The sequence below is a fragment of the Pelecanus crispus genome, chromosome 8 (genome assembly GCF_030463565.1).
Source record: "Pelecanus crispus isolate bPelCri1 chromosome 8, bPelCri1.pri, whole genome shotgun sequence".
NCBI lineage: Eukaryota > Metazoa > Chordata > Aves > Pelecaniformes > Pelecanidae > Pelecanus > Pelecanus crispus.
In genome coordinates, this window is record NC_134650.1 from 38,205,552 (window position 1) to 38,266,499 (window position 60,948).

Consider the following 60,948-nt stretch of genomic DNA (forward strand, 5'->3'; position numbering starts at 1 on the left):
CCCACCCCCTCACCCTGCCCCACACGCCCCCACCCCCCCAAGCTCCCCACTCCCCTGCCCCGCACCACCCCCTCACCCCGCCCCACCCCCCCCCAAGCTCCCCACGCCCCTGCCCCGCACCACCCCCTCACCGTGCCCCACACACCCCCCAAGCTCCCCACTCCCCTGCCCCGCACCACCCCCTCACCCCCCCAAGCTCCCCACTCCCCTGCCCCGCACCACCCCCTCACCCCGCCCCACACGCCCCCACCCCCCCAAGCTCCCACCCGCCGCTCCCAGCCCCCACCCCGCACACGCCCCCGCGGGCCTCTCCCCGCGGAGCCGCCCCACGGCCTAGGAAGCCGCCCCCGCGGCTCCGTCCTCCCGCTGCCGCCAGGGCTGCCCCTCCAGCAGGCTCGTCACGTCAGGCCCGGCTCCGCTCCCCCCGTCCCGCGGCACCGCCGCCCGCCCGCCCTCCTCAGCCTGCGCCACGGCGGAAGGGCCGGCGGCCGCCGCCCAGGCGAGCCCCCGCGGCCGGCGCTGCCCCGCGCGGCTCACCCGGCGGCGGCCGGAGCGCCCGCCCCTCCGCCACCGCCACCGCCACCGGCGGCGCCCTCCTCCCGGCCCCGCGCGCACCCACCGGCCGCAGCAGCCGCCACGCGACCCCCGCCGCCTGCAGGTTCCGGGCTCGCCGGCGCGGCGCGGGCGGCGGGCGCTGACTGACAGCCCCGCCGCCCAATCCGCGCCTCCGACGCCGGAGCCGCCCTCGGCGCCCCGCCTCCAGCAACTGCCGCGCCGTGGGGCGGCGCGCGGGTTCCTGTCAGGACGCGGCGGGACGGGCGGCGGGACGGGCGGAGGGCGGGGAGCCGAGCCCGGCCTCCCCCGCCCCCCTCCGCCATGTTCTCCTCAGCGCCCGCCTTTGCCCGCAGCGCCTTCTCCGCCGGCAGGCTCGGCGACAGCTGCGGAGGGGCGAGGCAGAGCTTGCTCCGGGGCTGCCGCCGGGCCCAGGGGCGAGGGGAGATCCCCAGGGCGGGGCCCGGAGCCAGCCCGCCCGCCCGCCCGCCCGCTCGCCAGCCCGCCCGCCCGCCCGCTCGCCAGCCCGCCCGCTCGCCAGCCCGCTTGCCAGCCCGCTTCACCTCAGCTGCCCCGCACTCGGTCGATAGAGCCGTGCCCTGGGCTGCCTCACAGCGCGGATGAGGTGCTGAGGGAGGGTGAGGCGGCCTCTGCCCTGCGCTTCTCGCTTTCCTTCGTGTTTTTAAGCAGGATAATAACGTGAGCAATAAAAGCAAGCAGATGAGATGCGTTAGAAAATAAAGCATCGGCAAGATTTTCTTTTCCCCCATTAACAAAGTTCAAAAAACCTTATTCTCTTGAGGGAGCGCACTTAGAATTTTTGTTTGTTTGTTTGTTAGTTTTTAAAATACCATTCTACACCCTTCAGTGCTGAGGCCACCAGCTGATGAGGCTCAAAATCACAAAGCCCTTTTGAAAATCATAGGCCATATAAGTTACGGAGAACAAAAATTAAGGGCTCATTTTGCAGGCTCTCCGTCTTTTTTGTTTCATGTGTCTGCTTGTCTTGGTTAAAATTTCTACTGAGTGGTTTTATACTGTGTAACAAGACAAGGAATGGGCCCAAAGTGCATGGTGGTTAATAAGTAGTTATTGTGCATTATGGCTTGGTTACTAAGCAGTCCTCGCTTTAACCTGCAATAGTGATTTTACAAAAACAGAGGCTTACAAGTCACAAGAGCCTTTTACACAAGAGCATATTACCAGTGCATTTTTTATCCTCCTCGCTTCTTGTATTGAAGCATGTTTCATTTAAATAATGTGTTGCAGGTATCCTAGATGAGATAAATGTGTTCCCAGATTGTGTCAAACGGAAGGATGTGCGACTGTCTTTGTGAGGGATTTTTCATTTGTTTCTTGCTTTTATTAATACAGTGAAACATAGTTTCATGTCAAATGGAAGACCAAACCAAGAAAGAAAAATAGGTCACCTTAAAGAAAAAAATTCAGAACATTATTCTAGCACATATGAAAACAATTATCTTAAGTTTGACATAATTACTTTATTTGTCTGACAAATCTACTGAACTGAGAGAGGTCACCCGCAACACCCTTAACTGCATCTCTCTGCTTTGCTCCACTGCTTGGCTATACCGACAGTAGTTTCTGGGTCTCAAGACACTCTGCATTCTGACCTACCAATTTTTTCATCTTTTGTACCATTTACAACAGTGATGAAATCTCATACAGCGGCCTAAAACTAACTTGACTGCTCTGGGTTTCCGGTGCTCCCAGCACATTTAAGTATTTCTCTTCAGCTGAAAGCTATTGCTTACTGGTCACATGCTCACGTCATAAACTCATATACATAAGCTGAAGTGATTTTGGAAATGTGTCAATGAAGGTGAAAAAATTAACAGTCCTGCAGAAGAAAGTGTTGCTTTCATTCCATATTTTCTAAGCACAAGAAGGAATGCCATACTGAAGGCTTCCAAGAAACTTAATGGTTCTCAGAGTTAATATCCAGTACTTGCCAGGACTGCGTATTAAGTTGAACTGAAATTTAGATTCTGCTTTGGAGTGTTTGGTTATGCTGATGAACCAGAGTGATATATAATTAAAGTTGAAAAAAAGTAGAAACGCTACTCTTTGATATGGTTTGAGGACAGAAACAGTATTGCTCAGGCTTGCAGTATTTTTGCGTTCAGGAATATCTGATTAAAATGGCAAATTTCTGTGGCAACAGTGGCTTGGTTGCCATAGTGCTCTATCTTGTCAATTTGCGTTGAAAAAATTATAACTCAGGTTTATTTAAATAAAACTAAGATTTCGTTTTGACTTCCCTGTTTATAGGTGAGCTGAAGTTCAGTATCAAATGTCCTGTGCCAGGAGAAAGTTCTTACCAATATTTATGAGCAAATGAGTGTAATTCCAGAGGCACTGTATTAACATGCTGTTCTGGTTTAGCCCCAGCCAGCAACTAAGCACCACGCAGCCGCTCGCTCACTCCCCCTACCCCGGCGGGATGGGGGAGAGAATCAGAGGAGTAAGACTGAGAAACACTCCTGGGTTGAGATAAGAACAGTTTAATAATTGAAATAAAGTAAAATAGTAATGATAATAATAACAATACAATAATAAAACCAGTAATAATAATATACAAAATAAGTGATGCACAATGCAATTGCTCCCCACCCGCTGACCGATGCCCAGCCAGTCCCTGAGCAGCGATCGCTGCTCCCCAGCCAGCTCCCCCCAGTTTCTATACTGCGCATGATGCCATATGGTATGGAATAGCCCTATGGCCAGGTTGGGTCAGCTGGCCTGGCTGTGCCCCCTCCCAGCTTCTTGAGCACCTGGCAGAGCGTGGGAAGCTGAAAAGTCCTTGACTGGTGTCAGCACTGCTTAGCAACAACTAAACCATCAGTGTATTATCAGCATTATTCTCATACTAAATCCAAACCACAGCACTATGCCAGCTACTAGGAAGAAAATTAACTCTATCCCAGCCAAAACCAGGACACATGCAGTGGTAGGTTAAAATCTAGCAAATGCTATATTTACATTTTTTCAAGGTACAATTTTATCTGTTGACTTGTACAGTCAGCAACTCTGATTTTCTTTGCAAATACATATTTGTGCTCATTTCTGTGTTGCTTGTTTAGACCATGATCCAGCTCCCATTAAAGTCAATGATGGTTTCAGCAGACTTCAATAGGTTTCAGATAGAGTTAAATGTTTATTCAAGCCCCAAAGGTCAGTTTGAGAAAGGTCATTGCATGAAACAGGTTGCGATCAGGCCACTCAAGCACACGGAGTCTTCACTTCTGACCTTGGGGGGTTACCAAAATATTAACAAATTTCTTTATTTCATCTTGTATTGCATACCTCCCATTGCATAGAGGGACTTGAACTAAGCTCGGGTTTACCATTTTGTGGTCTTTTATGCCTTGATTTAATTTTAGGTTCTACGATGATCTTAATATTACGACAAAAATTACTGTTATTATTCATTATCTTAGCTATATCAAGTTTCTTAGCAAAGCATTAAGAATGATCTGAGGAGAGTAACTAGCTCAATGTTACATTACAGCATACTGAAGATGCTGACACCATCACAGAAACAATTGCATTTGTTCTACTTCATCAATTCCCAAAATCTGTTTACAAAGACAAAAGTAAATTACTTTGTGTAGCGTTTGCAAAGCAGACATATTTCAGCAGTCTGTTCTGAATTTTAAACATTTGCTCCAAAAAATTAATGAAGTTTAATAGAAGATGGACAACCTTATATACCTGGAGTAATTCAAGTAAGTTAACACAGAAGTACCCAAATTAGTCAGTGGTAGGAGAGAATATTTGCACAATGAGGATTTTCATACACAGAACTGGAGGTAGATGTCTGCAAAACTGGTACGAAAAACTGACTTCTTGGGAAGGAGAGTGGGGAGGTGTCCCGCAGACCATAAGCTTTGCTTGAGCGTTCTGGCACTTAGTATCCTGCTTTGAAAAGAGCAGCAGCCAACTCAACTCTGGCAGCATCTGTGTTGCTGAAAGAATTCTAGTTAACTGAAGTTCAGATAATTGTGGTTCCACAGCAACTGGACTCCTAACAGCACTATATCACCCTTTCTCTCTGAAAAGCCCACACTGTCTAGAAGAACTGAAAAGTTTAGGAGGCAAAAGAGGTCATATGTATGCATCACGTGGAAATGACATATGAAAGTATACTTGGTATAGCTCTGACAGTTTGGGATAAAGAGGTCTTTAGTTGAAGATCAGAAACAGCCAGAATGTATCTAGGAGGTAGAAGAAAAGCCGTTTCTAATTTTTCATGTCCTTTTATAAAAGGAGGATAATTCTGTGACTAACTGGACAGGGAAACGTAAAGCTTTCTACCTGACTTCCCTTACACTGATAACTGTGCTATTTGGTGTTTCCTTTGTTCCCATGGAACATTACTTCTTTTCTCCCCTTGTTTGTTTGGGCAACTGGCTGTGGCTAATTTGGTGCAACATATACAGCTTCTGCTTCTAGAAGCTACAAACAGATGCCCGTCAGTTACTGCTGCCTTCACAAGTGCTGTGATGGGTTACTTTTCACTAACTAATTGATATTCATGAAAGGTGTGGAACTTCTAGTGCTTTGTAAACATTTCTTGTTATGGGGACACACAAAGAACAGAACCATCAAATAAGCCTGATGTTCCTAAGAAAGTATGTTAAAAATCAGAATAATATTTCTAAAAAACAACTAATCCTTTTCCAAAAAGCTGACTAGTAACAAACACAATTTGAATCAAAAGAAAAGTAGTTTATTAGTTTTCCTGAAATGGAGAGAAAGACTTAGCCTAGCGATACACGTTAGAAAATAGCCATAGATCCAAACCCTTTGGAAACTTGTGAATGACCGTCGTGCAAAGGAAGGTAGGTCCTTTGAAAGAACCAACTCTCTGGTCCATCTTGGCGAATACAGATTGAGTCGGAACTTGCTTTTGCACAAAAAGCACAACAGTCTAGCTAACCAGCTTTTTGAAAGGAAATGAATACGATGCCAGTCCACAAAACACTTGGATATCTTCCTGCTGAGCGCCTTTAAAAATGTCAGCTGTTTACTGCATGTATTTTGCCCTGTGAATAGTGACATATATTTCACTTGCTGTATATCATATTTTGAATTTTCACAAAAGGCAAATTAGCTCCTTAAATGCAGAGATTTCTTCTTGTAAGCAAACAAAAAAACCCCATAAATGAGACTGGGAAAAAGAGATTTTCTCTAGGTCTGTCAAAGCAATTGCATTTTCCTAGCTTGGTTACAGCAAATTCCAGTCTTCGCTCTTCCTATATAATCTAAAACAAATACTCAAATGCTAGGCAAGCAAACAAGCTGCAAGAAAAGTGGATGAGCAGAGGTAAATGCATCAAACAACTGTAGGAAAAATGCCATTCCAACTCTCCAGCTTCATTTAACTTCTGCTGTTACAGCAGAAGCTAGGCAGTGTGTCTATTTATGAAGCTGCAGGGGTTAAACTGAAGATCCAGTTTAAGTTAATGTAATTGGACTGGTGCAAAGGCCTATCTAGTTGCTGTAATTGGACCTGAACTCCACATATATCATTTTTACCAGACCTCGCTTACAAACTGATTCAAGTTAAACTGAAATACATGCTCAGTTAACATTCTCTACCACTGTAAAAGTGAGTTTAAATCTATTTGGGACAGCTTACAAGTGCAAGAAAGTCTTCTGGCTTGGTATGAAGTGCTTATGTGTATAAAAGTAATTGTGTTCCTCTCTTCCCTCTTCTCCTTCCACCTTCTTCCCCTCCAACAGATGAACAGGCTGAGCTGACTCCTGAATTGCTGCATTTAATATTCCACTATATTAGTATGAAATTAAACAAAATGACAGTTTGCATTACTACATTGGTGTTCACAACCTGGAGTGAGGGGCTGAAATTTTACTAAAATTCAAACGTAATGCAAGTAGCAGTATAAATGGAATATCAGAAGTATAAACATTCTCTGCCTTACAGCCATGCAAGTTGGGAATGGTTCTGTTAAAGTCAGTCAGGTTTCATCAGTGTACTGTAGTTTCCCCAGGGTAAGTGAGAAAAAACTTGAGCCCCCACCCACCCCCCCCTCTTACAGGCAGTGTTGAGCAACATGCTTCAATACTCAGTGTCTTTACTAAATGTTCACGTTTGCATGCAGAAGGAATTCAGAGAGGAAAACAGCTAGTCTGAGGTATAAGATAACATCTCATTTTCTTCATGCTTATCTCTGCTTTTTTCCTGAAATGCTCCCTTTTTTATCTTTCTGACCTTTGAACACCACCAAAAGCACCATCTGGTGACAAGGTACCTTGCAACACTTTTTCCCCTGATGCTTATATTTGGGTTAATTTACACTCATCATGAAATTTATCATTATAAATCACTGCTAGATCATATAAATTATATCACTGAAACTGCCTAAAAATCTTCCTGTTTTCAGAGGATGGGGGGAAAAACCAACTAAGCTGAACCTTAACTATAGCTATTGCAGTTAAAATGTTGAAGTTAAGATAGTGTGCAGTTTACCAGGCAGAGGATATCTCCACTCCATCAGTGAAAAGAGGAACAAAAAATTGTAACTGACCTATTGAGTTTCTTCTGTAAGATTGATTTTTATCTGACAAAGGAGTTTCAAGGAATTTCAAAGACTGCGCATGTCAAGCCAGCACAGGGATTTCAATTACACTCACCCATACCTTTAAAAATAATTATTGTCAAAGTCAAATTCTCTCATCTGTTGTATGATTTTGACTGAATTGGCCTTAAAAATTTTATGAGCGTTGTGGTAAAAGATGGAAGCAGGCAGCCACTAGATGGCATTTTGGTCTGGCTTGTACAGCTGTGCCAGTTCAGTCACTGTCCTAAATATAAGGCCTCGTGTTGTCTCAGGCATGACAACTGCGATCCTATTACAAGTTAAGCTAAGTCTTGCTGGAGTAGTTAGATTCAGCTGCTCTTTTTCCTTCATCATGGTTGGTAGAAGACAAGGATAGCACATGTTCTAGAATTTGAATGACCTTGATGAAGGAGCTTTGCTGAGTGATGTTTGTGGGCAGAGGAAGACAGTTCAGAAGGAAGACAGAGAAAATGAAGTTTCTGCAAATCCTCAAAAAGTACTGATGCATGGCACAGGTATTTGGCCTTATGAATTGCCTTTGAGGGGGACATTTGTACTAGAGGCGCCAGCTAGAATACTGTTACGTGTTCAGATGAACAAACTGGTAATAGTGGCTTGATTCCTACGGTCTTACGAAACGCAGCACTTTGTAAATTGATGGTCATGTCTGTATATGCAAGCAGCAAAACGTAGCTCAGATCAAAAGTGGAATTATTAAATAGAAGTTTGTACTGTTATAGATAGTATCTTCTGAGGGTCTCAAAGCTTATTATATAGTACACAGTCCTTGGTTTTGATTATCCTCATCTCACAGATAACAAGATAAAATAATGTTGGTAAAAGAAATAAAGGAGTTCTTGCTATAAGGCTTTCAAGTTAACTGTATTTCAACCAATATATTAACAAGTCAAGAATCTGTATAAGGAATACAAATGAACATTGTACCTTGTACCCCAGAATATTATTACTAGGAGAACTTTGCTAACTGAGAAAGAATCATCAGTGAAGCTCTTCATGCTACGCCTTCTGAAAAATAACTTCAATTGTTCTCCACCAAAATACTTAAAATCGATCAGTTTGATTGTTATTATTTTTGCTATGCTTTCCTGGTGGACTATAATTGCAGTTACAGGGAAAAGACAGTACAGCAAAGCTTAATCTAACTGAATACTATACCTTCATCATACTGATTGCATTGCTTATTGGGTATACAATAAAATTCACTATTTCATATAATATTTGATATTTCTTCTTGCAGTTTCCTTTTATAATCTCAAAATAAATGAAGTTACTTATGTTGTAGAATGTAGTTTACAGCTTTAAAACCATACAAAAGTTAAATATTTTGCTTTTTTATTGAATGACCAGAATTTCAAGAAACAAATAAAAGGCTTCCTTTTATATTTTGCTTCACCATAGTAAAAATAGATCATGTTCTTTAATCCAACAACTGACACACCCCACCCCGCCCCAGTAAATAAGATAAAGTTTCTTTCTTAAGGAAGGTATAGTTCAGTTTCTCCCAGAAACTGAACACCTTGGGGGATTCAGCATTTAAAGCTCTTTACAATATCTAAGCTTTTACAATAACCTTGTGAGCTAAACATTATCCTTCTGTTGTTCATGAGTAAATCACCCTTAAAGAAGCTTAAGTACTGTGTTCAAGGTCACAAAATGGACACATTCTGTGGATAAATAAGATTTTTATTTTATTAGACTGAGTGGTTGTAGCTGGGGAAAAACTGGACGAAGTTGTGGTATACAAGCCCTCTTTACCTTTTGAGAGACTCGGTGAGCAGAAACCTACTTATATGCCTAGAATGAGAGAAAACACTGAAAATATTGAGCAGTGACCTGCTCTATGAAAGGGTGTATGAATAATAACACAACAGTACTTTGGTAACTTGATTAAGCTATATATGGTAAGTAATATTGGTTAAATTTTAATCAGAAAAGTATTTTAATTTACCCCTAATAAATTTTATTTGGGCCATCAAATATTAAAGTTCTTTTGAAAGACTTTTTGCATTTTAAAATGAGTCTCTTTTCACCTATGTTTTAATTTTTAACAGGGACGTAAGAGTCACAACAACAATAATTTAACTCTGACTGGGGAAGAAGTCATTCAAGATGCACAAAATTTCTTCAGTGAAAGGATTAAGCTGAAGTAGAAACTGTTAGTCCCAAAAGGTGGGAAGAATTGTGATATAGACTAAAAATAGTTTTTAAACAGAGGTAGGCTTTCTAGAACTTTAAAAAAGCCCAGAAGCTTGGGAGGGATAACTTTTACCTGTACTCAGATTATTCTACTATAGCATAATCAATTTTTTTATGAAACTGAAGGTAAACAATCAAATCATTCCTTGATGCAAAATAGATGCATCAGCTGAAGATATCAAACAGCATTTCTGTTAATGAAAGCCCAAGAAAAACAGTGCTGTAAGTGGGGAGAGGTAGGTTTATTCAAAATAAAGGATGAAGAGATGCACACTTGATTTTAAAGTCTCATTTATTTCATTTCTTAAAGAAATTGAGATACATTAAATAGATTTTCTGCAATACCAGTTTGCATTACTAGCAAAGTTACATTCTTAATAGCTAAAACCATTGCATTTTGTAATGATTTTTTGTTTCCTTTAGCATCTGCTATATAAGAATCTCACATCTAAACCAATACTGAATTAGCCCTCACAACATCCCTGTGAGGTAGGTCAGTGTTACCCTCATTTTATATAAGAGGAAACTGAGGAACAGAAAATTTTAAGTCAGTGTACCAGAAAAACTGTCAAAGAGTTAGGTCTAGAATTCTAGGTCTTCTATCCCTTGTACTGTGCTTCACACCTAGTGTCCTTCTCCCTTTGAACAGCCCATAGTAGCTGTTCTCCTTTTTCACCCTGCTTTCCTTTACATTTACATCTTCAATGATTTCTCCATCTAAGCTGATGAAAACTGATAAACGTCAGCAATTTCCATCTGAACTATACAGATGAAGTAGAACATTTGAAGCCCAGAATTAAAGTAACTGCAAATAGACTGTGGGTAGTTACAGATAACATCACTGTATTTAGTACCAGAGACACAAGTCTGAATTTTGTCACTAGCTGCAGAAGCAGTAATACTAACACATGGCTTTTCTAAAGCAATTTTCTTTTGAAGAGGTAAAAGGACTCAGGACTGATGAAGCCTCATATCTGCAGGGAATATCCCTGACAGACCGCCATAGCAAGGGGATGATTTGTGCAGCATTGCACATTCAGTGCAGTCAAGGTCTACCCACATTAGATCCCTAAAGTAAACAAAATATCTACTTTCTTTAGGGCAGACAATGAAGGAGATCATATTGCAGAGGAAGTCACTTAACTGAGGTAGAATTTGAACAATTGAGAACCCCAAAAACACATACCTGAATTGCTATAGATGCTCTTTTCAAGAAAATTGACGGGGACATTTAGTTGCTTGCTGCATGGGCTAAAATAACAAATGTCTGAACAACACTGTGCAATGAAATGGCCTGCTTTTAAACACAGCATTTACGTTATTTTAAATTAGTTATAAAAGAGCATCTTAGAACACTAATTTTAAACTAGATATGTAGTTTTCATACCACTGCCTACTTGAGGCAAGGAACTTTTTTCTAGTGCTACTCATGTACACTGTATGTGTTGACAGATAGCAAGAATACAGTGAAAGCAATTTTTAAATCAGAGCTCAGCAAATGCTAACAAGAGATTGGTAAAGAAAGTTTAAGTAGAATTTGTCCAAAAATCTTGACTACTGTTTCATCATATATTAAATGAGACAATTAGAAGTTGTGGCCGTCAGTACTAGTAGATCACTACATGATTTCCCACTTTCTATTAAGTGGGATTTTAATTTCATCTTAATTTTTGGAGTTTCAGGTCTTGGAGAACACTCTAGTTTACTCAGCTATCCCTTATATTAAAAAGGGCTAGTTAAAAAGATCCCATTTCTCAAAAGAATGAGGAATTCTAATGAAATATAAAATCAGAAGATTGTCCCCCTCCAAGTAGAATGTTTGTGGAAATGGCTATCTTGTGTGTTCCATGACTGATCTCAAGACCAGAGTTTCTGTTTATAGCATCTCAGATGTGGAAGCTCTTGGATATCTCAGGGCTATTATTGATTTCCTTCAGGCCTTGAAGGAAGCTCGAACTACTCTCCCCTTAAGAGGCTGAGGGGGGCGAAAATTATTCACCATTTGGATCCTCTGGTCTTCCTCATCAGTGAAGAAGAGCATGCGGAATTTCTCCAGCTGTAAATTCAGGTGAAATAATTTACTGCTTAAGAGGGCAATCAATATTAATGTTTTTTAAAAAGGACCAAAGGAAAGTGTTCAGTACATTTTAATCTGTTAATAGAACAGGTTCAAGCAAGGATCCTAGAAAGTATTAACAGAAAAACACAGAAGCCCTGATTATTGAATGGACTGATTATTCACATGCCTTTTAACTTAGCCCCATTGCAAATCAAAACAGTCACTGCCCGTTTATCCAATGTTGAATCCTACAAGAACTAGAGGAGTATCAAAAGTTTACCTGTTTCTCAGAAATTCTGATGGGTTCTTTCAACACTATCCATGTTACACTCTCATTAAGGGGTGGTGTTGTCAAAGAACCAAGGTATGTCCAATAATCTAGACTCAAAGGCAGGAGACATTTGGGATTGAAGCTTTTAAATTGAGCTTTTGCTCCCTGGAAAAAAAAAATTGATACTTGAAATTTAGTTTTACTTTTAAGTGCAGGTTAAAGAACACTTTTTGAAAGAGGAAAAAAATGCTAAAGTAATATTAAGAAGTAGGGGAAAGTAAAAAAGAAAAGTCTATAAAAGTTTTGCTGCCTTATAACAACTGTTACCTAAGAGTAGCATGGCAAGAGCAATGCCTGCTGCTGGCCTACTGGACTTCGAGTTCTTGCCCCATTGCCTCTACCAAAATTCAGCTCTTATCACAAATGTCTGAAAATAATGCAGGAAGGGTATTCTGTACATAGTGCTCAGTGTGAGCTATAGATAATATTGTGTCAGAATTCCTTGTCTCATTACTTTCTATTTTCTACGCTTTCCATCTATTTCAGTAGAAAACTTGAAACTATGGAGAACTTGGCCCCAAACAGTCATTGTCTGCTAGGACAAATAATTGGCTTTAAAAACCAAATCTTCAAGTCTAATTTTAGAGGAAGGTGGATCAACCAAAAGACCAGTAGAAATAGGAGGAGGTGCTGCCTGAAGTAGTGATTACCTTAACTACCACAGTCTAGGGCAAGATTTTTCAGCCTGTATCCGAAAGGTGCTTAGTCACTCAGAAAGCACTGTCCAATTGTCTGTAAAATTGCTTATAAGGAACAGAGTGAGCAGCTTATCCCCAGCAGCAAACCTGCAGACCTTCCATCGCTACAACTGAGGGATGACTATTTCTTTCCTGCAAGTGGAAGAAATCACTTAAGCATCAAAGTATTTTTTAGTGTCTGCCGGCTATATATTGCTGTGTAACTGCCTTCATTTCCTGTCTTTCACAAGTATATACAGAGGAGCAGGAAATAATATGCCCACTCAAGTATTAGATATAGTTTATTTTGCAGATTAGAACTTATGCATATTATAGAATGCATTAACCTCATGTAAATCCAGAAAGGGTAACATTTGTAGCGGTCTAATCAGTTGGCACTTGAGAAAGTGCCACAGGTATCACTCTTCAGCCAAGCTCTCTGGTTAAAGACCACCTTCAGGTATCCCTGTAAGAATAGATGAGCTCAGGACCTCATTAAGATTGTGCCCTGACAGAGCTGTGCAGCAGAAGATAGACAGCCAGCTTTGACTTGTTCAAGGCTACGCTCAGTGGAAAAGGATTATTTTGTTGAGTGTAGGCACCAAGCCTGAAGGGTCATGGAGCTTTTGCTTTTAGATACACTGGGAAAGGTTGAACCTCTGAATCACCAGGAGGGTCTGCACAGCCTTGGGAGGCACCTGAGATTAGGCAAATGAGCTGAACTTTGGAGGGGAAGAGGAGAACACAGCTACAGTGATGTTCTAATGATGGGAGGATTTGTGGTGGGTGATTTTTCCATTTTTGTCTCAAACATGTACATGAGCTTGATTTTTAAATGCTATCCCAGAAACAATTAAATTTAAAGAGCTTAAAACTTACTTTAAATTTTACCATGTACAGAGCATCAGTGAGTCTGTTCATATTGGCATGTTCTTTCCCAATCTAAAATAATGGAAAAGACAGGTTAAATAAGAATGACTATTATTATGCTGTGAATAGGTGTTGTTTTCTTACCCAAATCTCAACATTCCTTCTAAAGTAAGCTTAACAGCAATTTGCAGTGAGTTATGCTTCCAATAAGTCATCTGTTTTCCTTAAGTACTTCTTAAATACGTGGCTTGGTTCTCAAACACTTGACAGCATAATGCTTTTCATCATGCAAACGTGCTATTTTTGTGATTCTTACCTCCAAGAAAACACCAACTACTGCCAAGCCATCTGGAGCTGCTGCTGCTTCTCCAAATGTTGCATATTTTTTGGCATTCCAGTGAACTAAGTGGAGCTTTCAAGAAAAATAACAGATAAGAATTAAACAAATTAGTGATAGAAGCTGTGAACATAGGTTGTCTCATATTGACACTAAAGGTCATTCATAACAGAATGTAGGTTTTGCTCCAAAGGCATCTTTGGAAAGATGAGCAAGTTCAGTCTTTTGGACTGGTCCATAAGCATGGACAGACACTAAACAAAGCTTCTACATATCAGCCTTAATTTGAGATAAATCGGGCATTAACCTGCAACTCACCTTCCATGGTATGGGCATTCATCCAATGAAGCGCTATGCTCCAGTACTCACTGACAGACTCCAGGATGCTATGCTACTGTCATATTTGGGATAGATTGTGCTGGGAAAGGCCTGGGCCTTGGCCTAGCTTTGTAGAACTCTCAAGAGGCCTCAGAGGAAGCCATTTCTAAGCTATGAATAGCACCAGCATGGTCATTTCACAGGTCATGATCATCAGCTGAAGCCTAAGCTAACTGTGCCAGGTAGCGGAGCTGTACATGGCTTCTGAGCATTGTCTGTCAGTATATCTTCCCCATCTGTGCAAGTAAAAGGATGTAATCAGTTGTGTGCAGCAGGCTAAACTATGCAGCAAAGGGCTGTTAGAGGTGCTGCGTGAGCACAGCAGCTAAACTGTGGGGCTAGCTGTGTCCTGTTGAATAGGATAAGACAACCGAGAATCTTGGAGAAAGGGCTGCACTGGGGTGATAAGTTCACTTTCTAAAAACCAGGGTGATCAACAGATAACTTCAGTGTAAGGAGCTGACCTAACCATGAGGAGTAAGCAGTCAGAATCCTAAGGGGCATGCAGTCCCCACTGCAGACAAAGTCATTTGTCAACAGCATTTGCATGAATTAATCCCATCTGTAAAAACACATCATTACCTCACATGGAAAAGGTTTGCCATCAATTGTATGCTCCGATCCCTGGCTGTGCTTTGTGCCCCAGTGAAAGTGAAACTGCTTTAGCCGAAATGGATTCTCAAAGGGACCGCCACTGATTGCTAGGCAGAAAAAAAAAAGAGGAAAAAGCTTAAGCATGCTGGCTTTTTAGCTTCCTATTAGTAAAAAATAACCACTGTTGGCACAATACTGGGAAAAAAAAAAGCTAGCAGCGTCTCCCATTTGCCAATATCCAAGATATGCATCTTCCAGACATTTAGAAGGGTTGGATTTCTTAATGGAAAGTACCTGAATTCATGTAAAAATTTTAATTAAAAAAAAAAGTTGAGTGGCTTCTTGTACAGAATTTTGTAGCTTTTTTGAAAGAGTATATTTGACATATGAAGATGTGGTAGCTTCATTTGATTATGCCTTTCTTGTTAAACACAATAAATTCAAGTTGAATATTAAAAAAAAAATCTCAATTTGAAACTCATGTACCTAAAATATTTTTGACAGTGCTACTTGAGATTTTGTGCAAGAGAGTGTAGACACCTTGAGCATCAGGTAGGCAATTCAGCTAAGTATTTCCTCTTCAGAGTGTCTTCCCTTCCTATGGAGGTTATCTACATTCTGTTTCCTTTAAATACCTGATCCCATAAAAGAGGTAATATAATAGCTTGTACTTTACATGACACCATTCAGAATCTCAAATCACCTTATAAAGGTGAGGAAATGCTACCAAGAAACTTCATACATCATTTAGAAATAACACTTAAGAACAGATGAATGTTTAAGATGTCACCTATAGAAGATACTTTATCAACAGCATCAGTAATGCTCCTGCAATTCTATATGGCACTCAATCAAATAAATTTTTCCCAACAGACATGAAAACCTGATTGAAGTCTTATATTAAGAATATTAAAATTACATTTGGTATCTGTAAAGCACTTATCCTCAGTGTAGTCTGTACCATTTTATTAAAAAAAAAATTAAACCTGAGGCTCGCACAATGCTACCACATGTGCCTAGTTCCAGTTGGCTTTTTTGCATGGAACTGGCCTTGCCAAAGCAAAGGTTTTAGTATTAATTATAAGTACCTCCTAGTATGTTTTTCTGAACTTAGCAATGGAATGCACTGCCTGTCTTAAACATTATTTTAATAAATCTAGCTATGATGGGTTACTGTCAAAATTTTGTTGTGCCATTTATGCAGAGCTGTGAGTCACTAGATCTATTTCAACACAACTAGAAACACTTTAAACTGTGTTTTCCACTCCTAGCAATCTTCTTCCTTGAAAGTGTTATTAAAACAAGGCATATGCTTAGTGTAGAAAGGGCAGAGGTCTTCATTCCTGCATGTGCTCTGAGTCTGTATCTCTAAATGCAGAGTAATAGATGATGTTAAACTTATAAAGCTGGATAAAGTTCACTGTTACATAGATATAGTTCAGCTTAGAATTGCACAAGAGTAGTTAGCAAGCTAAGGTAATACTTCCAGGTATATATTTTACAAATTATCTTTGTACTGTGACATGCTTAATGGATCTGTTTGGTTAAGATGTTGGAAAATGCACATCCAATCTTTTCTTCAAATTCAGTAAAGATACTTGAAAACCTGATCATTTCGTTGGGCAGTTTTAGATTCATTCCAGAAGAGAAGTTTTAAAACAAAATGGCTGGAATTAACCCCCAGGCCTTATTTCAAAGGGTTACCAGCACACACAAGTCACTTCTGTGAAGTAGTAACTTGAGTATCTAGGATATCCTATTTAGCTAGAATCAATAAACACACCCAAATAGAAGATGAAATCAGCTGACAGGTTTAAAAATTGTTCAGTGTCTTTTTAAAGTACTCTTTCCATTTATCAGCTACTTCATCTCCATTTGAATGCTCTTCCCCTATCCCCCAGATGTAAAAGCAACGTCTACCATGGACATAGAATTAACAGAAGTAATCAATCACTTAAAGCATTTTATATTCTCTGCCAAGAGCTAAGAGACAAGAATAATATACAACTGCAGATAGTCCAACATCCATAGGCTGCTACCAACTCAGAATTAGCTGAAGTTTTTATAGTTTCTGAAAATAGTGAACTGCTATGAGGCAGGGAGGAAGGAATAAAACAATGCAAGGTAACAGTTAGTGACTGGTCCAGATACAACTTGGTGTAGTAGACTATGATTATGATGACCACACTGTATGACCCGATCTCTGCTAATCCTCTTCTCTTCCCTACCCCTGTGGATGGAAACCAGGCAGCGAGCCCAACAGAGCTGGCACGTGTACTAGCATCTTCAATTTGGATGATCATGGAAACAGGGCAGTGAGGAGGGTACTCTGCATCTGGATGTGGTCTAGGAGTGCTGGAGAGTTGCATTGTTTCCCTGTCTAGCAAACTGACAATCCCCATTTAAAAGGGAAGCACTGCAAACAAACTTCTGATTTTCCTGATGCAAGAGCTTTTCCCAATGCAGAAACACTATTCTGCTGTGCAATATTGCATTGCTAGAGAGGCGCAAGTGAAGACAAATGTGAGGCTTAAGACAACAAAATATAAAGGGCTCTGGTGATATGCCTTATTCTAAACTGAAATCATACATAATATAAAATATACTATACAGGATGTACTTGTTTCCCTTCCTAAGTCACAAAATGGTATTGTGAGTTAGTTGGCTGTGTGTTAGTCTCACCTGTCTTGTCATCAGTATCTTCAAACTCAACCATAACCGAATGGCCATTGTTGGAGATGTTGAGAGATGTACATGATTCATAGGAGATAACAAGTGGCTTCAGATTAGGGTCATAAACTGCTCTTGCAGAAACTATATCAATAGGTGACTGCCGGTTCCCTTTGGCAATAGGATAAGATTTGTGCCACTCTGAAGGTCCTTCAAAAGGAAAGAAAGAAAAGCACCATGAATTTCTTCCTACTCTACACAAAGTAATTATTACAGGTTTTCATGAGGCTTGAAGCAAAGCTTGCTGAGCAGGAGTGACTTGAAAGTTTGGTATCCAAGAAGTTCGCTTAAATTCTAAGCTGGTGTGTTTTTATTAGCACAAACAGGCTGCAGCAAGATGGGGGATTCAAATATCTTGTACAAAACACACTGAGAAAAACACAGCACATCAACAGACTGCTGTATCTTCAGTTACTTGTGCCACTAGTTTTCTGCAGTTTGTAATTACATTGCTAAGGTGCCTGAAGACCTTCCAAGGTGGGTGCAGGTATAAACACACTTGCATGCACACATACACTCCTCCAAAGAAAGAGCATTTAATTCTTCCTGGGAAAGATAGTGTAAAAGCTCCGGTGATTCAAATTAGATGCAGATGACTCAATCTCTTAGCTACTGACTATGCAGTTATTTTTAAAACCATTTTATGACTGCAGTAAATCTTTGAGGCAGCTTCATTCTTCACTCATGCCCATTATGCCCTGAGTAAAGGGTAGGGTGTGATAATTAACATTTTTGGACTTCCTGACCCCAATAGAGTGGGGAGAAAGACCAATTTAATAACACAGTGCTCTGCTGCCAGAGCTGGAACATTCTTATGCTGTTTGAGATAACAAAACCTTATCTGTATCAAAGAATTACTTATTCTGACCACTTCTTTTTCTACTTTAATATAGGTAGTGCAAGAAACAATCAAACTCTTCTACTGCTTATGTTCAGAAAGTATTAACAGTAACAATTTTACTTTAAGATTCCCAAGAAGCACATTTTTAATTGTAGCAGTCTCACATACTTTCAGAAGCGGAAACTTTTTTTAATCAAGCACAGGTATTTACCCTCCTTCGGTTTATGTAACAAAACCAGTGCTCTGTTAGATTCTTATTTGTCTTTGGCATTTTCTGAAAATGCTAGGCTTACAAAATGGTATCTTTTCTCAGCCTGCCTATAAAGCAGATTTAGGATTTAAATGCTGTTACACAAGCTTAGGCAATGTAATTTGTCTCTTACGAGCTTTGTAGGAATATACATAGCTTTGTTACTACTACCTATATAGCCAAACCATAACACTATCTACTAGCACTAACCAGCTTCACTTAGCATTCAGGCTTGCTTCTGGACTCACCGAAACTAAAATAATTGCTGTTAAAAGAGAGAGACTGGCTCCTGAAGGTTGTGCAAAAGACTCATTAGACACTCAGCAGCCAAAATAAGTGTTGTCAAAAGAGAGAGACACTCCTGAAGGTTATGTGAATGATTGTCTTGCTGGACACCACCAGTCACTCATCCATCCTTCTCTGTAAAGGATACAGGTGCTATAAAACACTGTTGTAGGAATCTTTCAGTAGCTTCACATATCCTCTCACTCTGTGACACACATTCTTGGAGGTGGGAAGCAAAGGAGGATGACTAAATTAAAAACTGTCAAATCAGAAAGCATAAATTGTTCTGTAAAAGATCTCCAATACTGATCTGTACAATTTATTGATGTTCTAGAAATATATAACATATACCTCATTTTATTCACTTCTATGAAAGCCTAGATATCACATTTCAACAGCTGCACAGGATCAGAAGATCTATTACTGCTCTACTAAATCTTCTTTACTTAAAATAATTGCTTTTGGAGAGACACACAGAGTTAATCCTTTTCATAACAGCTTTTTGGAAAGGGACCCATCTGTAATATCTGCAGCCTGAAAAAAAAACCACTTGGTACTACTTCCCTCAGTTTTGGAACATTGATCGCAACAATGAAAGGCGGCAGGCGTAAGTTTGTGCATCTTTTGGGGCCACTTTCTGGGTGCTAGTTATTATCAATAAAGTAATTAATTACCTGCTGTATATACTTGATCTTGCATGGAAATGCAGGCAGCTCTGCAGGGCTCAGACAACAGTTCTAGAAAGAAAATGAGTGGGGGAAGAGAGAGAGATGCAGCACAGAAACGCTATAACCTACCGTCATCCTGCCCATATCCCCAACTGTGGAGGGCAGTCATTATAGGGGAGCTGCACCCCGCTTTGCTCTCAGCTCTTTGATCAGGGCACTGCTGCTTACCTGCCTTTATAATGCCTCACCGTGGGATCGGGTCAGCCCCTTAAAGATACAGAGCAGCCAAAGCAGTTCCTGCAGGACAGGGAAAGCACCCGCGTTCCTCCTGCTCCCAGCTTTGCTGCCCCTGCTCCTGCTCCTGCTCCTGCTGCTGCCCCTGCCCCTGCCCCTGCCCCTGCCCCTGCCCCTGCCCCTGCTCCTGCCCCTGCCCCCTCCATTTGCTAACTCAGCACAGGAGAAGGAAAACGTAAAACTGAGATACCTGAAGTCCCAGGACTTAGACTGTCCAGGTGGCATGGGGATCAAATTTAGGAAAAAGTAGTAGTGTTTTCCCATTCTACACCACAAGGAAGCAAGAGCCGTAACCTGCTCTGAGCATCAGGGCACAAAACGTGTGCAGATTGTAATGGGAGCTGCCCTTCTCACTTTTATGTTCTGCAGGGGAAACATCACCTAGTTACTGTCTCTCTTTGCTCAGGCGCTCTCTCCAGCTGCAAAAAACGAATGATGTTTCCACCTGATTTGTAACTAAAACTTCAGAATCAGTGCTTAGAGGAGATGGAGAACGTTCTCATCTCAGAAAAAATTACTTTTTCTACTTTTAAACAAGAAAAAAATCACACCAATTAAGGATAATTTGGTAATCTGATGTTTTTTTCTTTGTAACTCTAAAGAAACTTTTTAAAAAGACAAAAATAAAACTGTGGTTATATTAGGGAACAGAACGGAGCAGACTGTAGAGAAAGGAGCTGATCTGTGAAGCCTCAGTTATCTGGTATGATCCAGTAGCTGCCTGCACCCTGCTAAACCCATGAAGAGGCTACAATGAGATACCCAATCTGCAGCTGTACAATGTCTCAAGACATCTTTGCGGCAAGAAAAATGGCTCCTTGGTAGTAATTTTGTTAGATATGAGGACATGCTGTCTGTCAAGGCTGCATTTTATAAACATATTGATTTTCAGAAGACAATAGCACACAGAAATAGGGATTCTTCTATTATGCAATCAAGAAGATGGAAGAAAAAATCAATGAAAGCATTTTATGCAACTTTTATGTTGTGGTACTGCCTTGTAATAATTATTTCCTTTTTCAGGAGCTTTCCATAGGATTCAGCTATAAAACCTTTGAGATTCATTGATGTAAGCTATATCACTCAGTGAGGGATGTAGACTGCTGTAAAGGTCTCCCCAGAGTAGTTCTACAGCGACTTCCTCAGGTCAACTTCTCAATTTATTTCTGTTAAACTGCTGTGTTCTGCTCAGGTCCCTGCACAGGCCTGACACGCACCAGGCACTGACCCTGCGGGTAAGTCTGTGGCCAAAGAGTCGGCACACACAGGTCCCCGTGGTGACTCAAATACTGGAAGCAGTACAGCAGCGCTGCCGCTGGCTTAAAATACTTTGCTGCTTAGCCTACTAAGCCTAGACAAAAGAGCTGCAAGAAGTCGTGACGCTTTGGTTCTTAGTCTTGCGCGGCTCTGTGCTGTGTTTGTAGATAGGGAAACCAGATGTAGACAGAGTCACTCAGATGCAAATAGTCAGGAAAGCTGTTCGAGACCATGGGAAAAAGTACAAGAAGTACCAACTTACCAGTGAAAAGAAGAAATGGAAGAGGAATTTTGTACGTTAAAAAAGCAGACTATAGATTGGGGAAAACTGTACGCAAGATAGAGAGTACTGAGCAACTGTTTTCAAGAGAAACTTGAAAACTGAGGCTCAGGTCTTGCTCACAGGGCACGGTGCCATTGAAGTGGCCCAATGTCTACATGCATTTGACGCCATTCGCCACTTTAGCTTTTATCTTCGCACATTCAAAACCACATAGATGCCTACACATGTGGACTACAGAGGCAGGACATAGGAAGAACTCTGGGACAAGAGAAAACATGCTGAAGGCACGGCAGGAAGTGGACTCCACAAGATGGAGGTTTCATTGGTTGGATTTAGAAAAAGTGAAAGAGGGGAATGGCAATACCTGAGAGGAAAGAAAAAAAAGCTTGAATAAAATTTTAGCTATAAATGATAACCAGTGTGTATATGTCAGTTTAATGTGCTCCCCCACCCAATCAGCCTTCTTTCTTTTTGAGGAAAATAGTATGTTTTCCTTCAGGCTAGGCTAATACTGCTCCTTACACAAATATCACATTATTCTGTAACCCTGATGCTTCTTGATATTGGCTGCCTCTAAGACTGTATTTTCACTGATTCTGTCTGCAAACTATCATTTATCACTTCAAAAGTTGTGGTGGTAATCTAATTCTGACCTCAATTTTACCTGCTTGAATGGAGGATGATTACATCACACTCATGGACTTACGGAAGTGAGAAAAACAGAGTGGTAGGTGCTTAAAGGGTGGATTTCTCCAATGCTGAGCTAAAAGTGAAGTACTCATGATTTCCACAAATTTCTCATGGGCTTTGAGTACATCTCAAAAGTGTCTGCTTAGCAGTGAATGACAGGAAGATGTAATTCCAACCACTACAGTGAAAGGTTTCTAGCTACCTCAAAGAATAATTCTGTCTTCCCCAGTCTTCCCCCTCTGACAGTAATGCTGAGTGAACAGGCAGCAGCCTAGGACAAATACATGGGTTCTTCTGAGCCTGTCACTGTGTTGTGATACTGGACTAACAACAAATGCTTCAGTTTTCCCATCCCTGTACATGGAATAATTTTCTTTATGATTTAATTTGAGCTCCCTTAATTAAAATTGCTATATAAGAACTAACCATTACCGTTAGAAAGCTCCAAGTAAGGTTGTAATGCCAAATAGAAGTTGAACATATTAAGCTTTGCAGGTTTGAGGAAATCGGATTTTTGCATCTCTAAGGCAAGTTGTCTCTGTAATACAGCTCTGGAGTCATTGGGAGGTATTCACACAAGGACATCAAGTCACTTGAGGATAATGCTTTTGGTATATATTACTGCATCACCGTAGAGGGGCAGAGCTGCCTTTTAGGAGACATAAAATGAAAGAATAGTTACTTGGTTCCAAAGTTAATGGCTAGATGGCACTCTAAGCGTATTTGCTTAAGTAACTTGGCAATTATCTTTGCTGAGCATCTTTATTAATGGGGACACACATTTGAATGAGGTGCCGTGTGCCTTCTTTAATGCACATGAGTGCGTCCGATGTGTCATTGCCTATTAACAAAAATAGGGCAGGAATACAGTCAGTTTGGGTACAGGCTGCTCACTCTAGAGCCTTTGAAGTACAACAGGTAGGAGCAGATCAAATGTTACAACATTCATCACTCCAGAGCTTGCCTACACCTCAGGTTCTTGAACGAGTATCTTGTTTATCCAGGCAGCTCATCTCTCTTCTTATATTGCCATTACTAATGCTGGCAGCTTCCAAATGGGACCCATATGAAGGTGACATCTGTTCTTTATGTGTGCGTTAAAATAATTTATAATGAATCCAGAAACTGCACAAAAATACTTCACAAGGTAAATATAACCAGGAGGGTGTACTGCCAACACTAAACATTAAAAAGCAGAATCAGTCCGGATTTTTTTCATTTTTTAGTATTTTATTTAAAAAGTCACTGCCTACACTTGTTGATTGACAATGGAAATTTCAAATTTTATATTTTCAAGTTTTTCTTTGCAAACACAAAAATGTGGTGACTATATATTGACATTCTCATGCATCCAGTGTAACTTCAGGAGCTGAAAGTGGCAATCCTTCTCCCACAGCTACACAGTGAGATTCATGAGATTTCTAAGGCAAAGAACTCAACTTGTATTTAGTGGGACTCTCTTCCTGGCATAAGGGGGGAGGGGGATTCCCTAAGTAAAGAGGGAATCGAGAAGAAAAGGACAAAAAGGACATGCACAAAATTAACACACAATTTTGCAAGAGAAAAAGCTTGAATAAAACATGGGCCAATAGGAAAGAAGGAATTTATTTGGAACATTCTTGGGAAAGTGGTGCAGAAAAAGAGGAACATGGTACCTGGCTCCCAAGGAGTTTTCCAGCCTTTCCCATGCCATTTTTTATTATTACTTGTCTTTGACTTTTAAAGCTGTGCACACTTGGCTGCTTTATACCAGAAATGGGGACTATATTGTGGACCTAAGTCTGAAATAATAATTCTTATAATTTATGGTTTGTCTGGTTAAAACTGTATAATTGTAGCAGATAGCAAGAACAGAACGAGACAACTTTTGATTTTGGTAAACAGAACATTCCTACAAATATTGCAACAGTCACTGAAATTTCAACAGGAGGAAGGATTTACTGTGACACAGCAAACACAAAGCCTGAGAAAAATGAAGTTTGGAAGAGATACCGTGTATGGGAAAACGAGAGAGGAAGCACTGTATGGTATTATTCATCATCTGCAAGATATAAAACACTAAATTGTAATTGCACTGTTGTATATGTCATTCCAGCAGATATATAGGAAATTAAATTTACCAAAGAGAAGCACATCAAAAGGGTAACAGAATACCCTTTTATGGGCTAACAAATCAGCTGGAACGATGGCACACATTTTGGGACCTGTCTTTTGCTGTTGACGCTTAGTGCCAGAGACGGTTGAAATTTTTAAAGATGTGGAGGTTTTCTCTTTTTTTGTATGCTTTCATAGCACAATCTATATTGATCCTATATGGAAAGCTTTTTGTAGCAGCAGTACATAGACAGAACAGATGTCCGATTTTATTGTCTCAATACTAAACAGAAATAATTGTAATAACGTACACCATCTGAGCAAAACACCCCTAACCCGACGTTTCTGGGTGCAGGTATCTGCACGGCGGCTGACTCGGGCTGCTGTAAAACGCTTCAAAACTTCATACCGGAAGGTGGGTTGCGAGGCGAAGAGAAATGCCCGTTTTGAACATAAATCCCGGGAATGGCACCTTATTTTTAGAGATACATTCCTGAAGGAAACAGCGCCCTGTGGTTCGACGCTCGTGATTCCCACCAGCGCCTGCGTCCCCCAAAGGCGTCGAGGCCTGCTCTCTCAGCACCGGGTTTTTCCCACCGTTTCCCAAACTGCCGCCTCAATCCCGTTGCACAAGGGCGGCAGCTCTGCTCACCCCCCGGCCGCATCTCCTAAAATCCCCGTGTCACCACGAGCGCTTTCACCTATTCACGCAAGATCCAAGCAACGCCCGTGACGCGCGGGGGAAGCCGCGGGAGGCTCCCGCGGCCCCGCCCACCCCGCGGCCCCGCCCACCCCGCGGCCCCGCCCACCCCGCGGCCCCGCCCACCCCGCGGCCCCGCCCACCCCGCGGCCCCGCCCCGCCGGCCCCACAGCGCCCCCAGCGGCCCCACCGCGGCCCCGCGCATGCGCCGGGCCGCGCCTGCGCAGCGGCGGGCGCGGGGGAGCGTGCGGCGATGGCGCAGGCGGGCAGGGCCAGCCTGAAGGAGCAGCGATACGACCGGCAGCTGAGGTAGCGCGGCGGGCGTCCCTGCGCGCCCCGCTCCCGAGCTGCTGGGGGCTGCCCGGGCTCTGCGGCGCCGTGCCGGCCGGGCGGAGAGCGGGCTGCTCCCGCGGCTCTGGCTGCCCCTGCAGGCGACAGGCCTCCTCCGACGCCGCCTGGGAGGAGAGGCGCGGCGGCGGCGGCGGCCCGGCTGGGGCTGGGGCTGCGGCTGCGGCTGCGGCTGGGGCTGCGCTGTGCGGGCAGGGCCGCTCCCCGCCGCCCGCTGAGCTCCGCGGGGGGCGGCAGCCGCCGGCTCGGCCGCCCGGCCCCGGCCCCGCGGGTGGCGGCGGGGGCCCGCGGGTGGCGGCGGGGGCCGCGCTGGTGCGGGCCGGTGGGTCGCGGGGCTCGGCGGGCGGCTGCGTGGCTGTTCGTGCCGCCGCAGGGGGAGAAGGCAGCGAAGAGCGAGGGCAGGGGAGGGGAGGGGAGGGGAGGGGAGGGGAGGGCGGCTTGCACCGGAGCCAGCCGATGTCGGCGTGTGGCGGGGGTTGATTTTCACATTCTTGCATACATGTGAAAGCGTTGGTAGCAGTTGCCGTGCTTTGCTCTGTCTCCTCGGTGGCTTTGTGACCTGCAGCTGAAGAGTAAAATTACAGCCCGCGTGAAATCACTGGGGCGTTTGTGACCGAGTACAGTCAAGTCCCGATTTCAGCCTGAATGTTATTTTATAGGCGTCTTAAATACACTACCAGGCTCATCAAGGCTGATTTCCATCTGCTTGTACGTTTCAGTGTCTTTGTAGTATAAAAAAACCCAGAATAATGTATTATTTATAGTAAAACTTACAAAAAAAGAGAGCATTCAGTTTTAGGACAAAATTGCGTAAGGAGTGTTTTGACCCATGCTGTTTTTTAAAAAGTTAAAATATGTTACAAAAGAAGAAGGTCTGCACATTCACATGGCGTAGGGTATAAAGATGGAGAAAATGGAATATCAGTAAGATTGTGTTGCTGTTGAGAAGGTTTGAAGTTTGTCACAGTAAGTTTTCTTCAGGAAAGCTTATTTTGGTTAGTGCTATTTAGCCCCTCTCAACAAGTGAAAGGAAAGTGGTATGCTAGCCTCCGTTTGTGGTTGTTTAAATATTTTCATTTCTCCCTATGGGCTTTACAATCTGAAATGAAATTATTTCAGAACGTTTCTGTTTCCATCCCAATATAGATTGTGGGGTGACCATGGACAAGAAGCTTTAGAATCTGCCCATGTTTGTGTGATAAATGCAACAGCGACGGGAACCGAAATACTCAAAAACTTAGTGCTGCCAGGTAAGTAGATATCTCTTCTGTATTTTCTTTGTAATGTATCTGAGAATTTCATAACGCCTAGTTATTCATAGTATTTTTTTTTTCCCCCCAAGGTATTGGTTCATTTACAATTGTTGATGGGAGTCGGGTCTCTGGAGAAGATGTTGGAAATAAGTAGGTTTGTTACTAGTTTCCAATACAGATTGAGAAGTAACAGGGTTTCATAAATGGTTCCATCTCTATACTTGTTGAGAAATCCTATAAAATTCTTAATAATTTTTAAAGCCTCTATATGTTTCTCCAGGTCCTTAATGGTTTTGGATGTTTGACATATACAGCATTGCACGATCATTTCAATATTAGCTGCTAAATTTTGCATAGTTTTTGTAGTTGCTGTTTTTCTGCCTTATAGGTCTGTTTGCTTCAGGGATCGAGTTTATAAAGACAATGGTCTATTCAATATAAAAATACTTAAAAATAAATTGTTTGTGGTAATCTTGAGATAGGACAACGGAAGATTTGGTTGTGTTTCAGCGTGGCTAAATGTATTTTCCACAATTTTGGTGATGAAAATAACTTTTCATTAGTTTATCATTGTGAAACCGTGACTGATAGCCATTTATTAGCTTTCATAGCTTTGAAAGGCTGTGTGCAGCAGGGGAAGGGATAAGAAACTCTTTACAAATCCTGTAAAAAATAATTTGGTTACTAATTCTAGATCACATTCTCTTATGGTTCAAGTAGATACCTACAAATACCTGTCTACTTATAGGGGTTATATGTGGGGGAAGGATATTCCATTACATGAAGAAATGAGTACTAACTGGTCTTTAATTAGCCTAGTGAAAAAGACTCTGCAGTATGATTCTGGCTTCTAGAGGAATTTGGCATGGCTTATTTTTCACATTTCTGGCTCAGGCATTGGAAAGTTTCCTTAAGAAGCTAATAATGACGAAAATAGTACAGTGGTGGGGAGAAGAAAATGAGATTTAGCGGGGAACTTGGTTTGTTGTGTATGAGAGTCAGCAATGTATTCTGCACTGCAAAATATAGCTTTAATGTTGTTTTTCTTCAAAATAAAACTTCACATATAACTTTTTCTTGTCTCCTTTTCAGTTTCTTCCTACAGAAAAGCCATATTGGTCAGGTAAGGAGATAACAAATGTCACTGTAGGTATATTGGAAGCATGAAAGTATTGAGTAAATACTCAAATGTAGTAGTATGAGTAATGCTAAAAACATGTATGTATAGTTTAAAATCTATTTATTCTTTGACAGAATTCCCCATGCTTACTTTTTAGTTGCTCACAAGTGAGAAGATAAGCTCAATTCTGGCAAGATTGAATGGCAAAAATGAACAGGATATGGTTAAGAAAATGTTTGGAAGGATAAGGTGGAAGAGAATTGTGGGTGAAGGAGTAAAGCTAAGAGTAGAGAGGTGGATGGGGGAGAAGAAAATAAAAAAAATCACAAAAACAGGAGAGTACAGAAGGCATAGGTAACTCCTGGAAATTAATAGAGCTGTCACATAATTTTTGTTTTTAAAATTATATTACTAAAAATGGTCTCAAATAAGTGCCTGCTGTTAAGGGATTTATCTTTTTCTTCAGATAAGCAAGGCTTAGAATAAGAAATCCTAGCTTATGATGAGGTTGGGTTGTGGTTTTTTTTAGTGTAGCATATGTAGTGCTGATATACTATATAAATTACATTTTAAGAGATTAAACTTTGTTTTGATTGTTCTGAAACAGAATCGTGCCCAAAGTGCCACTGAGCTCCTGCAAGAATTGAATAGTGACGTTTCTGGAAACTTTGTCGAAGAGGTTTGTTTTCTTACATTAGTTGTACATTTCTTGTTACACAATGTGATGAAAGTGTGAAAGAATAGCTATGTGTTGTCTTTGTAATGTTGCAGTTTAAGTAGCTTCATGGTAAAAACATTTGAGGAAGAAGATCTTAAGTTATTTGCAAAAGGTCAATTTATGTATTTTAAATATTCTTTTATAACTTCAGGATAATTTTAGAGCTTTCACTTAACACTTTACATTGAATGTTCAACAGACTTGCTATGTATTCGGAAATTTTCAGTGTTTCCTGACTTTTTTTTTTTTCCCCTACTATTTAGAGTCCAGAAAAACTTCTAGACAGTGACCCTTCCTTTTTTAATCGTTTTAACGTGGTGGTTGCAACACAACTACCAGAAAGGTAAAGAATCATCTAAAGTTGTTTGTTTGAAACCTGCTTTTACAACTGAATGAAAACAATTGCATGCATATTCTTGCAGGGAAACTTACGCAAAACAGAACTCTGTCATTGTGAAGTAAAGTTACAGTAAATGATGGCATTTTTATATGTTAATATATAGTCTAAAATGTCTTTCAGGTCCATGCCTGACTCCTAGGTGCTGTCTCCAGGTGGTTTTGTTTATGTCAAGTACTCTTTTTATAGTGATAGTTGTTTCTGGTCCAGAATTGCTGTAACAAGTATTCTTATGTGAAACCTAACAGATGATAGGAGCTGTGATACCTTTAGATTTTTGCAAATGTTTTTTATCATTTGTATAGGTCTTTCCCTTTTACCCATGTATGTAATTATATTGCCCATATAAACTTTGTCAAGACCAAAAGTTCTTGATTTATTTTATTTTTTTTAACCTCTTCCTGCTGAGAGGCCTCTCCCATGCTGCCTTCCAGTAAACAGTACAGGTGAAGAATGAGAACTCTCAGGGTATTGAGAAACTTGGGGGAGAAGAGCGTGCTTCTGTTTCAGGAGGCAAGCTGCCTCCACAGAGGCAAGAGGTTGCTGGATAGATGAATAGTTAAATCTTGCTTTTGTAAGGAAGTGGCTGTTCATACTCTACATATTTCTCAGTCCCCCTGCTAACAGAGAGCTAGAGATACTGTCTCTTACAGAAATGAGAGCCAGCTTGCATCTTGGATGGTGTGACTCCCTTGCAGGCATTCGTGAATAAAGAGTATTTCTTATGTGCTATTCAAAAACCTCTGATTGGAATTGCCCCTACTGGAAGTTATGTTTGTGCAACACAGATCTAATTCTTTTTTTTTTCTTTCTTTCACAACTCATTGACGTTTTTTGTTTAATTGATATTTGGAGAGTGGAGTTAAATATAAGTAAGCTAATGGATAAATGTATTTCTAACCTAGTGTAAGTTCACATATAAAATTAATCACTTTATATGTGCTTAGAATCATGGTAATATTAGAGTTCTCTCATAGAAAACTTCTTTCACAAGTGACTTGTGTAAGAGTTAACTTTATAGTTAACTGTTGTCCTCTTGTACATCTGGGAAAAAAAAAAAATCTTTTCCTTACAGTACGTTGCTGCGCTTGGCTGAACTTCTCTGGAGTTCTAACATTCCTCTGCTGGTCTGCAGGACTTATGGATTGGTTGGTTATATGAGAGTCATTATTAAAGAACATACAGGTTAGAGGGTTTTCTGAGATAAAGTCTTTTCTAAAAGGCTTAGAGCTTCAATATGTAATGTCGCTTTGATTTCCCACCCCTCATCTTTATCTTGTGATGTATGTAGTATTTGTTAAGTCTTACGTAGTTTGCAGTTCATCACCGGGAGTATTCTTTGAGGAATACATAGAAGTTTTGGACTGCAACAAGTAGTAACATTGGAGATTATCCTGACATTAAAGTTAACTTACACAAAACACTTACTTTGAGAGTCAAGCAGTTAAATGAGCAGATGATGCACTGTATTTAAATAGCTCTTTTTTGAAGGCTAGACATAAAACTGTGTAATGCATTGTGTGATTTTCTTTTTTTTTTATTATTTTTTTCCTCCCCCCCCCTCCCCCCCCAGTTGTTGAATCTCATCCTGACAATACATTAGAAGATCTGAGACTGGACAAACCATTTCCAGAGCTGAGGGAGCACATTCAGTCTTATGACTTGGATCATATGGACAAAAAGGTTGGTGTGTGGTTTGCACTTTGTGCTCTAAGACAGATGCAGACATGGAACAGGGATTCTATGAAAGTGACTCTTGGCAGGTGACCTTTTTTTGGTGCTGAGTCTCATCTGAGCAGAGGCAACTGTAGAATCAGTCACGAGGTACTATTTTTGGCCTCTGCCCCAAATGTTACAGTCTGTATTTAAATCTTAAGCAAGTGGGGGTCTTGGAAGTGAGGAATATTGTTGGACAACTTCATCTTTTCTTAGAGTGATTGCCCCCTCACCCCCTTTTTTTATTACTTTTATGATTACCTACTGCTGCAGAGCTTTGCAATGTGGGTATTTGTGCATAACATAAGTTCTACTCCAGAAGAATGTTGGAGAACTTGGCTCAGCCACTCTTCTTTTAAGTAAAGGAATAATAATTTAGTAATTTGTGTTATAGTAGTTAGAGAATGTTATTTCTGAATCAAAATCTGGAACATGTCCTGAGTTTTTACAAGAGTGGAAGGGATGTTAGGAGTTTACATTTAAAATAGGTTTTCAGTTTGTCTAGTATTTTTATCTTTTCTCAACTTGACAAAGATTTCTCTGCTGTTCAATTACAGGACCATAGCCACACTCCATGGATTGTGATTGTAGCCAAGTATCTAACAAAATGGTTCAACGAGGTATATTGCAAAACTGGATGTCATCTGTCTATTATTATTACTTTAGATACGTCTTTTCTAAACTAGATTATTATTTTGGCAACATGTAACAAATAAAACAACGTGGAATCATAAAAAAATTACTAATTGAAATACAAGTGAATGTATGTGAATAATGACAAACTCTATAGAGTTCAGCAGTCTGAACACAATGAGGTTAGTAGTAGATATTTTAAAGACAAAATGTTTTTGTGTTTTTAAATTTAGAAAAGTGATCAGTTGCCTAAGAGTTACAAAGAAAAAGAAGCCTTCAGACAACTGATTCGGCAAGGTAATATATGTCCTAGAAGTCACTTATGCATAGAGGCATAAATATATAAGGCAATATCTGAAAAAAATCAGAATTCTCTCGGGGTTAATTTATGAAAATCTGCTGGCATATGCAATATGATACTTCTGCTAAATGATTTTTTTATACAAGTGGATCTTAGGATCCCAGATTCACTTATAAATGCAGTTTGGCAGTGTTTCTTACTGTTTGCTGTTTAAGATCAAGAGTATGTTTTGATTTGGGTGGGAGGAGAGGCATTAAGAGAAAATCCTGTAGAAAATGTTGGCATTTAACATGGAAGACATGACGAAGAGGAAAGGAAGTGGCTTTTGACACTGAAATTGTTATTAACTGCAAGTATTTGGTTGGTCAGTTGACCCACCAGACTGTTGATAATCATTGCAGCTCTAAATAACTAGTCTAGACAAAGATTATGTAGCGACTGAATACTCTGTAACCTGTCAGTGAACAGACTTCATTTTTGCAGGTGTTTGAATCTAATAGCTTTTGTGGGTACTAAAATTAATGAAGCATTTTTAAGATCTAGAAATACATTGTCTTAAATGATTGTAGAATAAAAACATTAACTGAATTTTTGGTATTCCCTCATTTAAAGCTGGCCTATGTGCAAATTGCTGAGTGGTTCTGTCATCCTTATCCCCAGGTTGGGCTAGGGAACTGATCTGATCCGTAGTAATTACCTTTGGTTAATTAGGTTTTTAGTGGAGTTCATTTCTTGGTCTGGCTTGCTGTGTGGGTTCATAAGTGTTTGCCAAATTTGACAAAAAAAAAGCCCCAACACAACATGACTGGGGATGGGAAGGAGAGTCGAATTGCCTTTTTACCACCATCTACATTAGTTTAGTGATTATGAAACTTTACTCTCTTTCTCACACAAATAAACTGGTATTTTTGTGATAAACAACTTCTATGTAACGTCACAGGAAAACTAATCATATGCAGAATGTGTATGTAGTTAGTTTTATCAGTACATCTTACAGGTAATTCCATTTTTTGCAGTTTAGTTGTTATGCCACAAATACACCCAAAGCCTGTCTGCTTTTTTGGTAAGACCTAAATGATGAGATGTAATTCAGGGGATTGTGTATCTTTATTTTTTTTTTTTCAATAAGGTATCTTAAAAAATGAAAATGGGACCCCAGAAGATGAGGAAAACTTTGAAGAAGCTATAAAAAATGTGAACACAGCATTAAATACCACAGAGGTAAAATAAACATTTATATGACAAAATTGAAGAAATTTCAACTACCTCATTTTTTTCAGAACATTATGCACTTTCAGGACAGGAGTTCCATTTGCAACACTTATATTTAAGTAAAACAGGATTTGTACAATTTTAAAAATTGAAATTGTGCAGTAAAATAGACCTAGACTAGGTGGCACTGTAACATATGGAAGTTCTCTTGCTTCCTTGCTCATGCAAGGAAATTACATTTCCTTCCTGAAGACTTGAATTCAAGTATAGAATGAGTCAGTAACCAGAGTTTAGTAGCAGTGTATTCCTATCTTAGACTTCATAAGATTTTCTTCTACAGATTAAACTGTGGAGTGCTTGGTATGATTGTAAAGAATTAGCAGTAACTGGTGTGGGTGATGTTTGATTTAAATACATTGGCAGGAGTGAGACTCAGAAAGCATTTGTTGAAATTGCGCTATGTTGAAGCCGCTTGCTGTAGTATTTGTTCTGTATAGAAGTGAAGAGCTGCAAGGGACCTTTGACTCTGCAAATTTATGTTTGAATTTCATAACAAAAACATGTTATGAAATTCCTTTCATAAACTGATCAAACTTAAAAACATTAAAAGTGAAGTTTTTGTTGTTTTTAAATAATCCTGAAGTAGTAACTCATGGCTTAGAATTGACCTCTGATTTCCGTAATCTCCCATCCATGGTAAATAGCAAAAGCTACATGAGGTAAAAGCTCATTCTGTGATTCTTTCCAGATTACATTCCATTTTTATTTGAACTGTGCTGATCCTTGCTTGGACAGTCACTCTAAATCTGCCAAGAAAGCAACAGGTAGAACTTGGTACTGACATCTGAGCCACTACAAGCCGGGTCCCAGGCTATTACTGATTAATTTCAGTTTGTACGCCAGACTGAACTGCAGCAGTTAAGGAGTCAAAACACTCTCACTTTTGCAGCCCCTCTTCACTTCCCCGGCCTTTTTGCTGCTCTGCATCTAGCAGGTAGGATGGGCAGCTGGGGCTGGTAGTACCTTTTGATGATGCTGCTACCAGGTTTTTTTTTAAATCTTCCATGTAGAAGGTGGAAATAAGGTGAGGTTTTGTTTGTAACATTCATCTTGATCAGAAGCATATGCCTTGTTCTCAGGCAGTGCTACTCTTTGAAATGTGTCTGAGAAGCACTGTCTGTGTAAGATTCAGAAGAGGTTTTGTTATGAAACTGAGGTTGCTTGCAGTTGGATCACCTGTGTAATGAGTGTTGAGATAATTCAAGAAATCAAAAGCCAAGTGAATACAAACCCAGTTTATTTTTTTCATAGATTCCAAGATGCATTGAAGAGATTTTTAACGATGATTGCTGCATAAATCTCACAGAGCAGGTAATGAGTAATTAAGAGTAAGACTTAAATGTAGAAAAAGCATCATAAATAACATTGTGTACATGACTGTCTCTTGTGTGTTTGCAGTCACCCTCCTTCTGGATTTTGGCTCGAGCTGTAAAGGAATTTGTGGCAAATGAGGGGCAAGGAAGCTTGCCTGTCCGTGGCACTATTCCTGATATGATAGCAGACTCCAATAAATTTATCAAATTGCAAAATGTGTAAGTATACAATTCTTTTCTTTGATAGTTACTCATGGTAGTACATGGTGATGACTTCAGACCTCACAAAGTGCATGAATTCCTGCATTAAAAAAAAAAGTGTATGGACCAGGGTGAGGAGGGGTGTGGGAAGCACGGTGGCCTGGGGCTGTCTGCTCCCAGTGTAGATGCTACCTGCCGTTTGGAACCAGGGCCTAAGCCCTCAGTGCATCCCAGTTTCCTAAGGGTGGGTAGTAAGTTGTCACTTGTCTTAGTTTCAGATCTAGTAAAGACCTTCCTATAGAGAGTAGGTCCCATAGCCTAGCTACTTGTCCAAAGTAAATTGTTGCTTAAACACAGCCTTTGTTTTTTCTCCTCAATGTGTATGTCAACCTGGCTACAGAAATTCTAGTTTCCTAGATACTTAATTCTACATACTTAATTCTAATTAATGCCCTTTGAAGGGATTGCTTGGTAGATAAGGAAGCGCGTGAATGAGCATTACCCACAAATTCTGAACAGCGTCAGTGTGGATCAAGTTTTTAGGAAGGCCATCTTTGAATGCATGTATCCTCAACCTGAACTTACTATTCGTATGCGTTGTGGACGTGATGCAAATTGCTGGGCCAGAAAGACTTTCTTACAGTGTTACCACATTTATTTGCAGTTGGCTGCTTCTTCCTCCTTTTTTCAGTCTTTAAAAATGAAGCAGTATCTTACAGAAGACTTTGTTAAATTTACTGTCTGTGCAATTGTACTGTTGAATTGTTCAAATAGGAAAGTAGTATTTCTAACAGATTTTCATTGTTTCTCCATAGATTCTGAAACACAACCTCTACTAGAAAAAGGATTGTGTGCCTTAGTAGAGTCTACTAATCAAAATGAAATCTGTTATTTTAGAGGTGCATTCCTCAGAACTGTGACAAATAGCATTAAAAAGATGGATGTAAAAATATAAATCTGTTACGTGTCTAAAATACTTGATTGCTGTTGCTTTATGGAAGTTACTGTGTATGATGACAGTAAAGCCGAGAACTTGTATCGTTATTTTGCTAAATGAAACCATAATTGCCTGAATTTGCACAGATACCCTTATTTGTAAATCTGAATTCTATAAGCATCAGTCCTGAATTTCCACATCATTATGTACTTCGGTTCTCAATTCCAATAAGCATTACAGGGTTTTAATTCGCAGGTGAAACAATTACAGTTCCTTAAAATGAGCCCTTAAATTGAATTGTATTAAATACTGTGTTGTTGAGATGTTTGCGTTGTCATAGGTCTTAATGGAACTAATATACTATGTCTACAAATACTAAAATACAGAAAATAATGAAATATTAGAAACCCAATGAAGGACATATAGCTGTTGTTCTGAAACTACTTGATACTCTTCCTCTGACTGTTTGTAGTAATACTCATTTTAATTTTAACCGGTTTCTAAGCCACACGTTTAGTGAACAGCTCAGCCATGCCGAACAGTCGTACAGGGTGGTAATAAGTGCATTCATGGCCTTGAGGTAGCTTGCTTCCATTCATGTGGCTTGTATTTTGTCTTATATTATAAAACAAAAAGAAAAGGTCTTCACCGTGAAACTGATGGCTTTATGCTGTAATTATTAAGACTTGTTTATTATTAACAGATACCGTGAAAAAGCAAAGAAGGATATTGCTGCTGTGGGTAACCATGCTGCTAAATTGTTACAGTCCCTAGGCAAGGTAATTACAAATGTATGGCCATTCTGACAGGATAGAAATACTTTTACCCTGACATTCTGTACAGAAATAAGTCACAGGAGACAGATATAAAAAGAGAAGGCTTAATTACCTCATTCTCTTCAAAAGGCTTAAGTAAGTTCTAATGAAATTTAATATCAGTGGTCTGTTTTATTTATCACTTCTGGTTTGGTCATACAAAAAGTAAAAGGCATATGGGGATATATATATTATTTATAATTTAAGATTTTTTTTTTTTTTTACAAAAATGACTAGTTATTTCACAATGAATATATGAATATCTCTGAAAATAGAAATTCTCTGGTCATTGTATGTATTGGAATGAATATATTCTCTCTTTTAGGCACCCGAATCTATTTCGGAGAGAGAACTAAAATTGCTTTGTGAGTATGCTTGGATTCTGTTGTTGTGTTTATGCAAATGATCAAGTTGTGTTTATGCAAATGATCAAATAATCAAAAACTTCTGAATGATAATGTAGTTATTAATCAGTAACTCAATATTTGAATTTTTCAAAGAAATGCTTAGCATTAGTTGCATCCCTCATCTTCAGTGGAAGTAACAGATGTTCAGCATCTCTCAGTAGTGAGTCTGTAAAGGTTGGCTTTTAAAAGATAGGATATTTTTTTCAGGTCCAAACAACAGGTAGCAGATGCCCTCTACTTTCTGTGATTAGTACTTAATCACTCTTGCCCATTCTGTGATACTGACTTCAGAGCACAGGCTATGTAAACTTCTGGTAGTCTGAAAAGGTAAAACAGTGATGCAGTGAGTAGTACTGTTGATGGCATTTTAGGTTATGTCTGTTCTGGATATGTATACGTGTCCACGCAGCAGCCTGGCTAAGTCTGCCTGCAACTGGAAAATTTTCCTGTAAGCACATAGCCAAGAGCGTGCTGCCCCTGCGTTGGTGTGTCATTTGCTGGGAGTTTTGAGAACCTCACAGTTCCTCAGTTTTGAGGGCTAGGTAGTAGCTGCACATTGGGTTGTTTCATAGCAGTGACACTGGAGAAGAACCTTTTCCTGCTCATAGCTGTACTGTTAGAATACTAATTGAGAATGTGTGAGACAGCGGTAGATGTAGTGGAAGATGAAAAGAACCCATCTTCGTTTGCAGCATGGAAGAGGAAGACATGAAGCTGTTCTATAGAAGAGCTACACATGTTGTGAGGTGTTACATTAACATGGCAGATACGTTTAGATTCTACAAGTAAATAAGCATGAAGTATTTCTCTGAAATACTTGTGATCATAGACCTAAATGTAGTTTCATAGATTTTTATTAGTGCAAGCTACGGGAAGAAACAGAAAGTGTTAAATGAAGTTTTGATAAGTTTTGGTCTTTAACACATCAGAGATACAGACCTACAAAGATTTAGTAATTGGTGACGCATTCAAGTAGGTAACGCTCTCCTTTCTGCGCCCTCTGCTTAGGCAGCAACTCAGCTTTTCTCCGAGTAGTCCGATGTAGATCTCTGTCTGAAGAATACGGTTTAAACACCTTTAACAAGGACGAAATCAGTAAGTGCTCCTTTTTGGCACATACTTAAATTGCATTTTCAACTTGAAATGGTTTTGTGATCAGAAAGAATTGTATGTTACACATTCTGTTTCATTATGCAGTTTTATAATTTGGCATCAACTAGAAGTATGGGGTTTTTAAGTCTAGAATGTTGAATTCAGTTTGATCTTGAGAGTTCAAAAATGACCTTACAGACTGATGCATGTTTCAGTTTTTTTTTCTTGCAGATTTTATTTTTGATAGCACATAAATAAAACATTGGTTTCTTCAAACTTCTCTTTTCTGTACCTCAGTTATTTCTGACAGAGCTGGAAAGGTGCTATCACCTGACCAAAGATAGGAGAATAACTGTCTTGGCCCCACTCATCTTTTCAGTATGTGAACTAGCAAACAAGTTACTTAATATTGCATTTTATCTTCTGAACCTGCATAAATTAAAAAAAGAAAAAAAAGCTGGAAATACTTTTTATCAAAGTTTGTTGAAATTAAGCTTAAACAAGTCCTCTGAATGTTTTGGACAAAATGTGTATACATTTTGTGTATACATACGTTTTGTAATATTTATAATGTAAGTGAAAGCTCCTTGAATTAGTTGCTAATGTGCAATGTGATTTAAATAGTAGTTAGTATTTAGAAAGACTACTGAGCTGTGGGATTTAAGACCTGTTTTATAATTACAGTCATTACAGTTAAATATGAAGCATGTGTTTCAAATCCCAAAATTATAACTAAGGAACATTCCGTTGAATGTTATAGCAGCTGTCAAGAGTTGAAACATGAATATCTTCACTGAACAGTTTATATCAAATACATACAGGGTGGTTTTGTCATACACTCTGGATTCAAAATCATGTATCTGACAGGTGAGATTCTCAGTTGCAGGTTGTTATTTTCATTAAGATTTCTTTTTACTGCAGACTTTATGGTTTAAGCACATGGGAAATACTTGATTTCAAGTAATTCAAAACCTTTCTTTGTCCATTTCATCTGTACCAGCTAACCAGTTCTCTTGCTGTTTTCAGTTTCCCATATGGATAACCCAGAGAGTGAACTAGTGCTGTACTTGATGCTGCGGGCTGTAGATAGATTTTATAAGCAGCATGGTAGATACCCAGGTATGTTAATACCAGAGTTACTTCATGTCATCAAAAGAAATACAAGGATCCAATAGTTACTATAATGGTAGCTATAAGCTACAAATACAGCATTAGTTGCAGGTTTTTTTCCGTATTAATATAACTTTAAGAATGTGGAAATTAAAGTGAGACTTTTTTCTCTTTGGGAACTTTAAGGAATTTATCTGAAATGATACCACTGAAATGGGTTGCATGTATTATGAATCGGTTCAGCTATGCGGTGATTTATCATGAGTAGCATGAACAGAATATTCAATTATTATTAGTCTAGCATTAATAATATATTAATCATCTTAGAAACTTTTCAGAAAAATAAAATACTTATGCTGCCATTTAAACCCATTAACTTTGAATATGGTGTTACACTTCTGTGGTGAAACAGTTAACTTATTTTCCAGGTGTCTACAACTATCAGGTAGAAGATGATATTGGAAAACTAAAATCATGCCTTAGTGGTTTCTTACAAGAACATGGGTTGTCTGTAGTGGTGAAAGATGACTATGTTCATGAGTTGTAAGTATTATATCTTAAGTGTCACTTTGTTGGTAAAACTGACCTGAAAATACTAACTGTTACTTTGCTGTCCAGTTGTCGCTACGGAGCTGCTGAGCCACATGCTATTGCTGCCTTCATGGGAGGTAAGAATGTCACGCTCTTTCTGAGGTCCACACAAACCAACCAACCTGCTGTAGTACATACTTGACTCAGAGTCTCCAGTGGTTTAATTACTTTGTATTGTCAGAACAAAGACTGTAATCACAGACTGGAGTCAAAAGTAGTATGAGAAGAAAATCCTCCCCCTTCATTCTCCAGATGTGGCTTCCTATGGTACATAGAAAAAGTGGACACAGCAAGGGTTTAAAGTCAGTAAAAAAACCCAAATAAACTTAAAAAATAATCTCAGTAGATCAATTCTAGTGGCTTAAAATGTGTTTAAAAATAAAATGCTTGAAAGAAGCTTTGAGATTAAAAAAAGGAAAGGAATAATTGTACTAATACTAAAATTAACACAGTACACATCTTCCTTTAACACAATACACTTATGTTGAGTATCTATTAAATATAAGTAGCCTTGATTTCTTACCTTAATTTAACCTGTGGGGATTATCAAAACTAAATATGTTTTAATAGATGCTCAAAATTGATGTATCTGTTAACTTCTTTATTTGGCTTCATGCGGTGGTGAAGATAATTATGTATTAAATACTCTGTGGATGTAGGAATTTTTTTCTGATTAAGTGGAATTTGGTACGTGCAGTGCTTAGAAAAATACATAAAGATAACTTCTGAAGAAATTACAGAGTATTTCGTCCTACAGGAGAACACAAAGGGATCACAGTGAAGTGACCCTTCAATTTATTTTACAGTTTAACTGCAGATGATTTTTTTTTTAATTGAATTTCTCAATTTCATTTAGAGAGGCCACAACTTGCATGGGTCTGTCTGCTCACACATTTTTATTCTGTGTGTATGTACATGGAGAGAGTGAGTGAGTATATATAGCAAAGTGTATGTAAAGCTAACTTTTGAAGTAACAGCTTTCTGAGCCTCTTATGCTGGGAAGTACTGAAAGGCACTTTTTTTTTTTCCTCCTAGGAGTTGTATCAGGTGCTTCTGAAATAATTCCAGTGTAGTGAGTTCTAGATAAATTACATTCTTCTACTGGTTTTTAAATATGACCTGCTAACTGTTGGTTTGGTTTTTGTTTTTTTTTTCTTCTTTTACAGGAGCTGCTGCACAGGAGGTTATCAAAGTCATTACAGGGCAGTTTGTCATTTTTAATAACACTTATATTTACAGTGGAATGTCACAGACTTCAGCGACTTTCCAGCTGTAGGATAACGATCTCGCATTTGTTGCCACTTGGCGCTGCTGCTGTGTTCTGTAAATACTGTGGTGTTCTGCCACTGACTGGACTGTTCTGTATTACCTGCAAATTAAAGTTCCTTTATTTGTAACTATTTTATCTCCTTTTTTTTTTTTTTTTTTTTCCCCCCTGAGGACAAATAAAATTATACCCACTCCTGAATTTTTTTTTTTTTAAATCTAGAATTTTCTGATTCACCTTTGAAAGAAAAAAAGCAGCAGCTGTTCTTTGGCATGGTAAGTTGCATTTACAAATTGGCTTACCTGGTTCGCAGCAGAGCTGAATTCTTTTCATGAAAGCTGCTCTCCAGAGCGAGGGGGGAGGGCTCGCAAAAGGTTGAAGAAGGCTGGTGTAGCTGATGCTCTGAGGATCTAACGGTGGGAAGAGCTAGGGAAAGCTGCACTACCTCTCACTGAGTTCAAGGACGTTAGGGAAAGGGATTGTGCGCCTGGAAGCTTGGTTCTTTCAGCTGCATTCACCCAGTGAAAGATTCTTTTTTTGCGCCTGGCGTGTCAAGTGACGGCTACCCGCGTTTTGTGGCGGCGGCGCGGTTCCCGGAACGCAGAGCTGCCCTCCCCACCAAGTGGTTTCCCCCAGCCGTGTCCTGGAGCCCCGCCGCGGGTGGGGTAGCGCTGGGGACGGGCGGGCGGAGCCGGCCCTGGCGCTGCCCGGGCGGAGCCGGCCCTCCCGCTGCCCGCCCGCCCGCCCGCCCGCCCGCCCGCCGCGGGGGCTCCTGAGGGGGACGGGGCCGGGCGCCAGCGGCCGCGCGCGCCGCGGCGGGGCGGGAAGCGCGCGCGGCTGCGCGGTGTCCGGCTCCCCTCAGGCCGGCGCGGGGGGCCCGGCGCCACAGCGGCCCGGCCCGGCCTCGCCTCGGCCGGCGTCGTCTTCGTGGCTGACCAGAACCGCTCCTACTGCCGGACCGACAGGTAGCTTCCCGTCCTCTTGATGCTCCCCACCCCTCCCAGAAGCTGGCAGAAGAATGCTTTTTGCTCTTTCATCTTTTAGATGTTCTTTCCTTTTTAATTTGGGATGATCTGGAGTACTTGTTACGATGTCTACTTGAAGCGTTGGAGCAGGTCGAGCATTGGAACAGGCTGCCCAGAGAGGCGGTGGGAGTCCCCATCCCTGGAGGTGTTCAAAGAACGCGTGGACGTGGCACTCTGGGACACGGTTTAGTGGGCATGGTGGTGTTGGGTTGATGGTTGGACTGATGATCTTAGAGATCCTTTCCAACCTTCATGATTCCTAGTTTTTACTTCCAGTAAAAAATAATCCAGCCACCAAGCCAGGAAACATGAAATTCATTATTACTCTACCCTTACTTGGTTTAGTGGTGGGCTTGGTAGTGTTAGGTTAATGGTTGGACTGGATGGTCTTAAAGGTCTTCTCCAACCTAAACGATTCTATCATTCAAAGTCGAACTCTGATAATGAGCTATAAATCATACATGGCTCATCTGAGAGGGAGGAGGGATGGGATGAATGCTAAAATCGCACTGGAAGACTTCGAAGGCCTGTTACACTGAACGGTGTTTCTCCAAAGTTAGCGCACGCATCGTCAGCTGCTGGTGTGAATTTGAGTTCAACAGGACACCAACAATCCAGACGTCTTCCGATGTACAGGATTTGACCATAGGTTCTGAAAAGGAGAAACGCCCCTGAGACCGGCTCTTTCCGCCCTGGGGCGGCGGCGCCGGGGCGAGGCCGGTGGCCCAGGCCCTGACTGACGGGACCGGACGGGACGGGACGGGACGGGACACTCCCGGCAGCCTCCGCGTGAGCTCCGCTGACCTCCTGGGTCGCTCTTTCTGAATGTTCGAGCCGTGTGCTCTAATGCTGCCAAACACACAGATGAATATATCTGTACTTTTCTGAAGAGTGGTGTTTTGAGGTTTGAAGGGATATTACTGGGCTATTGTCCATAACCGATGGGGAAGAGGTAATCTGTTTTCTTTTATATCCAACATTTGCCAGAAGTCTTTTGCAGCAAATCCTGTTATTTATCTTTTCATCTTTGCCCTGTGATGCAACAACAGAGCGAGCTATTTGCATTTTAATGTAGGCTGGCTTATAAATACTATTTTGTGTACCTTCTGTATGTTGCAAAAGAAAAAGATCCAGTTAAGGTCAAGACATACCTTTCTATAGTGTTTAAAAAAACCTTGTGCTGCTTATAGTAAAGGCTCTTTAATTGTATAAATGTGTATTTAATTAAACTTAAATTAAATTAGCTCCAAAGTGAGCTGATTTTTACAGCCTTTTTTTTTCTTAAAGAATATGTAGGTAGTTTTTGTTTTCTCTTAGGATGACAGGGTGGTATCAGTAGGGGCAAAAAGAGGTGAGGAAGACTTGCAAGCTTTCTGCCATTGTGGCAGTGTTAGATTTGCAAGAAAATGAAATGCATATGTATTGTCACTTCTGAAAGTGTAAGGGAGGATGAACTCTTTTTGAAGTTTCCCTTTCAAAACACATGCTTCACCAATGCTACTGTAAGGATCTATATGGAGCATTTGCACTAATGGAAGCAGCAAAGGAATGGGGACAATCAGTAACTCTAAATGGAAAGCAGGGCTGGCTGTCTTCATTAAGATGACACTGATATTTATTAGAGGCTTTGTTCTACTTTGAGAAGGATAACTAATCCATTATTAAGCTGGATTTATCACTGATTCAAAGTGTCTACCTGGAACTAAATTGGTTTTGAGAGATTAAAATAGGTTACTGTGACACTTGCATAAACCTTTTGTGTTTGGGACTTGAGGCACGGTTCAGGGACCATCTTTCTGCTTCCAAACATGAACTTCACTTTGCTGCTTGACTAACTCTCAGATGCTGGCACACTAGGTTTACGTAGAATTGATACTGTGCTTTTTTCTGGTTTACATGGTTCGTGTAATGTGATAATTTCTTTGGTGAACTCAAATTGTTAGTTTAAGAAATAATGTTTCAGTTCATGCTCATTGTCTTTGGTTTTGATCAATACAACATAGTTATGGTTTAGTGGCTCACTGAGTAGCAGTAGGAGGCTGAAGGTTTTATAGTGGATGTCAGACACGCTTGATCCTCTACATAACATTACTTGGTGGTTTTACTGCCAGTTGGCTGATGACAAAGTTGGCAACCTATTGTAAGGAAAATGGTATCAGATTTATTGTGATAAACGACACAGAGCTAGGTGTATTTTTAATGACAGGGACATTTTTGGTGCCCCACAATGGTAATGTGGAATCACCTGATTTCTGCAAAATGTTAACTTTCCAAAGATAGTAACACAATAGTTACAAATGCAGTGTTACTATAAAATACTGTATTTGCAAAGGAAATCTTTGCAATGCAAGAACATACTAAACTGTGTGTTTGTCAGATGAGAGAGGAAAACTGGAAAGAGTGTATTTTAAGACAAACGATTTAATTTAGACTGCATATGATATTATAAACACTGCTAATCTGAACAGAAAACACTTTTTCCTTGCTATTGTAGAACAAGAACAGAGATACAACCAAAAATGGAAATTCAAAAGGTGCAGAAAAACCAGTGTGGTAAGATACCTAATATAATTTGTCATTTAATATCTGCATCAATTTTACAAAGTTTTAGTAGACTGTGATAGGTCTGTCATGGGGTGGTGAGCTGTCGGGGAAATGTTCTTTTTCCTTGTTGCCAAATTTTTTGATTCTGTATTGGATAGCTGAAGGGCAAATCTAATGGCAAACGTCACTTTTTTTTTTTTTCCTAATATTTACCCACGTTCTTATTGTATTTTAACTTCTTTAAGAAACCCCAAACCTTACAAGTATTTAAAATACACAATATCTGCTATTACTGTTGCAAATAATTATCAAATAAGTGTTTTTCTAATACCCAAAAGACTAAGAAACAGATTTTCGAAGTGGTTTACCTACCTAGGGTTGTATGTAGGTGCCCAAAAAATGCTTGTGTTAACGTACTAACCTAACAACCTGATTCAGGATTCTAGCTGCTGTGGTGAGTGATTAAGTCTTCTGTAACTAAGTATCATATAGCAAGCCTTGTTTTGTTGGATTCTTTCCCTGTTCACTCTGTAGATTTTTCAGTTGTATTTTCACTCTGAATATTTTCATGGTTCTGTATTATTCACTTAAAAACACAATGCACCTTGTAATTGCAAATTTAGTATTTAGTAATTTACATCATTTTTTCTAACAATTACTAGCAATTAAGAGCCAGAAATAGTAAAAGGGGACTGTTGCTTTAGCAAAGGAAATCATGCTCAAATAACAAACTGTGGAGAGGAATATTAGGTTAAGTATGTTATTTATAGATAAATAGAAGTGGCGTACTCCATTTTTGCTCATTTTTTTTTCTTTAAAATACATATATATACTACATTTTTGGCAGGTTTATGGTAATACTAAATAGATTAATGTAAAGAAAAGATAACAATTTTCATGAAGCTTTTTGTGTTCGCTCTTAGATATGAAAACAGATCTGAACTTACTACTTGAATGCCTTAAATATCAGATGGACTGCCCTGTATCTCAGAAAGAGGCTTTGATCACTATTTATTCAATTTGTCAACAAAACAGTAAGAAGTGCTTTTCCTTAGAAACAATGCAATCATTTATGTTCACAATATATGTTAAGAAGCTGGTTGTCGCTGTAAAAAAAATTATCTAAAGGATACAAGGCTTGAGAAGTTATAAAATGTTGGAAGGTTTTCATTTTAAAGAGAAACAAAACCAAAAGTTTGATTTTTGTTCTTTTTTCTGTTATAGGTGAAGCAAGCAAATATTTTCAAGAAATTGGTGGTCTGATGTTTATAAATGATCTTGCAAAGTCAAGTGTTCACTGCATAGTAAAGGAAGCGGCTTTGTTTACATTAGGAATTATAATAGAGAGTAATGGTAATAATAAGTAATATTATTTGTATTTCTGAGCGAGTTATGATCTCATGTTATTACTTTTGCTTGTGCTTTGTCCCTTTTTTTTTTTGTCTCAAAAAATCAGATTACAAGATTATCAGCTCAAGCAAGGGGCAGTAAAGTTGCCACTGTTTCACTGTCCTTCTCCAGATTCTGAGAAATACCTTGTTGATTTGTGTAGACAGCATGTCTTTATGATACCAGACAGCTGGACGACTTCTCTTCCTCAGCAGGAAGTGTTAAATGACTCACAGATTCTTCCAAAGTTTGCCTAGGCCCTCATTGGTTTAGAACTGACTACAGGGGGAAGCCCTCAGCTGCTTTATAGTCCTGTTTTGTTTCCACTCACCACATACTCGACGTAACTGAGACTCTAGTTACTGTATTACAAAAATAATTTACGATTATGAATGGCTTGCTTTAGGACATAATGGTTTTTATTTTCTGCTTTCAGTTTATTGTCAACAAACTTTGTGTACATCTGCATTGTTTGAAGACCTCATTTTATTTTTAATTAATAAGGATTCTGGTGTGAGCTTGAAAAGAATGTCTGTTTATGTCATCTTAGCGCTGGTTTCAAATAATAGTAAGTAGTTTTGTTTTCTTTTTTCCCTGTGTTATAACACCACTTTTTTCTATTTGCCAATTTGCCGTACAGAAATTTGGAACACTCAGTAAGTAATGGTTTGGTAAAGTTAATTTATAAAGATGAATGGTTGCATGTAACTGAACCTGAATTGTGTAAGTAGATCATCGCTCACTGGGATTTCTTTAAATAGCAGAAAGTGGTTTAGTTCTAAAAATAAAACTATAGTTTAAAAAAAATACAATGCAAACCAGTAGTTTCTGACAATGTATAGAAAAAATAGGCATAGAAAGAAATGGAACATTTTTGTCAATGTGTTGATGTGATTTTGGTTTTTTTGGGGGGGGGAGATATGGTTAGGAAATGGAAATAGAATGTATATATGTAAATTAAACTTGACATTAAGATTTTGTCTCAAGTTGCATGTGTCTTCGGAGTCTTGTATATGTTCTTTTTTAGAAAGTGGGCAAACCTATGTCAGAGATACAGGCTGCATTGCTCTTCTGCTACAGTTATTCAGGTAAACAAACAGTTGCAATTCAAACAGAAAAATTATAGACTATTTAGGACTTAGGTTTCCTTGACTATTTGGGAATTGTTTGCATTGTTCTTAACAGAACAACTCTCTCCACATCCAAGATGAATCTGTCAGATGAAAATACTAATCAGTGCTATCAGCTGTGGTCTTCAGTCTGCAGTACTCTCTGTGCCTGTGTTAACAATCCTCAGAGCGGTAAGGGTTGCTGTTAAAATTGTGAAAACAGTTTAAAGTATTTCTCCAAAGTGACAACAGTTTGTTTTCAGTTTTAATGTTCCACTGAAATTTCATATTACGTTTTGATTTGGGGTCATTTGTTTTTACTTTTCCAGAAGATAATCAAAACATTTGCTGTTCAGTTTTTCCATATGCCAAGGAGTGGCTCGAAAGTTGCACAGAGCCTCAGATAGTTCGTCCTATTTGTTCATTTGTTGGTCTCACAGTTGCAAATAACTGTAAGTGCAGCTCAAGCTTTAAATTTTTTCAAGTTTTTCTTTTGTAAAAGTAAGTTTAATTTGATAGTTAAATGTTTGGTTTCTTTTTGTCAATCTCTGCAAATTCATTTGCTGTTCTTCCACCACCTTTACTCTGAAAAAGCTATGCCACCATCTTTACTTACACTGCCTTGTGCTTAAGCCCACAAATAGCCATAAACTGGCTACATTTAGTAAGGTCAGTAAAAACTATTTGGAAACTGTTTTGATTAAAAGTATTTTACAAATGTAAGTCATTTATTACATCTCTGAGAACAGTGACTTAGATAGAAATCCGGCATAATGTTTGCCATTTGTATGTGTGTATTAGGGCCATGTGTTTCCTGTAACTATTTTATAAGACAATTACTACACGTCTTGAGATTAATAAATATCCAACTTCTGTCGTATGGGTGGAAATGTCATGATTAATACATGCACAGAAAAATTGTGATGAGCCTAATTGATAAAATGCTAAAAGCAATTTGCAACTTGAATTATTTAAGACACATTTTTTCTTTTTTTCACTAAGCCTATGTACAGAAATATTTTGTTTCTGTTGGAGGATTGGATACATTAGCTAAAGTTCTTGTCAAGCTTATGCATGATTCCTGTATGAGTCACTCGAGCACAAAACTTGCAGTAGTAGTAACAAAGACTCTGGATGCCTGCATTGCTAATGACTGTGAGTGAAAAGACCACTACCCTTTTTTACATATGGCAATTTTAAAATGCAATTTTAAAAGTCTGGTTTTGGTGGAAAAGTGATATGAATGGATGCTAAAAGGCAATTAAGTTATATACATCCCATTTGATATTGCAGATTTTTTAAAAATACTATCGTGTATATGGGGAATGATTCAGTTCATGTGTGGTGGGTTACTTTCCCATTGTTGCTAAAATAACCATAGTGGAATTTAAACTGTACTGAAAATTAAAAGTAAGTTACTAGAGCTAGTTTTGTGTAAGTAAAGCTGGGAACTGGGCGTGGCAGTCACGTTGGATCCCGTAGTTAGAGCTGTGTTTCTGTAGGGCTATGCCTAAGCTAATAAGCTTTGCAAGCTTAAAGAGGCTTCAGTTACTCAGGTGTGGAGCTGAAGAAGTGTGTGTGTCTGCATAACACATCTTTACTCTCGCTTACTGTCTCAATAGTGCTGTCCTAATGAGGTCTTTGTGTATTCCATCAGAAGATTTTGAGAAACCTGTAAGCCTGATGAATCTGTGGTGCTGGCCATGATTATTACATTTGACACTTCTGCCATAAGTGCTCACTAACGGAAGTTCAAAAAAGTTTCAAAGCACGTACCTGCACTAGTTTTGAACCTAGTTAAGAAGTTGGTATGTGACAGGACTAAGTTTCAGCCCGTCTGTACTAGCAGTGGTGTTCCCAGTTTCAGGAAGACGTTGCCCTCTACCAGAAACATTCCTAGCTCTTTTTGTGGCAAAGAGTCTATGTGTCAAACCCTATTCTACTCTTTCTTGCTCTATTCTGGAGCTGATAAAGGATGTGGAGAAACTCAGCAGAGGTCTACAAAACTTGCACGTTGCCAAGCCCTTGTTTATCAGTTCTTCTACCACATCTCTATACAGCACAATCTGGGAGAAAGGGCAGTGTTGCATGCAGGGAGTAGCATGGGCAGAATTACTGCACCAGGAGGGATGTGGTAATTTGAAATGTTAAAATGAAAGAGAGAGAAGAGGAGGACTGTGCAGGCCCAAGGCTTTTAGAGGTCTGCAGAGTTCCCTTGAAAAACAGCAGTTTATACTTGCATGATGCCTATATACTTACTATCTAGTTAATTTTTCTTCAAATTATTTTTAACATAATAGCTGCCATGGGTGTTGTCTTGACGAAGTATCACACTGTATCAGAGCTACTGAAGCTGCTGTCCAAAGACACTCTGGATACAGGAGAAAAAATTAGTATTATTCTAACAATTGGACACTGTACTGAAGTTTGTGGTAGGAATTTTTTTTTTTTTCTTTCTGTCAGTTTCTACTAAATCCTCATACACTAACTACTTCAATGGTGTAATTTCATCAAGACCGGAACATGAGGGAAAGTTCTATTAAATAATGTAATATTAATATTAAAAAAAATGTTTGCTATAATGTTCCATCTTTAAATTTTAAAACCTGTTAGCAGATAGTATCTTTAATAGCTTAGAAAAAGTAGACTATTACGCAAGAATTCAGAGCTGGGCTTAGGTGTCACAGGGTAAAATTCATCCAGACCTGAAAACTACTATAATACATACATACCCAAGTCATCTTTTTGAGCTCTATTTTAATGGCCCTTGATATATACAGCTTCTGTCCACTGTTTACATAGCTATTAATTTTTTAAAAAGCTATATAACAGTATTGTTTTTGAAGTAACATAAGCAGTGGTAACCCTGAAGTGTTTTTGCCAGGCTCCTCAGGGCTTTCCCAAGCATATCTAGTGAAAATATAACACTTAAGTTGGTATTTTGTGGTAGTACAAGCAAACAGAATTGTGAGATACTGATCACTGTTTATTTATACTACTGTTTTTTCTCACGTGTGTTCAGAAACGCAAGAAAAAGTGATAATGTTCAAAAATTCTGATTGATTATCATCCTCTAAATGTCAGTAACAGGTTCAATAATTAGCTCAGTAGGTCATAAGTGATATTTTAAAAGACACTTTTTTTGTGAAGAATTAATTGAAACAAAGCTTAATAGAAAATGTCTTTCAAATAGAAGTATCATTCAACCAACAGAAGAAAAGTTTCTCTTAAAATGTCAATGCTGACAAAACAATCATATTTCATCTTTTGTTGATTCCTTTGTTTTATCAAGTTTAGACAACAAAGAACTATTTTTAGAAAGCTGTCAGTTTTATGAATACATACTGCAAATGAGATCACAGTAAAAAAAATTAGCTAATTACATAGTTAACGAGGAACAGATTAGCTAGACCAGGATTGAAATACTATTAGAGTTTTGCTAATTATAAACTCTATTTTGCTAATTACAAATTTTAAGCTTTTGATACTTCTGCATCTCAAGGCTTACATAAATGTAGCATATATACTTCAGGAGTATACACCAGAGGAAAAGAAATACAGAAGCCATAATTCAAATATTTTAGGTGACAATTAAATGAGTTTGGATCTCCATCATATCATTTGTCTCAGTCCTCCTTCAGTTTTCTTACAAGAACTTTGAGGTACGATCAAATCATCCTGTATGATCTAGAGCGCTTCTGCTGCAACCTGGGTAGTAGGTCATTACAGCATGCTTGGATCCATAATGCAAATCTCTTTTTCAGAATTTCCCTGAAAGTTACTAGTATTAGTTTCTAAAATTACTGTAGGTGTGTATGAGGCTGAAACCAATCTATTTTCCTTTACAATGTCCTATTTCAGAAGAAAACCAGTGTGAACTGCTCCAGAACAATGGTCTTCCACTTATGATTCAGGTATTAACCGAGTCTCAGGATGAGGAACTAAACAAAGCTGCTACTTTTGTGCTGCAAAACTGCAAACAAATGAGTAAGCTTACTGTTATTGCTTTAAAAATTACAGAGATTATTTCCATCTTTTAAGTTCTGCTGACTTTCTAAATTATTTTAACTGTAGCAGCTTTGTAATTCTGTGTACTCCAAGAGATGTTTGGTTTCTGCAGAGCAGTTGCATATTTGTCACCATGGACTGATTATGGCATTTGGGCAGAAAAAAGAGAAGTGAAAATTCCAATGATGTTGCAATAATGCATTTGTGAAACCTATATATGTAGGACCAGTTCTTAAAAGCTTTCCCATCTGTAAACTATGTGCAAAATATTAACATTGTCATTTAACGTGGAATTGGTACTCTTATTTCTGGGTATGTACCATTGTATATAGAGACTAAACCAGTAGATAATTAAGCCCAAAATCACCATGACTACAATTATTTTGCAATATTAAAAAATCTGGATCTTTATTTTTAAAGTAGTATTTTGTAAAGTATTGAGAAGTATCCTGTTTTAAGGGTTTTTTAATTAACTGTATAATACTACCAATGAAACAGAAAGACACCTTGTCCTTTAATCTCTAAAGCATATAAAGTATAATGCAATTGATAATTAGTAAAAAGCAGGTATCTACATTTTTGTACTGAAAACACAACTGAGAGTTTTGTTTAAGCTTGAGGGGGTGTGGTGATTTTCAGTGGCCATTAATATGGAGTTGGGTTGTTTTTAAAAAAAAAAAAGAGACCCGTACTGGTAAAGGACATACAGAGTTAGAATGAAGTCCATGATAAAGTAATTTTTTAGAGTACAGCATCATAGTGTAAACAGCTTATGGAAACTATAATTGCAAGCTCACCCCTTGTAACTGCAGTTTATATCTGAAGTGTATGAACATTTATGTGTAAATTTAAATTATATAAAAATTATTATTCAGAGATTGTACTTTGCATTAAATTATTGGGGCTGTCCCTCAGCATACTAAAATATAAGAAATACTTACTAAGGTGTTCATTGATAAAATTTGGAATATTAATATTGTTTTATATTTTATAAAGCTGAACAATTGTCTCTGAAAATAAATGATAATTCATTAAATGTGAACGATGCAGAAGAATTGGACGTGCAAGTCAGAAAAAGAAGTCTGCAAGACTACTGGAAGAAAGCAAACGAAATTTTGCACAGAATAAACTTGATTGAAGAAGAACACGATAAGGTTGGCCTATTTACCAAATTAGGATAAAACTAAGCAAACCTTTCCAGAGTTTAGGGAGAAATAGAAAGTAAAACCTTAAGATAATTTCAGTGGGAGTTAGAAAAGTAGGGAAAACATTGGATGTATGTGAAACTACAACCTGCAACTTTTACCATTACTGTATATCATACAAAGTTAGAGTATGCAGGGCACTTAGTGAATGCAAGCATCTGTATTTTTATGAAGCATTTTAGTTTATTATAAAACCAGGTTTTCTACAAAATTGAGATAATTTCGGTTGGAGAAACAAGAGCTGGATTTATTTTTAATTGCTGATCATTTGAACCTATAATTTTAATATTTGCATGCATGAAATACCCCTGATTGTACAGCTATGATGGGATAGATGATAATGGCAAATGTGAACATAAACTGAAATAAAGTTGTTTCGTATTTTCCTTGTGCTGTATAACTACTTGGTATCTCTGGGTGTGGAACAACAAGTTTTTGAGTTATTTAGCTGGATCTTAAGTTAATGAAATCTTTTCATTTCTAGAAGTGCCTTGTAAAGGGTTGTCAAGCATTGGAACAGGCTGCCCAGGGAAGTGGTTGAGTCCCCATCCCTGGAGGTATTTAGAAGACATGCAGATGTGGTGCTTAGGGACATGGCTTAGTGGTGGACCTGGCAGTGCTAGGTTAACGGTTGGACTCGGTGATCTTAAAGGTCTTTTCCAAGCTAAACAATTCTATGATTCTATTAGTAGCAAATCCATTGCTTCATCCTGGAACTATCACTTAATAACTACCCCTTCAGCACCTCCAGCAGCACTGCTGTCTTGTTGGCTCTCAATCAGGGGTTTTTGAAGCTTCTCTGGAATCTGCTCTACCTTCCGAATTAGATTGGTCTATCCTAGTTAATCTTGTTACTAGATTTATTTAATATTTTAATAGCGCTCGTATAGTCACTAACTAGTATTTTTCAATACAGGAAAGAGTGAAAGGAAGAGTATTTGTAGACAGTTCTTCAGAAGCCAATATTGAAGCATCAAAATACCATGAAGTGAATCCTGCTGATCCAAAAACTTACGTAGAAAGAACACGTAAAGAAGTACATTGTCGACAGCTGACCTCTAAGTCATATGATCAGGTTCTTGCTCCATCTGTAAATTCTTCTTCACTGAAAAACAAAATAGTGAACACTAGGGATTCAGTAAATGCTTCTACCAGACAAAGTGAACAGAGTAATATTCCATGTTCAAATAATGAACTGCAAACAGACAGTGTACTTCAAAGTCACAGTGTAAATGAAAAAACTGCTTGTGTAAAAAATCAGTCTATTCTTCAGGTAAGGTAAGTATCTTACATCTAAGCAGAAATACTAAGTTGCTTTTCTTTAGTAATTTCCAAATTGACTGTCAGCCTTTTGTTGTTATTATCTGTTTATTATCTATTATTATTATCTGTTACATACAATGTCTTTTTCTCCTAGTGAAAGGACATGGCCTTTTGGTGGCTCACTAGAGAATATTCTGTGGAAGTGGTTTTGACATCACAGATCAAAGATTATAGACATTGTAGTAATAAAAGCTTCTGATCTTTTTCTCTGAATGGTAGGCTTCTGACAGATTTTACAGAGAGCCTATTACAGGCCATGTTCTAATGCCTTCAACGTAGTGATGAAAAAGCATCCATAGTTTTTGCCTCAAAATTCTCACCGATTTAGTAGATCAAACCAGTGGGTCAAATCTTGGATGAAACCACAGAGAATTATGTAATATGCACTTACTAGGAAGACAGCAGGTACAGAACCGCTCTGCAAGAAATTGAAATTGGAGTACCTACAAACTAGGGAAAAAAGCTCTCCCCCCTGCTTTTCTCCCTTCATATTCAATTGCTTCCCTGCATGGGAAGAGAAAGATACAGCCTTGTTTAGTCATTCACTGTTCTCTTGCTCATTGCCCTCACACAAATGCTTGTTTTCCTCTTCTTCATTTGCTTCTCATGGTTATCTTTCGTATTGATAAACAAAAAATTAATTATAGGCAACTTGCAAGGATAAATACAGATTCCATTATCTTGAATTTATATCTGGAATATCCCTCAAGACAGGCAACAAGAGAGTACGAACAAAACTATGTTTCTCCTTTTTTGAGTTCCACATTTTTATTGTGCTTTTTTTTATGTGGCTGGCTGGACCCTGCTCCTATGCAGTTTCCTTGCATGCATTACATTGTAACTTTGCAACTACCACAGAAATTACCAAGAGCCTAGGGTATTTTCTGTGGTATGTTCAGGTAAATTTTGCTTTGCTACTGATCAGCATAATTTCACACAGCTTCTTTATTTGTTGTTCTGACCTCTGAAGCACAAAACTATTAAGAAATTAATTTTTTTGGGGAAAAAAGAGTGCTCTCCTTGCATATGTATTTGTGTTAAAACAGGAGTTACCCAGACATAACCATGGGTTAGGCTTCTTGCTCCTGCAGCATTCGAAAGTAGTCAATGACATAGAAAAGTGCATGATCACCATATCATAGGAGCATGTTGGTTGCATAAAAGTTAATCAGTGTAAGGAAAGAAGAAAATCAATTATGTTTTAGAGCAATTGCTACATCTGGTGAAGGCTGCAGTATTTTGAAGACACTGAGAGTTTTATGTGTGCTAAGTAATCTTTTCGTGAACCAGAATTGCAAATGACTCTGGAAACCAGCATCCCTTGAAAGCACTGCATTCCAAATGCTGGAACAGACATGCTGGACAGCACTGCAAGGAATGCTAATCACAGATCTCTGGTAAACAGATTTCTAACACACAATGATTATATGCTGGATACTACAAGCCCGGTACCTTGGGATAATTAGAATAAATTTTTTAGAGTTTTATCTTTTATATATTTAATGTGTATTTTGTTTTGCCTTTGGAATCTGTGTATTAATTTACAGGTAAACGTGTGTTGTGAAGTTTGATTAATTTTTTTTAATTTGTTCACATTTTAATCTTCCCAGTGAACACTTATTTAAACAACCAGCAGAGATTGTTAAAAATATGAAACAAACATGCACATCAGGTACAAATAGCTAAACATATTCCTTTCTTAAATAATTTTGTTCTTAATGAGATTTTAATTAGTTTTGTGTACTTTTATCACTACTTTTTATCAGGTGTTATCTGTCATTAAATAACAGAGTACATTATGTATAATATCCTGTAACTGTTTGCATAGTTTTGGAATTTTATACTGTACACAGTTTTACCAGGAGAATATTCATTCTACTTTTCTTCTAATACATATTTTAGCTTTCTTTTTTAATTGATTTTAATTATTCAAATGAATGTATTACAGATAAATGTTTTAAGTTTAGTCTGAGTGCAATCCATACTGAACAATGAAAGCCATTAATAGAAAATGTGTAAGGATGCTGGTTTTGTTCTGTACTTGTAAGACTGGGGATGGAACCTACCTGTGAGAGAGACTTTTGAATTGAATATAGGTATGCTGATGCATGATTACCACAGCAAAGGATAGGTTGCATTTTCTTAGTGGTTTTTTTTTCTTCCTAATTTAGATCAGCACTCATTCTACTCGGAGATAACCAAGAAAGAAAAAAGTACTTCAACTACATCTGCATCCCATAAAACGGCAGATTTAAGGTGTTTAGGTAAGTATTATCTTAGGTCTTTCTTTCCTGAGTCCATAAAAGAAGCCTTAAAGAGTCAGCAATGCAGTAACTGAGCTGACATTACAGAAATTTTAACACATCTATTCAGTTACGTATTACCTCATTCTTAACTGCTTCCTTTCCTTTTTCTGCCCCTAAAATAAAACATAAATATTGAAATAAAGCTTGCATATTCCAGTTTTGGTCCATGTATCTTCTTTTAATGTGGGTTTATTAACAAACAGAATACACAACAGCTTAAAAGATGACATACTACTTACAAGAGCACTTAAGAGCGGGCGTTTTCCTCCTTTCTCTGATTGGAAAGAGGGAGGAAAAACATGTAGCCCTCCTAAGTTCCCTTATGTATTTCCCTGCTAAGCCTCCTAACTATTCTGCAGCCCTTCTGTTTTCTCTGCCTTGCTGCTGTTAAATACAGGCAGTCAATTTTATAGTAATCCATGATTGCAGCCCTCAGTTACCCCATCTTCTACTTCCTGAACATGGTCTATCAGTAGATTATAAGGATGCTGCTGGTACTCAGGATTTGTAAGTGAATTTTGTAATCAAGCCTGTATCTCTTTATTAAAAACAAAACAAAACAAACCCCACCAAAAGCCAAAAAAAAAAGCAGGCCCATAACCCATCTTTGAACATCATTTAGGTATATGAACCCAAGTTGTCAAACTAAGTTCAACCTGAGCTTTAGCACTGCTTTATCTTAGGCTAGAATATTGCAGATATGTAGCAGCACCCTTCTTACAATTCCTTACAGTGCAGAAGTTGTCCTTCAGCTGATGTAACAAACTGTGAGAACATCCAAGAATAACTAAACCATAAATTACCCTAGGAATGTCCTCAAAAACGAACAGGAAGGCTTCCTCTGAGGAAATTCATACCTAAGCTAGACTTATTATTTATTCAAGTTAATACAGATAACTGTTACAACACAGAGAAAGTTTCAAAGACATCTCATATTTTGGCTCCTGGATAATTGTGCAAAGGGAACTGAGGCTGCTTTCTTCCCATCTCACTAATATTTTTACTTCTGTAGATGATCCGTGCCTCATTTAGTCCTTCTGGAGTTGAAGTGCAGTGTAACTTGGTCCCAAAGGTCATGGTGAAAACACTTTCTTTTTTTTTTTTTTTTTTAGAGAACAAGTACAAAACAAGTAAGTATTTTCAAGGATTTGTAAAAGTGTAACCTCTCTTGAGATCTGTATATGGAAAACTGGAGGTCAAATTGTAGATTGTAGGGAGCAAAATAAAACACTGGCCTTCGATGGCTTCCGTAGCATTCATGCTTGCTGTTTCTACAATACCCTTTTTTTTTCCAGGTTGTACAGCAGGAGGACTGTCCTTCAATAGCAGAACCTTTACCAAGATGTTGCAAAGTTGTCCATACCAGTGTGACCGTCACAAAGTCATTCTAGAAGCTGAAGAAAGATATAGAAAGGAACTTCGCAAATTGGCTGTTTGTAACAACAGTAGATATGCAGCTCATGATGGTAATTATGGTTTGTTTTTTTTTTTTTAGTAGTGGTAACTATTGTTTTAAATTGTATTTAAAATTCTGAACTTATTTTGGTCTGCTTCTGATTGTTCTGCTCTTGTAAACTCATTCAATTTTACATATCAATGCTTTATACTAAGTGAGATGAGAACTAGCCACTTTCATTTTGAGGATCTTGTGTCTTTTTTGGCAGCAGTGATAAGTCCTTGTTATAGGCTTTGATGAGACTCTGGTTTGCCGAAGTTAGTCAAGTACTAATAGAAGGGAACATAATAAGTTGAAATTGGTGTGAATGGATGCATGACATCATAACAAGGTCATTTCATTCTAATATTACATACTTATGGATGTAAGAGGCTTATAATTCTTAATGAATTAAATAAAAGTGCATCCTATATTTTTCTGGTTTAAAGAAGGCATTTTGAAAATTAAACAGTTATTACTTACTGGCATTTGTACTGGTATCCATGTTATATTTTCCAGAAATACTGCTGACCCCAGTGAAGAAAAAAAGACTGCATACAGAAATACCAACTTCTAGGAGCAAAAAGGATAATTTCCAAAGTAAGGGCTTGGTTTGGAAATTAATGCAAAAAGCCCTTACTGTCTTAAGTAATTATTTTGCAGGACTTTACCATGGGCACTGTGGATAGGGAATTACGTTTTGTTTTGTTTTTTTTTTTCCTGTGGATTCTGTGATAAACCTGTATAATAATAGGCCAGAAAATGCATATTCTGTAGTCATGAAATTGTGTTATGCATATTAGTTCACAACGAGGTTATCTGGCACTTGCTTTGTACATACTGCTTTGAGTCCTGTCATATTACTTCCATGCCATCTGCTATTTTTCAGTTTTGTGGCATTAATTTTTAAAATGGAGAGGTATAGTCAGGATCAGAACACAGTACCGTTGCCTATTCCTGGATTCAGCATCACTCTGTTATACAGCCATGTTGTCCTGTTACACCTGTTTTGTTCCTGCTTGGAGCTCTCCTAAGGACTTGGGTCTCTGTGTGCTAAATGGCTAAAAGGGTAAACCTTAATGTATACAACAATACCAGAGCAAGTAACTGAAAACAACCCATCAGAAAGTTAAGTACAGGAGATCTGTTTACCTGTCCTGTATTATGAGGTGTTTAATAAGATGTTATTAATGAGTTAGAGATGGAAAAGTGAATATAAGTTCCATCCGTTTCTGCAGTGCAGTTAGGAACCCTATGTTTACAGAACCATCAGTTGCCCATAAAACCTGGTATTCTTTATAATACACAACTGTCCATTTGTAAATAGAGTACATATCTTTTACAGTATTTTATTCAGTAAGGTAGCAAAAAAGTTAATGGTTTTAATTTTTTTCCTTACTCTGCAGATAGATATTTTTTACATAATTCACAAGGAATTTTCTTCAGAATGTGGTGTTTGTGGGTACTTCCCGCAGAGCTCCAACTACGGTCATGCATTACTACATTCATCAACTAGTAACCAATACTGTTTCTTATGATTGATGACCAGAAATTTTAAAGTAGGCTGAAGCACCTCTCTAAATCAGTACTTAAATTCTGAAATATTAATACTACTTTAAAAAACATTCTTTTTTCAAAAATCAGCCCACCCATCAGGAATTTATTTTTAGTCTCCTATTTCCAAAAGCCTTGTTTACATTGTTATTTTATTTAATTCACTTCTGGTAAAGTAGATCTAGTAGTTGTTTTTTTTTTTTTTTTTAAATTTTTTTCCTCCTTCAGATTCAGAAATTAATCAATTTGGCTACGATAGCCATGGAGGTCTTTTAAAATTAAAAAAAAATTCCAACTTTATTTCATCTCAAGAGCCCATTACACTAATGTATTACCTTTCTCAAGTAAACATTTTCTGAAGTAAACTGAATTTTTCCAGTCTTTCTTCCAAGACCAGATAGTAGTATGGCTCAAAAGATGGTTCTCTCTTAAATTCTAATTCCTAAAACATTACCTGTGTTTTAAGAAAGATACATAATGTTTTGTTGTTTTGTTTTTTCAAGGTATTCTTTTGACTCCAGTTAGAAGAAACAAATCTGATACTTCAAATAGAGATGAACATAGTAAAAATACTAGGTTGACTGACGACTATAACTTGATACCTGCATATGCAAAGTGTGAGTATTACCAGAAAGTTAATTCTGTAATAAGCATAACTTAAAGATCAAGTTTTGCATTTAGGTCAGGGCATTGAGGAAAGCACCTGTGCTTGCTGTTGGAGACAAATGGCTAAGAATTTAAATAGATATGTTCTTGTACCTTCAATCATAGTATTATTGATGTTGAGTTAATTTCTGGTTTTTGCTAGTTGCTTCCAATGCATAAATAATCCGATGAGAAAAAGATCTAATGAAAATGAGATACTACTGATAAAGCAACATTTACATATTCAAGCTCATTAGAAGAAATGTTCCTTTACAACACTCTATTCAGTTTTACAGTAGAATTCAGTTAGTTTAAAGTAACTAAGTGGCCTTGTTCACAATTTCATAGCTTTCAGAAAAACCCAAGATGCTAACTTGAAGAGACAGAGAGTCAAAGAAATGTGCAACCAGCAATGTCAGCGCTTAAAAAAAAATTGCATATATTCACGTGACAAAGATGAGGTTAGTTATTCAAAGCCTAAGCATACACTCATGAGTTTATAAATGTCCAAATAAAATCACTATGAATTTCATCATTTAAGTCACCTTTAACAGAAGCCCAGTAGCAAAGTGAACCTTATTAAGAAGATACTCCTCTCTATTGATTCTATTCCAGTCATACTGATTTATCCCTAAAATGAGTTAAGCATTTTTCAACCGACACTCCTTTCTGAATAATGGATATGGAGGTATGCTTTTTCCTGAGCTAATGAAAACTTGCATAGTGTAGAAATAACAGAAACCTAAAGGAGTAAACATACTAAAGGTAGGAACTATGTAGGCATGACAGAAATGAAGGTACAGGTCATGGAAAAACACTGTATTTCAGTAAGTGGGTGACAGTGAAGAAATCTCAAAGAACCACTGTTATCTTGATAAGGCGATCATTTCTTTAGAACTACTGAAGATTGTATTGGCAGTAATAATGCGCTACTTCTAAATGTGAAATAGTATGCAAATTTACATAATTTTTAATTACAACAAAATAAATATTTGCAGAACAATGAAATATATTCCCTGGACGTGAACACAACAACTTCAAACAAGAGAAGAAGAACCAGAAAAGATTTCACAACCGAAGAAATTAACTGTCTTTTGAGTGGAGTAAAAAAAATGGGTAATCACTGGAATTTAATTTTGTGGTCTTATCCATTTCAGAAAGGACGGACAAGTGTTGATATTTCCAAGAAATACTACAGATTACAGTTGCAAGTAATCATAATTTAATTTTCTACTAAGCATATATGCTGTTAGCTCAGTTTTTAGCTTTTGACTCTGAATTGACTTGCAAACACAGGACAGGCTATCCGAATTTGCAACCTACAGGATTGTGCTTTGTGTCAGTTCAGTGCTGTGCACGCTAAGCATTAGAGTGCTCTCCGATGTAATTCAATCAGGGCTTGTGCTCGGAGAGAGAGAACTAAACTGGGAAAATAATTAGAGAGCCTTTGAACCTTCCAGTGCCGCCTGACAGGATACAAAGCGGATAAGAATTTCAGTTAAGGACTCTAAATTAATCGCTGTGTTTATTAGGAAGTTGGTATTTTCTCTGTTCTGTCTCTTTTCTGATGATGGTTTGTGAAAATCTCTCTGGCAGTTTTCACCATGTTTAGTATGTACACTCCTTACACAGAGATGCTATCTGTGTATGGAGGAGACAGCATTTCTGCTGTGCTTTGGGTATGTGTGGGAGCGTTCAGTGGCAAGCATTTTTCTACTGAAACGTTTTCTAAAGTTGTGCCGTGGTTTGTGTCAACATTTGTCTTGATACTTTTTCTTTTATCGCCATTTTACAGAGGCAAGAAAAAAACGAAGATCATCAGTAACATCTTTCAAAAGTGTTTTGGATTTTGTTGCAGAAAGTTGAACAGCCTTATTAACAGTGAGGTATTGTCACAACAATATGAGCCCTGAGAGAATTTAGATTGGCTTGGACTCATGTTTTTCAGTGATAACATTCACTGACAGAGTTGTTATGCTTTGTAAATTTAAATTACGTGTAATTTTTTTTTTTAAGTAATACTAATATAGCTAACAAAATCTTTACCAGTAAAATCTATGGGTGTGTTTTTAATTTAACCTTCTTGAACATTTGATTTATGTAATACTTGATTTGGCTTTCTGTTTGGATCTTTTTATAGTCCGCTTTATACCATTTGTAAGAAAAGCCTATATTGCTAAAATGAGTATTTTATGTGAG

The 60,948-nt window shown here is 38.7% G+C and overlaps 3 protein-coding genes across 10 annotated transcripts; 2 read left to right on the plus strand and 1 right to left on the minus strand.

The window, feature by feature from the left end:
- Nucleotides 1-11,310: 11,310 nt before the first annotated feature.
- Nucleotides 11,311-19,566, minus strand: CA7 (carbonic anhydrase 7). The gene is made up of 7 exons (XM_009488301.2): nt 19,527-19,566; nt 17,306-17,503; nt 14,612-14,730; nt 13,631-13,726; nt 13,324-13,386; nt 11,717-11,872; nt 11,311-11,433 (listed from the first exon to the last, which is right to left on the minus strand). Exons 1-7 carry the CDS (start codon nt 19,564-19,566, stop codon nt 11,311-11,313), a joined length of 795 nt encoding a protein of 264 aa, XP_009486576.1.
- Nucleotides 19,567-24,968: 5,402 nt separating this feature from the next.
- Nucleotides 24,969-40,315, plus strand: NAE1 (NEDD8 activating enzyme E1 subunit 1). 2 transcript variants are annotated; one of them, XM_075715804.1, is made up of 20 exons: nt 24,969-25,024; nt 26,210-26,317; nt 26,401-26,466; nt 27,409-27,439; nt 28,044-28,115; nt 28,418-28,497; nt 29,627-29,736; nt 30,125-30,234; nt 30,825-30,887; nt 31,134-31,197; nt 32,331-32,422; nt 33,725-33,784; nt 33,872-34,005; nt 35,628-35,703; nt 36,065-36,104; nt 37,155-37,241; nt 38,265-38,357; nt 38,777-38,891; nt 38,967-39,016; nt 40,106-40,315. In XM_075715804.1, the coding sequence occupies exons 1-20, from the start codon at nt 24,969-24,971 to the stop codon at nt 40,213-40,215; spliced, it is 1,617 nt and encodes a 538-aa protein (XP_075571919.1). In that variant the 3' UTR covers nt 40,216-40,315. The 2 variants fall into 2 exon arrangements, with proteins under 2 accessions (XP_075571919.1, XP_075571918.1); XM_075715803.1 differs by having other exon boundaries at nt 26,210-26,313; nt 26,406-26,466.
- Nucleotides 40,316-40,442: 127 nt separating this feature from the next.
- On the plus strand, nt 40,443-60,186 carry TERB1 (telomere repeat binding bouquet formation protein 1). 7 transcript variants are annotated; one of them, XM_075715796.1, is made up of 20 exons: nt 40,443-40,481; nt 43,726-43,784; nt 44,699-44,809; nt 45,000-45,128; nt 45,601-45,732; nt 46,192-46,252; nt 46,350-46,465; nt 46,603-46,725; nt 47,276-47,428; nt 48,574-48,705; nt 50,135-50,260; nt 51,278-51,435; nt 52,403-52,764; nt 54,420-54,481; nt 54,981-55,073; nt 56,411-56,581; nt 57,070-57,150; nt 58,608-58,721; nt 59,098-59,210; nt 59,748-60,186. In XM_075715796.1, exons 2-20 carry the CDS (start codon nt 43,751-43,753, stop codon nt 59,973-59,975), a joined length of 2,499 nt encoding a protein of 832 aa, XP_075571911.1. In that variant the 5' UTR covers nt 40,443-40,481; nt 43,726-43,750; the 3' UTR covers nt 59,976-60,186. The 7 variants fall into 7 exon arrangements, with proteins under 7 accessions (XP_075571911.1, XP_075571910.1, XP_075571913.1 ...); XM_075715795.1 differs by lacking the exon at nt 40,443-40,481 and adding an exon at nt 42,003-42,183; XM_075715798.1 differs by lacking the exons at nt 40,443-40,481; nt 57,070-57,150 and adding an exon at nt 42,003-42,183.
- The last annotated feature ends 762 nt before the right edge of the window (nt 60,187-60,948 follow it).

Excerpts from the sequence above, each read along its gene's own strand:
- CA7 (XM_009488301.2), bottom strand. The coding sequence starts at position 19,566 with ATGACTGCCCTCCACAGTTGGGGATATGGGCAGGATGACG. Across the intron at positions 13,727-14,611 it reads GCAAACCTTTTCCATGTGAG|CTCCACTTAGTTCACTGGAA; the intron begins GTAATGATGTGT and ends TTTTCTTGAAAG. Across the intron at positions 13,387-13,630 it reads TAGTTGGTGTTTTCTTGGAG|ATTGGGAAAGAACATGCCAA; the intron begins GTAAGAATCACA and ends CCATTATTTTAG.
- NAE1 (XM_075715804.1), top strand. The coding sequence starts at position 24,969 with ATGGCGCAGGCGGGCAGGGCCAGCCTGAAGGAGCAGCGATACGACCGG. Across the intron at positions 28,116-28,417 it reads CTGGAAACTTTGTCGAAGAG|AGTCCAGAAAAACTTCTAGA; the intron begins GTTTGTTTTCTT and ends CCTACTATTTAG. Across the intron at positions 30,235-30,824 it reads TGGATCATATGGACAAAAAG|GACCATAGCCACACTCCATG; the intron begins GTTGGTGTGTGG and ends GTTCAATTACAG.
- TERB1 (XM_075715795.1), top strand. Across the intron at positions 50,261-51,277 it reads GCAAAACTGCAAACAAATGA|CTGAACAATTGTCTCTGAAA; the intron begins GTAAGCTTACTG and ends TATTTTATAAAG. Across the intron at positions 59,211-59,747 it reads ATTCACGTGACAAAGATGAG|AACAATGAAATATATTCCCT; the intron begins GTTAGTTATTCA and ends AAATATTTGCAG.